We start from the raw sequence: 68,372 nt of genomic DNA on the forward strand, positions 1-68,372 counted from the left end.
GGTATTTGGAGACAGGAATTGGTAATGTTGCTTTTGCATCTGGCTAAAAGATCTTCTACTGAAGGGATCATTACACAAACAGAAAATGAAAGCAGCTCCTGGTGGTACAAAGGCAGGTGACCCCGAGGTACAGGAAAGAAATGTACTGGAACAGACTGGAGAGGCAGGGCCTGGAGAGAAAAGGAAGTGGTGGAGAAGGTGGAGGGCAGGGTTGCTGGCTCATTTCTGATGTGACTTCTTGCTGCGGGCAGCACCCTTTACATCCCATCATTAAAAGTCTCCTTTCAAAATGCTTCCATCTCAAGTCTCTCTCTTCTCCATCCTTTCCTCCTATCTCTGCTTTGTTGTTCAGTTGCTAAGTCATGTCCGACTCTTTGTGACCCCATGGACAGCAGCATGTCAGGCTCCTCTGTCCTTGCACCAAACCTCAATTTTCTGAAACAATTGAGGATGAAAGAAGTTGAATAATGGAGCAAAGTCACTCAGCCAGAAGCAGCAAAGCCAGAGTGAACCCTGCTCTGTCTACTGCAAAGCCTGACTTCTGAACTTGTTTAGCTGTGCAGCAGGCCTGCCCTGTTGCAGAGGCTGCACGTGCTGACCCTGACCCTGACCTCAGCTCAGGCTGACTGATTAGGGGGCCAGTTGGCTTTTGTGCAGGCTGGTGAGTCGGGCAATGAGAGCAGGAAAGTAAGCTCCACCCAGCTGAGAAGTGTCACACAAATGCATAGTTCCTTGGCTCAAGCCCAGTGGGTCCTTTCCTTGCCCAAACAGAGTTTATTAAAGAATAACATGAAAGGAATTTTTTTTCTACTCCAAGAGAAGTGAAAGGCAAAGGAGAAAAGGAAAAATATGCTCATTTGAATGCAGAGTTCCAAAGAGTAGCAAGGAGAGATAAGAAAACCTTCCTCAGTGATCAATGCAAAGAAATAGAGGAAAACAATAGAATGGGAAAGACTAGAGATCTCTTCAAGAAAACTAGAGATACCAATGGAACATTTCATGCAAAGATGGGCTCAGTAAAGGACAAAAATGGTATGGATCTAACAGAAACAGAAGATATTAAGAAGAGGTGGCAAGAATACACAGAACTGCGCAAAAAAGATCTTCACGACCCAGATAATCACGATGGTGTGATCACTCACCTGAGATAGATATCTTGAAGTGTGAAATCAAGTGGGCCTCAGGAAGCATCACTATGAACAAAGCTAGTGGAGGTGATGGAATTACAGTTGAGCTATTTCAAATCCTAACAGATGATGCTGTTAAAGTGCTACTCAATATGCCAGCAAATTTGGAAAACTCAGCAGTGGCCACAGGACTGGAAAAGGTCAGTTTTCATTCCAATTCCAAAGAAAGGCAATGCCAAAGAATGTTCAAACTAGTGCACAATTGCACTCATCTCACACAAAGTAATGCTCAAAATTCTCCAAGTCAGGCTTCAACAGTATGAGAAGAGTGTACCTCCTGATGTTCAAGCTGGATTTAGAAAAGGCAGAGGAACCATAGATCAAATTGCCAACATCCACTGGATCATTGAAAAAGCAAGAGAGTTCCAGAAAAACATCTATTTCTGCTTTATTGATTATGCTAAAGCCTTTGATTGTGTGGATCACAACAAACTCTGGAAAATTCCTAAAGAGATGGGAATACGAGACCACCTGACCTGCTTCCTGAGAAATCTGTTTGCCACATCAAGAAGCAACAGTTAGAATTGGACATGAACAATAGACTGGTTCCAAATCAGGAAAGGAGTACATCAAGGCTGTATATTGTCACCCAGCTTATTTAACATATGCAGAGTACATCATGAGAAATGCTGGACTGAATGAAGCACAAGTTGGGGTCAAGTTTTCTGGGAGAAATATTAATAACCTCAGATATGCAGATGACACCCCTCCCCCCCATGATAGAAAGCAAAAGAGAACTTAAGAGTCTCTTAATGAAAGTGAAAGAGGAGAGTGAAAAGAGTTGGCTTAAAACTCAACATTCAGAAAACTAAGATCATGACATCTGGTCCCATCACTTCATGGCAAATAGATGGGGAAACAATGAAAACAGTGAAAGACTTTTATTTTGGGGGGCTCCAAAATCACTGCAGATGGTGACTGCAGCCATGAAAATAAAAGATGCTTGCTCCTTGGAAGAAAAGATATGACCAACCTAAACAGCATATTAAAAAGCAGAGTAACTACTTTGCCAAGAAAGGTCCATCTAGTCAAAGCTTTGTTTTTTTCCAGTAGTCATGTATGGATGTGAGAGTTGGACTATAAAGAAAGCTGAGCACTGAAGAATTGATGCTTTTGAGCTGTGGTATTGGAGAAGACTCTTGAGAGTCTGTTGGACAGCAAGGAGATCCAACCAGTCCATCCTAAAGGAAATCAGTCCTGAATATTAATTGGAAGGACTAATGCTGAAGCTGAAACTACAATACTTTGGCCACCTGATACAAAGAACTGACTCATTTGAAAATACCTTGTTGCTGGGAAAGATTGAAGGAGGGAGCAGGGGACGACAGAGGATGAGATGGTTGGATGGCATCACCTACTTGATGGACATGAGTTTGAGTAAGCTCTGAGAGTTGGTGATGGACAGGGAGGCCTGGCGTGCTGCAGTCCATGGGGTCACAAAGAGATGGACATGAATGAGTAACTGAATTGAACTGATAGATGATATAGCATTGAAACACAGACCTTACCCAACGCACATGTAAGTAAGGCAAATTTACTGGGGCTTGTCGCAAGTGTGGCTTAACACGTCCATGAGCAAAGGCAAACCATAATGTAAGGCGGCCTACCCAACTGACTGGAAGCCATGGCCATAGGTCTGATCCACAAAGGTGGATGCCTTTGTGGGTGCCGTTAGGGGTGCCATCTAATCCCAGGGTTGTACTTCCAGTCTGAGCCAGGCCAGTGGGCTGGTAAATCCGGGTGATAAGTGGCCTCTAATATTGTTCACATTTCTCAGAGGACAAATATCCCACATATTTCAATTTTTTTTTGATCCATGGAATGGTCAGCAAATCCAGCTTTTTGTTCCCTTTGTTCCCAACAGATAGGGGCAGGGACAATTGGTTGATTTTTTTCTGGGGTCACCCAAAAATATTCATCCCATATCTGGTAAAATTGTTCAAATTACCTGATGGGTTGGCCCTTCTTACTGGCCAATAAAAAGAATTCTCATTCTTTTTATTTTTTAAGTAAAAAGTATAGGCTTTGGCCACTTTTGTAAGGCTTGCATTTACCTCAAATGTTACTCCATGGCCGTGATCAATTTGGTTAAAGTCCAGGTTATGCCAAGTAAGAAGTGGCAGGTTGTGAGTTACCAAAGAAGCAAATGCCTCTCAATGCTGTCTCAAATATGAGCAGAGGGAGCTAAAAAGTCCCCTCTGCATGCGGGAGACACCCAGCAAGGAAGTCCATCCATCTCTGACAAAGGCATGGCTCCACAAACCTAGCAGTTAGAAGTATTATGGAAGTTTGCATATGAGTGGGCCCAGGACAGGAACACAGTATCCTGTTTGCAATCCCGGTGCGGTCATCATGCCAGTCAGGAACAGCAGAATTATTCTCAGCAGCTCCATCCTGAATCTGTGGTCGCCAATGGAAGACAGGTCTGGTCTTCAGTGGCTCCTCTGGGTTGGAATGGGTGGTCCAATGTCCCTTTTCCTCTGCTGCTGTCTTGAGCCGGGTGTGGTGAATCTAGGGAGTAATATCTGCAAACTTTAACTGCAGAGGAAGTGGTTAGTACAATTGTGTATGGCCCTTTCCAGGTGGGGGACAGAGTCTGTTGCTTCCAATCCTTTACTCATACTAAATCTCCTGGTGAGTGTGGGTGTACAGCAGTGTCTAGAGAAAATGGAATTCTTTTTTGAACATAAGGGGTGAGGTCATGGATCACCTTTCCCAATTGTTCCGTTGCTGCGACACCTCCATCCCTCCTTTCTGTAATAGATTGCCTTTTACTTCCCAAATAAGAGGGGGAGGCCTCTCGAACATTGTCTTATAGGGGGAATACCCCAGGTTGGGGGAGGGGGTGTCATTCTGATCTTCATTAACCCTAGTGGCAGCATATCCATCTAGGGGGTCCCAGTCTCTTGCATCCATTTTGCCAAAGTTACTTTGATGGTCCGGTTTATTTTCTCAACCATTCCTGAACTTTGTGGTCTATATGCTGCATGTAGTTTCCATTTGATAATCATTGCTTTGCAAACCAATTGAAGTAACAGCCACAAATGGGGGCCTATTATGTGATCCTATACTCAGAGGGAACCCAAACCTAGCAATAATGTCTCTCAGCATGGCTCGGGCCACTTCCTTTGCTTTCTCAGTCCGGGTGGGATATAAAGGTATCCCCGGATGGGATACCATCACCAGCAAATATTTGTATCCTCAGCATGGCTTTACCTCAGTGAAGTCCAGGTGTTCAAATGGTGTGGTCCCCTTTAATTGTATTTCGGGAGGGGCTATCTCCTTGGAGCCGGGTTATTCCTGGCACAGGTTATCCATCATCAGCTTGCATCGGCAAGGCTGTTAGACATGGTATGACAACAAAGCGGGCTAAAATTTCACAAGTTTTTGGCTTTTCTAAATGGGTGGACTGATGGAAGTCCGTAACTAGTTGAAATGCCAGCCTAGAGGGGATGAAGAATCTCCCATCCGGGAGCTCCCATCATCCGTCCTCCAGCACTGTTCCTTGTTCAGTTTGCACCTAGGTGGTTTCTTCTTTGTCATAGACTGGGGCCGCTTGGGCAGTTAGTAGGCTAGACACCACAGGCGTCACCGTAAGTTTGGTTGCTATATTGTCCTGGGCAGCTGCTTGTTTTGCTCCTCGATCAGCGAGTTCCCTTTCGCCTGTGGTGTGTCTGCCCTCTGGTGGCCGTTACCGTGCATTACTGCCACTTCAGCAGGTTTCCACACTGCTTCCACCAGTAACAAAATTTCCTCTTTATTTTTTATCTCTTTGCCAGTTGCAGTCAATAGCCCCCTTTCTTTATATATGGCCCCGTGTACATGTATGGTAGCAAAGGCATACCGTGAGTCAGTGTATATATTTACCTTCTTACCTTTAGCCAATTTCAGGGCCCCCTATGAGCGCCCGGAGCTCTGCTTGTTGAGCCGACCAGTATGAGGGGGAGTCGGCCTGCTTCGGCTACTGCGTCTGTTGTTACCGCGTATCCAGTTTTCTTGTGTCCTTGTTCCAAGTAGGCGGTCCTGTCTGTGTAGTAAGTCTGGTTGACTTAAGGGGATGTCTCTGAGGTCTGGTCGGCTAGAAGAGACTTCCTCTAACATCTCCTCACAGTTATGGCGGGGAGTGTCTTGGCTCACGAGTAACTAAGTTGCTGGGTTTAAAGCCTGACAGGGTTCCACCCTTAAGGTGGGGATTTTCGTATAAAAGTCCTTGGGAATGCAGCATCTGAGAGGTGGAACGCCACCTTGCCCCAGATCCCATCAGGAGAGTGACGATGGCGTGTGGCGCTCTTATTATAATGCCTGTCCCATAGTTTGTCAGCCTCTCTCATTAAAATGGTGGCGGCTGCCACTGCTCTCAGACATGGGGGCCACCCAGAGGCTACAGGATCCAACCTTTTGCATAAATAAGCCACAGGTCGCTACCTATCGCTTGTGTCAGCACTCCCGTGCTACTTGCTCTTTCTCATGGACTTACAAAGTGAAGGTTTGGTTAAATCAGGGAGGCCTAGTGTGGGGGCCTTTACGGCTCTCTTTAATAGTTCAAAAGCGTGATTTTGTTCTGGACCCCAAATTAGAGAGGCATTCCTGGGGTCTTTAGTGGCGGCATACCAGGGTTTAGCTATCTGTGAAAAGCCAGGTATCCAAATCCAGCAGAACCCCACAGCTCCCCAAAATTCTCTCACTTGCCTTTTGATAGTAGGTAGGCTGGCGTATCTGATTGATCACTTGTTTCTGTTCTAAGCTCAAGGCATGCCTCCCCTCCTTTATAACAAATCCTAGGCACTTTACCTCAGTCTGGCAGATTTAGGCCTTTTTCCATGATACCTTATATCCGGCCTGTTCTAGCAGGCCCAGGAAAGTCTTAGTTCCTTCCCAGCATTGAGTACGAGTCTCTGCCATCAGAAGTAGGTCACCCACATATTGCAGGATCTGGCACTTAGCATCTGATGGGAAGGAGAGGAGCTCTGTTGTCAGGACTTCCCCAAATATTGTAGGAGAATGTTTGGATCCTTGTGGCAGCTGAGTCCAAGTCATCTGGGTCTTTTGACCCATCCCAGGGTTCTCCCATTCGAAAGCAGAAATCTTTGGGCTAATTGGAGCCACTCTTATACAAAAGAAACCATCTTTCAAGTCCAAGCAGGTAAATACTGAAGGGGGTGAGGAGAAGCTGGGCTCTGTCATCCCACACCAGATGGTGGGTCCTAAAATAGTCTCTATTAGGTGAATTGTGCCTTGCGGCTTCTCAGAATAGGGAGGGGTGTGCCTTTGCCAGTTCAAGAGATCTGCGCTGGAGACAGTCTGTAGTAAACGGTAGTGGGGCCAGGTTGGATGTGCTCCACCAGCCCCATCTACGGTGCCGCTTGGACCTCCCTGAGAGGCACCTGCAAAATGTCTCTCTCATGGCTCCTTTGTAGACATCAGCTGCCTCTGAACAGTTGGCTCTCCCTTTCCCCCTCTTCTACACCGGCGAGGAGTGGGTATAATGCTGGCGCAGTTGCTCCCACCATACTCAGTGGCACAGTAGGAGGGGAGGGAGCCTCTTCCACTGGTGGAGATGGGTGAGGAAAATCTCAAGGGGGATATCTTCATTGTTAGTCTAACTGGGGCAGCCTGACCTTAACTCCAATCTTGTTTTTTGACATGCTTGCCATCTGTGGGGAGGGAGGTCTCCAAGGAGACCTGGCTTTTCTTTAACAGTGGTTTCCTCATTCTTGGGCAAAGTTCAGGCCCAGTTCACATCCTGCCTTAAGATGGCTGACAGGCCTCAAGATGGAGTTCCTTTTGCCCTTCCCATAGTGGTCCCAACAGGGTGACTTCAGAGGTGAGTCACCTGTGTAGGGGCACGGGATCCATACTCAGTAGGGCGCCACTCTTGGTTTAAGATTCTGCTGTTGCCATCTTGAAGTTTTTAATAATTTTATCTTTATATAGTTTAAGTGAAGTCCAGTGGGCCACCTGAACAAGGTCATGAGGAGGGGTATGTGAATAGTAAGTGTGACCACTGTTTTGGCAGCTCCATTCGAGTTATTTATGATGCCCTATGAGCACAAAATTCCAGGGAGGCCACAATGTGGGGGAGTTCAGCGAGACTGAGAGTGAGTATGAGGTCAGCAAGTTGCACATACAACTGAGAAAATGGGATGCTGACAGGCCCTAGGGGCCATGCCTCCCTTTTGAACCAAACTTTGCTTCCCATGCGAAAAGAAGCTAATGAAGTCCTAAGAAACACAGTCCTATCGTACCCTTCATGTGTTACTTCCTTGTATTTGCCAACCACTTATGCTGAAAATGGAGAAGGAAACTGCAACCCACTCCATTATTCTTGCCTGGAGAATTCCATGGACAGAGGAGCCTGGTGGCTGAAGTCCGTGGGGTCACAAAGAGTCGGACATGACTGAGTGCCACTTATGCTGAAAATGATGACATAGAAAGTCAGGAAAAGATAGGGCAACACATCCTTCCTTTTCCTCTCATTCTTCCTTATTTACCACTAAGTCACAGAATGTGTCCTAGAAGGTATATAAGTGAAGAAGAGAAATAATGGCAATGGAGTTAGTTTTGTGCATAGTCTCCACTGTTCTGGTAAGAGTGAAATGTATGTACATGCTATGAGATACAAATAGCGTAACTCTTCCTGGGTCTAAGTGGTGTAATTGTTACTGACGCCAAGCTTTCTCTGCTCACCATGCAACACCAATAAACCAATAAACACTCAAAACCAATCAACCAATCAACACCAATAAAGATGAGACGTTGAGACAAGGAACGGCAGCTGTATTGGGAAAGCTGGCTATTTTCTCAGATAGCCGGCTAGTATCTCAAAATAACTACCTTATTGGGACCTGGATGCCTGTTTCTGTAATAGAATAGAGAGGTTGAGGAGGTGAGGAAGTAAATGAAAAAGGCCATTAATCTCACAAATATGTCCTGGAATGAATGGCCAGCCTCAGGGAGGGGATGTTTTCATTTTTTCTTTCTTGCAACCATCTACAGGTGGACAGGATCAGCATATTTTCCTGAACAAAGGCACTTTGTTTTAACTTCCAGGCATAGAGGCAGGGATCCCTGAGACAGGCAGATGATGTATAGACATCATCCTTTTAGTGAACAAAAGCAATGAGAAGAAAAGGTTAAAGTAAAAGAAACCAATCCAACATGTAGTCAGATTTTGTTCTTCCTTGTAACATAATTTTAGTGATTTTACTTGGGAGTTAAATGCGCTGATATTTGTTTAAAACTGAAATTGCACATTGTCGAGTCCAGTAAAATCCATGTTAAGATTAAAAGTCTGATCTTTCTTTACTTACAAAGTATCAACCAGCAAATAAAAGTCACTATGATGAGTTGAAGGAAAGACAGGCTATGGAGGATTCAAGAGAAAACCTTTCTATTTTAGTATTTTTAAAAGCACTTTCCCCACTTTAATAAATAATAAAGGGACCACACATTTTTATCATATCCTGCAAAGTCTGTAGGCTCAGCTCTGCATAGAAATGGCATCTGCTGGAAGTAGGGTAGAGAGAGATTTTGGGCTTATTCCAAGGTCATGGTTTGGTGACTGGGGTGGGCAATAGTCAGAGAAGGCAATGACACCCCACTCCAGTACTCTTGCCTGGAAAACCCCATGGATGGAGGAGCCTGGTGGGCTGCAGTCCATGGGGTCGCTAAGAGTCAGACACGACTGAGAGACTTCACTTTCACTTTTCACTTTCCTGCATTGGAGAAGGAAATGGCAACCCACTCTAGTGTTCTTGCCTGGAGAATCCCAGGGACAGGGGAGCCTGGTGGGCTGCCATCTATGGGGTTGCACAGAGTTGGACACGACTGAAGTGACTTAGCAGCGGCAGCAGCAGTGGGCAATAGTCCTGCTGGGACAAAACAGCCAGAAGGAAAAGCTGAGCAGGTGATGATGGCAGCCCAGTATTTCTTGTGTCGGACGTGCCTGTGCGTCATTTTAGACAGAAACATCCTCAGATGGAGAGGCAGGCCTGGGGCTTATGAGAAAGATGGGTTATACATGGAAGGGGGGCCTGGTGTAAACGTCAAGGTCATTCAAGGCACAGAGAGAGTGAGGGCAGGGAAGCTGTTTACATTTGCTCAGCACTCGCTAAGGCCTATAATAACACATTTGTTCCTTGAAACTTGGGAGGTGGGGGCTCCTGGCCCCATTTTACAGATGAAGAGGCTGCTCAAAACCTTACCTGACCACTCCCTCCTCCCTGTCTCTCTTTCTCTCTTTTCTGTGCTTAATTTTTCTCCATAATATTTAGATCACTATCTGACATATTCCATGCTACTTACCTGTTTTCTCTCTCCCTCTCTGTAGCATGCCAAGTCCCTGAGGGCAGACTTTTGTTGAGTTTTGAGTACTGCTATCTTACCCTGTTGTCTGTGTCTGAGGATTGACATGAGGACTCTTCTGAGACAGGTTTTGCAGAATTACCTGTACAGAAATAGATGAATAAAACTAAAATATAGTAAAAGTTCAATACTCTTTGATTCCCCACTCCTGCATGTTTCTCTTCATTTCGTCATGTATAACGCATTGTATTTTCTTGATTCTCAATATTTCAGGTTGAAATAAAATAATACATGGGTATTAACATATACATACTACTCCATAAAAAACAGATAAACAACAAAAAGTTACTGTGTAGCTCAGGGAACTATATTCGATATCTTGTAATAACATATAATAGAAAAGAAACTGAAAAAGTATATATATATTTATGAATTAGTTTTCTATACTCTTGATACTAATATAACATCATCAATTAACTGTACTTGAAAAGAATCTTTAAAAATGTAAGTAGGACTCATTATCTATCTGCATTGTTGTGTGAGGAGAAAATGTAACAGTATCTATAACACTTTATAAAATATAAAGGTCCCTGACAAATGTCAAAAGCTGCTGTTGAGAAAATAATTTCTTCCCTTCAATAACTTGTCTCTCCTACCTTTTTTTAAGCTTTCTTTCCTCCTTCCAGCCTTCCTCTGCTGCCTCTTTAGCCTCCCATCCCTTCCTCCCTGCTCGCCGGACCCTTTCTTTCTCCCTCTCCTCCCTCCTTTCTCTCCTGGGCTCTAGTCCCTTCTTAGGTCTTTTCTGTTGATAATCTTTAGGCTTTTCCGTCCCCTGGTGGCCAATATGCATCACTGCATGTGCTCTCTAGTTGACGTTTCTTTATTTCTGCCCAGCTTGGCTACAGGATACAAGGTGAGGAAGTGAAGTGCAGTAAGAATCATAAATTAGTTTACAAAATAATTATACATTGTTAGTGAGGTAACAATTTTCAGAATTTTGGAAAAATTTGTGAATTTTATGTCATATGTGTAGCATTTGTGTGCTAATGACTTCCCCATTACATTATCACTTCGTGTATTATATAATGTAGATATAATTATGCTATCTAGAGCTAAGCACTAAAATGTGGGACATTGATAAGCAAGTGACAGTGAAACTCTATTGTATTAGTGATACTAATTGATTTATAACATCCATAAAAAACCATAAACAAAAAAATAAAACCCATAAATCTCAGTTTTTCATCTCAACAAATGTTTGCTTTTCTCTCAGGCAACGTCTAATGCAGATTTTCTGGTTGGTCTTCACATGGTCGCTGAGAGACTATTGAGTGACTCTGGAGTCGAGGACTATGGAGTCCTCTGCATTTGACAGATATAAAGGCAGAGGGAAAAAAGAGGAACCCCCCATGAGAGGTTTTCCTGGGTTAAGTTTCAAAGTTGCAAAATGGCTGGTTACAATTTTGTTTACATTGATTGTCCAGATCTCAGCCACAGGGCCAAAAGTAATCACAAAGGAGGCTAGGAAATGTAGTTTAGACTGAATGTTTCTGTCCTCCTAAAATTCATATGTTGAAACCTAATCCCCGATGTGATGGTATTTGGAGGTGGGGTCTTAGGAGGTGATTAGTTGGAGCCCTTGTGAATGGGATTAGTGTCTTTATGAAAAAGAACTCTGAAGACTCCCTGGCCCCTTTCACCATGTGAAGACACAGTCATACTGAACAGCTGATGCCTTGATCTTGGACTTTGCAGCCCTCCAGAATGTGAAAAATAAATTTTTTGTTTGCTTAAGCAACCTACTCTATGATATTTTTGTGATAGCATCCCAAAGGAAAAAAGACAATTGTATATCCAATAAGAAAAAGAAACAGACTGGTAACTACTCTAGCAGCCTCTGCTACAATAATTTATCGTATATTCAGCATCACAGAGGATCTACAACCAAAAGGAGGGACATATATCAGCTCTGAGAGCCTGAGTTCTTAGACCACTACCACCCCCCAGGTAAACTTCCTGGTGTTTGTTCTTAGCGGGTAGCAGTAGCCAGGGGGTGGTGGTGAGGTGGATGTGGTAGCCAAAGGGGGTATATTAAGTGGAGTGCAAGCTGACCGCTCAGATGGATCCTGGAAGAGGCTGTACCTTAGCTTTTAGTCTAGTTAATTTTAATAGGTAGTAAATACATATATAAGTAAAATATATGGTATACTAGATACTGATATATAGTATGCAGCATCTAGCCTAGGAAAAACAAGGAAAAGAGAGACAATCAGAGGTATGCAATTTTGGGACTCCTGGACAGGATATTCTGAAAAATGACCCACTACTATAAAAAGGACACTGAAAATTAAAGTTTCCTTTTCTTAATCTTGAAAAATGAGTCCAGAGCTCAAGATTCACTTTTCAGAATATCTTTTTCTAGGAGTTCAAAGAGACCTCTCTACTATTTAGATCTTGGAAAATAATCTCATTGAGATTCGACACCCAACTGCAGTTTCTCAGACAGGTGCTTTAACCAGCCTAACCACGGTGCCAGAACCACTTGTTTCCTCAGACAAAAAACAAAACAAAACAAAACAAAAACAAAAAACAGAAAACACAAGGTTTCTTGCCCTTCTTAGGGGCAGTTTCAGATACAGTGTTCAGATTCGGAAGAACTCTTGCAATGTGAAATTGATCATTTCAACGAAGCACAAGAATGGGTTTAAGAAGACGATATTAATTCGCAGATAGGAGCTGCACAGTTAAACCGGCCGGCCCCGAAATTCGTTTCCTCGAAACACTAGTATGTGGTTAGCAACTACCATCAACTTGGGTAACAAATTCAAAACCCTGATCAGCGTCCCTGATTAGGGGGAGGGCTAAGGGATGAAGGGAGGGCACTCTTTGTTACTCTTACTCAAACTCAGAAAGCCCGACTTTAAACCGAATGTCTATTATTTCTAAAAAGACAGAAACGAAAACAAAACAACCCCGAACGTCTATTTTTGATGTATATGGAGAAAATTAGGTAAGAAAAGGAAGGAAATAGAATAGGAAGCATTGGAAATAGAAGCATTTTCGGAGGCAGAGAACCAGTAAGTGATTGAATGGAATGCTGTTTTAATCCAGGAGACCACCAGGCATTATTTTGTATCCAGCTGCATGGTCTTCACTGAATACCGATAACTAATGTCATAGATCAGGTTGAAAAGTAAAGGAGGTTGGGGCCCCCGCAGGACCTCGTGGCGCAACGGTAGCGCGTCTGACTCCAGATCAGAAGGTTGCGTGTTCAAATCACGTCGGGGTCAGTTGTTTTACTGTCTGGGATGCACTGGTCTGAAACTTGGAGGGGAAAAAAGATGTTTTCTCCAACGCTAGCTGCCCTTTACAAAGTAGGTAAATAGGCAGGTGTACACTATAACTGTGCTTGGGGGGTTTATTTCTGGGTCCATAAAGACATTTTTATTCTTTTCTGCAAAAGACATTTTTTCTTTTATTGCAAACGTTCTGAATTTCAGTCTTTGCCAACTCGCAGCCGTCTCTCCACAGTCACTTCTGTGCTCCCTGACCAGTTTCCTTATCCACATCTCTTTCTCCAATGGTCAGAAGCTTCCCACATCTTCTGATATTTCCTGCTTCACACCTGGATCAGCTTTTCCTTGCCAAAAAGGTTACACTGCAAGCAGAATCTTGGCTCTCTGCAATTCCCCTACTCCAACAAACCAAGAAGTCAGTTCATTTTCAGATGCAGAAAACCTGAACATAAGTTTTTGTTTGGTTTGCCAAATTGAGACTAGAGGAAATGAACCATTACATCAGAAAAAGTAGTCCTCTGGGCTAGAAGTTCTAAGAACTCCTTAAAACTCTCTTTTTTTAAAAATGTGCAGGACTGTGTATTTTTTCTTACCTGAGACTCAAGCACCCTCCAACACATTATGAACCATTACATTACAGTGCAGAAGAAAAGGAAAGCACACTTATTTCATCAGAACCTGTTACTTTGTATAACTTAGAATGGCTTTAAAAGATGACATATGGAATATCAGCAGATATTTTGTTATAGATGTAATGTACATGTTCACATAGCACGTGGGAACAGACATTGCATCTAAGCATGCCTTTGTGCATGGAGGAAGAGTATCCAAAAGAGTCGTTCTCTATTTCTTATTAACACTTTTCTTAGCAGTTAGTTTAGGCCCTTGGGCATCACATTATAACAGAGATTACTGCTCTGGGGGAAAGAGAGAGACAGACAGAAACAAAGAAAAACAGTTCAAAACACTCAGCTCTGTAGAGTTGAAAAAAAAAAAGTCTGTAGAAAGCTGAATACTAAGTATGAGTATACAGTTTATTGCAGCAGAGTGGCGCAGCGGGAGCGTGCTGGGCCCATAACCCAGAGGTCGATGGATCGAAACCATCCTCTGCTAAGATAAGCTTTTTTCCCTCCTGAAGACAATTTTGAGAGTATAGAAGAGAGTTTATTAAGAAAATTTGGCATTGTATATCTCCTTTAGTGAGGTGTTTGGCCCGCTTTTTAAGCACATGAAAAGCATATGTCTTGAGAACAAAGTAACTGTGAGATACCACTACACAACTATTGTTTTTCAGCCTGTCAGTCGTATCCAACTCTTCGAGACCCCATGGATTGCAGTTTGCCAGGCTTCCCTGTCCTTCACTATCTCCTGGAGTTTGCTCAAACTCATGTCCATTGAGTGGGTGATGCCATCCAACCATCTCATTCTCTGTCGTCCCCTTCTCCTCCTGTCCTCAATCTTTCCCTGCTTCAGGGTCTTTTCCAGTGAGTCAGCTCTTCGCATCAGGTGGCCAGAGTAATCCAGGACACTGAACATCAAATGCTGGTGAGGAGATGGAGTAACAAGGACTGTCATTCAGTGCTAGTTGGAATGCAAAATTGTACAACCACTGTGGAAGACAGTTTGCCAGTTCATATGATCCAGCAATAGCCTTCCTTATTAAATTGCCCAAAGGAGTGGAGTTGAAACTTTTGTCCACACAAAAGCCTGCGCACTTGTTTATAACAAGTTTATTCTTAATTGCCAAATCTTGGAAGCAACCAAAATGCCTTTCAGTAGGTGAATGCATAAACTGTGGTACAAGCAGACAATGAAATATTATTCAGCCTTAAGAAGAAATGAGCTACTAAGCCGTGAGAAGACTTAGGAGAAACCTTAAATGCATATTACTAAGTGAAATACGCCAATCTGAAAGGCTGTACGTACCGTATCATTCCAACATATGACATCCTAGAAAAGGCAAAACTACAGAAACAGTAAAATCATCATTGGTTGCCAGGGGTTGGTGAGAGGAAGAAGGATGAATAGGCCAAGCAGAGAGGATTTTTCAGGCAGTGAGAATCCTCTGTGAGATGCTGTAACAATGGATAGATACATGCCTTTCTGTTGTTCACTCAGTCATGTCCGACTTTTTGCAACCCCATGGTCAGAACTGGAGAAGGAAACGGCGACCCACTGCTGTATTCTTGCCTGGAGAATACCTTGGAGGGAGGAGCCTGGCAGGCCATGGTCCATGGGGTCGCAGGCAGTCAAACACGACTGAAGCGACTAAGCACGCACGCACGCTCGTACACCTGCTTCCTTGTCCTTTGCTACCTCCCGGAACTTGCTCAAACTCATGTCCATTGAGTCAGTGATGCCATTCAACCATCTCATCCTCTGTCATCCCCTTTTCCTCCTGCCCTCGATCTTTCCCAGCATTAGGGTTTTTCCCAGTGAGTCAGCCCTTTGCATCAGGTGGCCAAAGTGTTGGAGCTCAGCTTCAGCATCAGTCCTTCCAATAAATACTCAGGGTTGATTTCCTTTATGATTTTACATTTGTTTAAACCTTTAGAAGGCACAACATCAGGGGCCAATTGTAATGAAAACTATTGACATCAGTCCACAGTAGACTCATCATTTCTAACAAGTGTACCCACTCTGTTGATGATGGGGAAGACTATACATGTGTGAGAAGGTGTGTGCACCTTTCTCTCAATTTTGCTGTGAACTAGTAATTGCTCTAAAAAACGAAATCTTACAAAAAAAAGAGAGAAGAAAAAATTGCTATCAAGAAATCTCTTTGTGAGACTTTCAATCTTACCTCTTTGAGAATGATGCATTTGAAAGGTGTTCCCTCTTTTATGTTTCCCTCATACAACTAAGTAAGTTTTCGTCAGTTTCAAAAACAATTTAGTGATGTGATTTAAAGAAAATTTATGTATGTAAAAGAAGAATAGCGAGCTATAGCTAAAGCCTGTGTATTAACACTTTTGTCATTTTGAATGCAGTGATACTGTAAAATAAATAGAAAATTAGAAAAGCTTAACACAGAGGCCTGGAGAAGATGGGAGTTTGTGGAATTTACAGAAAGGACATTATAAAAAGCAACGAGCCAGCCAGGAGTCGAACCTGGAATCTTCTGATCCGTAGTCAGACGCGTTATCCATTGCGCCACTGGCCCACCCACGAGTAGAGGAAGACTTACAGTTTTAGAAAAAGGGAAGTTGTGGCATCACTGTTGCTTTAAATATGAATGTGTGAAATCTTTCCTTTCTGTTTGAGAACCTGAGAAAGCTCAGAACTGAAATAGAAGAAAGTCTTACTGGTTCTTTTTTCTAACTCATAAAATATGCCTCCTTCGTGGTCTATGAGAACTCTGTTTTGATGTGATTTGTAAAAGGTCTGAGAGAGTGTTTAATATTTTAAAAAGTGTCTTGAAATTGAAGGTAAATCAGACTAGATGGAAATTTTATTATGCTATAAAGGAGGAAAAGTTAACTCGTAGTCGGCAGGATTCGAACCTGCGCGGGGAGACCCCAATGGATTTCTAGTCCATCGCCTTAACCACTCGGCCACGACTACATATGTGCATGGTCACTTTCAATGTTCTCCATGTTACTATGTAACACTTATTTTAAGCAACTTCAGTATTTAGTCATTAAAAAGGGCAAAACAAAAATGATAAGTTCCATTAACAGTTGATAAAATCGAAGAGGAGTCAACCAACTTTATTTCCAGCATGTAGTAAACTGAGAATGGTCTTTTTCTAGAAAGCAAATCGCCATATATTGCAACAGTTAAAAAACAAACAAACAAACAAACTCTTATTTCTGCTGGAGTAGGAAATTAATGCTCAATAAATAATCTGGCACAGCTGTTCCTTACAGACACTCTATGTCTTCAGACATTTAATCTAGTGCCTGGAATATAGAAAGGGCTCAACAAATGTCAGCAGCTTTTGTAACTGTTATTTTTAAATTCAAGAATAAGGATCTATCAAAAGATTCCCCATGTAGCCTGATCTCCCATCTCTTTGTAAAGCTCAAAATATTTTAAAGCAGTAGGTAGAATATTTTTGAATAAAATAATAATATGAAAATATTTCTGAGAATGAAATCCACTTCATGGCATGGGACTTTTTTCTCAGAGTATCTAATACTCTATGGATAATGTTTAAAAGTATTTGCAGAGACCACTTCCAAAACAAGACCAGAACCCCAGGATCTTCACTTTTCAGAAACTACACAACCATTACCACAATCTTAACTGTATGTGCATGCATGTGGGTGTGTTAGTGTACAAGGAGAAGATTTCTGTATTTCATCAACTCTATTTCATGAACAGAGGGAGGACAGGGCATGATTGATAAACCACTGCTTATGTGCTGATAGGTTGAAAATTACCTCCTGCCGCTCAGACCTCATGTCTGGGCTCCAGAAAATACAGTTGTCCTAGTTACTTCTTGTTGCATGTCCATGTGCATCTCAAAAGCAACACATCCCCAAATGAAAGCTCCATTCTTTCCTTCTAAACTTGAGTCTTCTCCAACAACCTAGATTTTTGTTTAACAGGAGCACCCAGGTACCAAAACCAAAGACTCAGAACTCCGCTTATATATGTTCTCTAACTCCCTCTCCAGAGGCCACAGGTTTCCAGGTCTTTGGTTCAACCTTGGAACTGTTTTTCAATCTGGCTTTTCCTCCGAAGTGTCAAATCCATTTTCAAAGATCAGGTTCCAGCAGTTTCTCATAGGCTCAACTGCAACAATTTCTTGAAAGTTTTCTGGTCCCTTGTCCCTGAAGAGATTCATTCATTTCTTCATTGTTTCAAAATTTGTATTCTGGGCACAATCACAGGATAAACACTTTGCTAGGTGCTGCTTGTTCAGTGGAGAGCCACAAAAATATGGCTACTGTTCTGAGAAATTTTCAGAGTGAACAATTACAGAAGTGAGTATTCACCATTGAGTTTGATAAGTGAGAGGTCCGCGGTGACTTAGTAGCCCACAGGAAGAATGTAGATCCCAATGATGAATATCTTAGGTGGTTGCCTGGAGAGTCACTCATTAAACACTAAGTTTCATGAAGAAATGTTCCAATTATACCTTATCTCTGGCCAAATGGATATTCTGAATCATGTTTAAACTTAGATCTGAAGGATGTGTGAAAGTGAGCCAAATTGGAGATGGGAGCAGTGTTCTGGACTTAAAACTCGTGGAATATGAGATAAATAAAAAAAGTGTTGTCTGGCTAGAATGTTGCTTTTTTGGATGGGGAGGAGGGAGAGCAGTGAGAGAGAACACATTGGAGATGTAGTTTCAATTCAGTTCAGCTCAGTTCAGTTGCTCAGTCGTGTCCGATTCTTTGCGACCCCATGAATCGCAGCACGCCAGGCCTCCCTGTCCATCACCATCTCCCGGAGTTCACTCAGACTCACGTCCATCGAGTCCGTGATGCCATCCAGCCATCTCATCCTCGGTCGTCCCCTTCTCCTCCTGCCCCCAATCTCTCCCAGCATCAGAGTCTTTTCCAATGGGCCAATTCTTCGCATGAGGTGGCCAAAGTCCTGGAGCTTCAGCTTTAGCATCATTCCTTCCAAAGAAATCCCAGGGTTGATCTCCTTCAGAATGGACTGGTTGGATCTCCTTGCAGTCCAAGGGACCCTCAATAGTCTTCTCCAACACCACAGTTCAAAAGCATCAATTCTTCGGCGCTCAGCCTTCTTCACAGTCCAACTCTCACATCCATACATGACCACAGGAAAAACCATAGCCTTAACTAGACGGACCTTAGTCGGTAATGTCTCTGCTTTTGAATATACTAACTAGGTTGGTCATAACTTTTCTTCCAAGGAGTAAGCATCTTTTAATTTCATGGCTGCAGTCATTATCTGCAGTGATTTTGGAGCCCCCAAAAATAAAGTCTGACACTGTTTCTACTGTTTCCCCATCTATTTCCCATGAAGTGATGGGACCAGATGCCATGATCTTCGTTTTCTGAATGTTGAACTTTAAGTTTAGGGCAGATTATGTAGGCAGGGCTATGTCAGCATTAATTGATGTGTTAATCTGAGAATGCAAATTAGAGTGGATCTCTCCCCTCCTTTAAAGTCTTTAAAGTTACTTTGTGGCCTTCAGGGAATATCACAGTGGTGTAGGAGTCCCTCAGCACCGGCCTCTGTCTAATTTTCTCAGCTCTTTTTCTGACCACTCTGTCAAGGGGGCCTGGATTCCCGAGGCAAGAAAGGATCTGCTCTACCTCGCACAATGCTGGTTTCTTGATGTAGACCCTCTGTCTTGTATCCTAGGAGCCCTGTGCTCTTCTCCCAGGGCTTTTGTTTAAACAGAACAGCTTCTGTCAGTCCCGCCTACCCCCACCCCCCTTTTTTTTTCTTTAATTAAACTTTTACTGTAAAAAATTTCAAACATTTTAAAAAGTTGAAAGAATCGGGGATTATCTATATACCCACCACCCAGGTTCAATAATTGTTAACCAGATTCCTGAGCCCAACTCCCAAAATTCTAATTTTGTAGTTCAAGTATAGCGCTGAGAAGGGAACCAGGACAAGCTGGGAAAGTTTGCATTTCTAGGAAGCTCCTCGATGTTGGCATTGGTTCCAGGACCAAATTTTGAGAAGAGCAGACCGGGATAGATGATAGATACTGTGGATAGAGGAACAGACATTGGAGGAGTAAAAAGAAACATAAACCAAAGGAAAGGGTGTTGAGCAGAAATGCATGGAGGATAAAACTATTCAGGAGAAAAGGAGATTTCTGATTACGGACTTTAACCAAGAAAATTGGATTTTTAAGAGCGATTATTATGAAAGTTTACAGTTTCTGAGTAGTAATAGTTTAAGCGCCATAGCAACCACGAAGGGATTCGAACCCTCAATCTTCTGATCCGAAGTCAGACGCCTTATCCATTAGGCCACGTGGTCCGGCCATGACTACACTGATGTGTTTGGATAATTCATTGAAGGAAAACAATCTCAACTATCCTTGTAGCATGTTATTATAGTTCTCTCGCATCGGCAGACAGATTCTTTACAGTTGAGCCACCAACTGCTGCTGCTGCTGCTGCTAAGTCGCTTCAGTCGTGTCCGACTCTGCGCGACCCCATAGACGGCAGCCCACCAGGCTCCGCCGTCCCTGGGATTCTCCAGGCAAGAACACTGGAGTGGGTTGCCATTTCCTTCTCCAGTGCATGAAAGTGAAAAGTCAAAGTGAAGTCACTCAGTCGTGTCCGACTCAGTGACCCAGTGGACTGCAGCCCACCAGGCTCCTCCGTCCATGGGATTTTCCAGGCAAGAGTACTGGAGTGGGGTGCCATTGCCTTCTCCGGCCGGTGAAGCTACTACTGACAATTCCTGAGCCTGGCAAGGGGCGTGACGATGGAGGTTCTGTGGTGTGTGTTTCCAGCTTCACCTGGAAACTGGCTATTAGGAGCTGAATTGTGTCCTCCTGTCTGCTTCCCCTACTCCCACCCTCGCCTCATATGTCGAAGCTCTAACACCTCAGTACCTCAGATATAACTTTGTTTGGAGACAGGGCTTTTAAAAAAGTAACTAAAGTAAAAAAGGTCATATGGGTAAGCCCTGATACAATGACTGGTGTCCTTATTTTAAAAATATCAGGACACAAACACACAGAGGAAAGACCACGTGAAGACCCAAGGAGAAGAACCGCCGTCTATAAACCCATTGACAGGGTTGTTCTTGAACTTCTAGCCTCCAGAACTGTGAGAAGATAAATTGTTGCTTAAGCCATCCAGTTAGTGGTACTTTGCTATGGCAACAAACTAATATCACCTTGCCTCTCCATCATCCTGTAAGAAAACGGAAAATTATTATTATTTTGAGTGAGTAAAGTATAGAGTTGCTAAACTCAGGCAGTGATTCTCAAGCTTTTCCCTTCATCACGATCCGGGAGAGGTTTTGTTAAAACAAAGGCTGCTGGGGTCCGCCTCCAGACCTGATTTTGTAGGCCTGGGGTGTGGCCAAGGACTTGTTTCGCTAACAGGTTCACAGCTGATGCAAGCGGTCCTAGTCCGCGAACACTTTTTAAGAATCACTGGCTAGAAGAGGCTCTACACAGAACTGGTAGAAAATGCTAAGAACTCAGTAGATATTAGCGATGTGCTTTTCGTTGTGAACTGAATGGCAAGTGTACAGTATAGAGCAGAAGGCTCTCGGAATTCCAGTGAGAAGTGAGGGTGTCAGGAGGACAAGCCATCTATGCTACACTTTTGAGGATAAAGCAGCTTTTTACCAGGTTGAATAATGGGACCAGGTGAGCGCTGAGGTAGGAGAGGTGTGTGGGACGGGGTGGCGGGTGCAGGGTCAAGGACTGGACACCGCAGGGCAGGGAAGGCTGAGAATCTTTTTGAGAAGAAAGACCCTGATGCTGGGAAAGATTGAAGGCAGGAGGAGAAGGGGACGACAGAGGATGAGATGGTTGGAGGGCATCACCGACTTAATGAACATGAGTTTGATTAAATTCTGGGAGTTGGTGATGGACGGGGAGGCCTGGCGTGCTGCAGTCCATGGGGTCGCAAAGAGTCGGACCTGACTGAGCTAAGGTACTGAACTGAACTGAGGTCTAGTGAATTTATAGGAAAAACGGTTGTTCGAAAATAGTGGCAGTTCTTAATCCTGTTTCATTGTGGATCTACGCTGAGTACGTACACAGTTATTCTCAAGACAGGAAAGTTTCGAGAGGTGGAAAGATAGAAAGTGAGAAACCAATGAGTTTCCCCTATGCGGAGCACTGGGGCTTTTGAGTTAATATTTAATCTTTCTTATCTTTCTCTACCAAGCATAAGTGAAACTATGAATAGTGGGGAGAAAAATAATCAAGTTTACCAATAAAAAGATAAATCTTTAGGACCTGGGGGCGAGGAGAAGGCATTATTTAAATCCTAATTTAGAATAGAGTCCACCTTTCACTCGTGACCTCGTGGCGCAACGGTAGCGCGTCTGACTCCAGATCAGAAGGTTGCGTGTTCAAATCACGTCGGGGTCAACTTTTGGGGAAAGGGAGCTTTCTTTCACAAAGTTGCTGGCCAGTTTGTGTTTGACTCACCTAATCTCTTGAAGAGGAACCTCTTCCCAGAAGTTATTGAAGATCATCTGGCAAATAGAAGTAAAGAGAATGTAGATCAACTTAAAGCATCAAGCTTATGATTTTTATTTTGTTTTTCAGGAATACGAAGAGTAAGTAAATGCATGGAAATGATGAAGGAGGTGGAGGAGATGGAGAGGGGGGTTAGGGGAAAGAAGATGGCAGAGGAAGAGGAGGGGGAGGAAGAGGGGAAGAGGTATATACTCCAGCCCCAAGTAGGTAGATGTCTGTAACTCTTGTCGACATCCTGTTTGCTACCTTGTAAGACGACTGAAGTGACTTAGCAGCAGCAGCAAGAGACTAAAAAGCCTCTTGATGAAAGTGAAAGAGGAGAGTGAAAAAGTTGGCTTAAAGCTCAACATTCAGAAAACTAAGATCATGGCATCTGGTCCTATCATTTCATGGGAAATAGATGGGGAAACAGTGGAAACAGTGTTAGACTTTATTTTTGGGGGCTCCAAAATCACTGCAGATGGTGATTGCAGCCATGAAATTAAAAGATGCTTACTCCTTGGAAGGAAAGTTATGACCAACCTCAGTTCAGTCAGTTCAGTTCAGTCACTCAGTCGTGTCCGACTCTCTGCGACCCCATGAAACGCAGCACGCTAGGCCTCCCTGTCCATCACCAACTCCCGGAGTTCACCCAAACTCATGTCCATCGAGTCGGTGATGCCATCCAGCCATCTCATCCTCTGTCGTCCCCTTCTCCTCCTGCCCCCAATCCCTCCCAGCATCAAAGTCTTTTCTAATGAGTCAACTCTTCACACGAGGTGGCCAAAGTATTGGAGTTTCAGCTTTAGCATCATTCCTTCCAAAGAACACCCAGGTCTGATCTCCTTTAGAATGGACTGGTTGGATCTCCTTGCAGTCCAAGGGACTCTCAAGAGTCTTCTCCAACACCACAGTTCAAAAACATCAATTCTTCAGCCCTCAGCTTTCTTCACAGTCCAACTCTCACATCCATACATGACCACTGGAAAAACCATAGCCTTGACTAGACCAACCTAGATAGCATATTAAAAAGCAGAGAGATTACTTTGCCAACAAAGGTCCGTCTAGTCAAGGCTATGGTTTTTCCAGTGGTCTTGTATGGATGTGAGAGTTGGACTATGAAGAAAGCTGAGCACCGAAGAATTGATGCTTTTGAACTGTGGTGTTGGAGAAGACTCTTGAGAGTCCCTTGGACTGCAAGGAGATCCAACCAGTCTATTCTAAAGGAGATCAGCCCTGAGTGTTCTTTGGAAGGAATGATGCTAAAGCTGAAACTCCAATACTTTGGCCACTTCGTGTGAAGAGTTGACTCATTGGAATAGACTCAGATACTGGGAGGGATTGGGGGCAGGAGGAGAAGGGGACGACAGAGGATGAGATGGCTGGATGGCATCACCGACTCGATGGACATGAGTTTGGGTGAACTCCGGGAGTTGGTGATGGACAGGGAGGCCTGGTGGGCTGCAATTCATGGGGTTGCAGAGAGTTGGGCACGACTGAGTGACTGAACTGAACTGAACTGAAGAGACTCCAACGTGGGTAAGCCACTCCTGCATTCCAGATCCACAGAAAATATGAGATAGTAAATGTTTGTTGTTTTAAGCCACTAAGTTTTAGGGTAATTCGTTACACAGCAGTAGACAATGAGTACGTTTTATCTCAAAATCATCTCCTGTGTCTATCAATACTAATATATATTACGATCCTTATCAAATTCTTACTCACCAAAAATCCGGATTTTGAAAATCTCACTAAATAGCTCAATTTTACCTTCTCACTCTGAGTCACTATAGAGATTCCTGACATAATGTTCTCTCTAGTCCAATAACCTCAGCTTTGTTTTTCAATGAGGTTATTGATGAAGTTCTGAGGAGATAGCGAGGGGTTCCCTTGTAGCTAAGTTGGTAAAGAACCTGCCTCCAATGCAGGAGACCTGGGTTTGATCCCTGAGTCGTGAAGATTCTCTGGAGAAGGAAACAGGCAACCCACTCCAGTATTCCTGCCTGGAGAATCCCATGGACAGAGTATACCCCATACAGTTCATGGGGTCCCAAGAGTTGGATATGACTTAGCATCTAAACCAAATGAAATCTGAGGAAAGAGTGCACATTGTAAAGATTACTTTTATAACAAAGAACATACTTTTAAATGTTTGTTCTAAAATAACCTACAGTATGTAATCAATTCAGTACAACTAATGTGAGCACCAACTATGTGCATTACACCAAAGATTTCTGTTTATAATAGAAGATACAAATTCTGACTCCCAGTGGTTCATTAAATAGTTCCATGAAATAAAAATCAGTGGCTAATACTTATCTGATAGCTTTATACTATTTTTTAAGGGTTCAATAGGCATCATTTTATTTTTACAACCCCTAGAGGAATGTAAGTTGAATGACTTACATTCAACTCTGCTAGGCTCTATTTACATATGAATAAACAAATTAGGAAACTTGGCTGAATTTATTTATATCTTTCATACTGTCCAGTTATATATTATTCTTTTGCTAGGATTTGGAAGAACCTAATTTATGGCCTGGATTCTTCCTTTAAGATCAACATTAGTAACCTCTTAATTTACTAAAAGGCTTTTTGTCATTCTTCCCCTTCAAAGTATGCTAATCATAGCCACCTATTAAATATTGCAATTTCTCTATTCTGAAGAAGTGGAGATTTCTAGAGTGGAAAAAATTCCTGGGTTTTCACATGCTTTAATAATCCAGGCTGTCAGATTCTGCTACTTCCCTAAAGCGCACACTCAAGAGTCATTTCAGTAGAGATTATTTTCATTGATTATCAGTGGTTTTCTCTGTGTTGTTTTTTTCCTCCAAACCAGCTGAAAAGTCTGAAACACAGGATTTGTTTCTAGGCCCCATTTGTCTTTTGCTTCCAAAGTGCCACAGTGACCTCGGCAAGCTGTCTCCAGGAGCAAGTAAGGAGAAGGAAGTGGGAGAATTATTTTTTCCTTTATTATTTTCATTTTTATCCTGCTTCCGTTGACAATATCCTCCCTGCCAAACTTGGGTCTCCATAAACAGAACGACAATAGAAGGTCTTTTTTCCAAAATGAAGCAACTTGGTGCTTCAAACTTGAATTGAGCACGTTGGCCTAGTACGTAAATGAACTGGCTTTCAGCCTTAATGAGAAACTTTCAGAAAGTGTTTTCTTTAAAGATATAAATTGAGGAAGGGATGGAGAAAGACATTTTTCTATGTCGGGGGTTTATAGGTATTTTTCATTTTCAAAAGACTCCAAGTCACATATCAGCAGTGTCAGTTTCCTTCTAGTTCACAGGTTTTCCCAGAATATTTAGATGTAATCTGTTATTTGATGGGATTTAGGAACATTCTGGGGAAAGAAAATACACATTCTCATTATTTTCCCCAGAATTTAGGAATAAGATAACTATATGAACAGAAATAAAGACAGCTGAGCCCGTCGAAGCATTGGTGGTTCAGTGGTAGAATTCTCGCCTGCCACGCGGGAGGCCCGGGTTCGATTCCCGGCCAATGCATCAGGTTTATTTTTCCCGAAAAGCCACAAACAAAAAGTATTTTTAAGGTAAGTGCACTTCTGGTAATTTACTGGTAATTTACAATTTCACCTTTGTAAATTTACAATTACAATTTTATAAATTATACCTATTGGCATGCATTTGGTTTTCCAACAACCAAGCAAACCTTAATTGATAGCAGTCTTTAGAAGGTGATTTCTGAGTAGGTGGTATTTGGAGGTGGAATGTGGCCACGTACAGACACATATGCAGTATTCCTACTCTTCGAAGCAGCTTTAGAAAGATATTCATAATATCTTAGATCTAAGAAAGTGCCAAAATTTTTCCCCTTGAAAATGAATTAAAAAACAGGGTACTCGTGTTAGCAGAGTGGCGCAGCGGAAGCGTGCTGGGCCCATAACCCAGAGGTCGATGGATCGAAACCATCCTCTGCTATTTGTGGTGTCTTTTGTTGATTGAAACCTGATCTTAGAAGGGACTGAATGCTTTTACAACAGACTATCACATCTAGCTTGTGGACTAGCTCTGGATGTGTAAGAATCGCTAAAGTTGCTTGTTAGAAATACCTCTTTCCCATTTTTAACGGAGGTAAAGCTTATTCTTTATGTCTGGTAAATCTGTTGGAATTTAATCTCAGATTTGGGGACCACTACACCTCGTAGGGGTTGGAATGTGACCTTCGTAAAGTCTCTGCTATCTTGTACGTCAGACAAAGGTTACATTTTGTGATAAAGTCTGTAACCAACATTTCGATCTTCAAATTGTTGATATTTTTGTCATGATGACAGGCATTCCAGAACAGCTGTTAAAATGAAAGGACATTTGTAACAGGCAAGATATTCCTCATGGGAATATATCTAGACAATCTAATCAGTTATGTAGTCGTGGCCGAGTGGTTAAGGCGATGGACTTGAAATCCATTGGGGTCTCCCCGCGCAGGTTCGAATCCTGCCGGCTACGTAGCGTTTCTGTTTTTTTCCCCCCCTCCTCTCCAGGTCCAAGTACCAACTGTGGAAACTTAACACGAAATATACTGTTTCCCTGATTATTATTATCTTTCTCCATAAAATTGGATGGAGGAAATTTTAGTCCCCTAGTATAACTGTCTGTAGAGAAAATCTTTGAAATTTACTTTGGTAAACGCTAGGGATTTCTGAGACCATTATAAAGATTTTTGCTGTTGTTGTTGTTTAAGCTTAGGCATTAATTCATTTTGAATTACTATCTCCCGAACTTAAATTCCGTTCAGGTCTGACTTTCGATCCTCGCTTGCCTCGTTTTCCCCTTAATGAACTTCCAAGAATTTGGCTATATCAAGGCATCACTATTCTACTCGTGAATATTTTGACGTTTCAGAACCAGTATTTCAAACAGAAATTTCCAACGTTTCCTTCTGGAGTCCTCTTATTATTCCATTTAGGAGGCCAGATTGTAGGGAGGAAGTACCAGTTGAAGAATATTCAAAACTGTTTTCAGATTTTGGCTAAATTTTATTAAAAAAAAAAACCAAAAACTGTTTCGCTTGCTAAAACTCTAAGACATATGCACACGGTATATGCTGCAGAAATAAGAATGAATATAACAAAAATTCAACTTGTATTAAACCTGCAATCGATCCATTTGGAAATGCTGAGAAGCAAAAAGAAGTTTGTAAAAATACTCCAAAATTTTTCCTTAATCTCAAAATTACCAATAATTTCCTAATTTATCTTGAACGTTTTTCTTCTTTTTCTATTTTCACACGTGTCCTAGGGAATTTTTAAGTATAGACACCATATATAGACATTCATGGCCCAGGTCAGAAATTCAGTAAGTGTAGTTTTGATTTTGCAAGGAAGGCAGGTACTCAAACTCTACGTGGACTCTGAGAATAACTGGAAGCAAAGTGAGCTCTACACTTTTCGCATTGCGGAGCACTGATAATGAGGCCTTCATTCATACAAGACAGAAATCATCAGAATAAAGTGCATGCGACACACTGCAGTCATGTTCCTAACTGCTTGCCTCCAAGAGCACGTAGCGGCCCCATGGTGTAATGGTTAGCACTCTGGACTTTGAATCCAGCGATCCGAGTTCAAATCTCGGTGGGACCTAACTTTTGGTGCCTTCCCTCCCCGTGTCTTCAATCACTGTGGTACCTCGAGGAGGCCAGACACCTAAGCACTTGTGCGGCTATCCACCCCATCCCCTCAGCTAGGAGGCAATGTACCGAACAACTTTCTTTATCCATTCATCTGAGATTTCCCATCTGTTGTTTTCTTCTCCATTTCCTTCTCTGGACCACAGAATCTCCTCAGATTCTAGAAATTTAGATTGCCGTCTGCTTGACTATTCGCGTTTTATACCCCTGACCTCAGTTCTGGGTCCGAGTTCCATCAGTTTTTAATATGAACTGGGTCCTGAGAAATTCATAGTGCCTGTGAGCCTTGGTGGTTGCATTTCTCTTGGATCCTTTGCTGACTGGGATACAACTGACTCTTTATATATATACATTTAAAATAAAAATTATAATTCACAAAATCCTGAATAGAACCACAGGCTCTTCAATGAATATTCAGAAACCTTTCAGCTGGTACTAGGTTGTAGTGGCCCCATGGTGTAATGGTTAGCACTCTGGACTTTGAATCCAGCGATCCGAGTTCAAATCTCGGTGGGACCTTCCTTAGTTTTGGTGGTCAGCCAATTTTCTCTTGGTTTACCTCAAACTGATAATGTACACATTGGTTTCCGGGCATAACCTTCCCACTCAGGTATCCTTCTCTGGAGAAGCATCCTCCCTTACTTTATTCTGGGACTCTTATGAAGTGGGTCAGATCTGTAAGTGAACTACGAACTTGAGTGATTACAAGTTCATATATCAGAGGCCGTTATAGGAGTCCCAGAAGACAGGCCCCACTTGTGATCCTTTTCTCCTTCGGAGCTCAGGCAAATGCTCTGTAGGCTGCAAAACTGTGCACACAGACCAGAAAATGTCCAAAATATACAATAAGATTCTAAGCTATCGGTCATCTGAGAGTCTCCACTGTCTCTTTACAGGACAGTGTAGTCTCCACTGTCTCTTAATGTTCCCACTGAATCTGTGCTGAAGCCTTTGAAAGATCAGCTGACAGGATACAAATCTTCCTGTGAAGGTTACTTATATCAAGGTCTCACGGTGAAGTGGTTAACTCTCTGGTCTCTGAATACAACAATATCAGCTGTCAGTGGGACTCTAAATTCCTTCTGTTGACTTTCTCACCACAGTTTGAGCATGTATCCTCCAATACTCTCAATGACAGCAAAATAAGAGTCCCCACAAATGTGTGCCTCTGGCATTCTAGAAAAAGTTCTGCAAAGTTCTTCCTGCTTATTAAGCCCCAGTCATGGAAGTGCTTAAGAACGTCTGCATTAATTTCCTATTGCTGCTGTAGTAATTGACCACAAATTTAGTTACTTAACACAAATTTACTTTCTTACAGTTCTGGAGTTCAGAACTGTAAAATCAAGGTTTCTGAACGTCTATGTTTCTTCTGGAGACTTCAATGAAGAATATTTCAAGAGACTTCAAGAATACTTCCTTGCTCTTTTCGATTTTAATGGCCTATTCCATGCACTGCTTCTTGATTCTGCATTCACATTTCCTACTATTGAATCTGATCCTCCTTTGGGTCCACTTGGATAATCCAGGATACTCTTCCATCTTGAAATCCTCAATTTAATCATATCTGCAAAATCTCTTTTACCATGTAAGGTAACGTATTCTTAGATATTATGAGTGATATCATACAGTATTTGTCTTTCTTTATATGTCTTATCTCACTTAGCATAACACCCTCCAGGTCCACGTTGTCTTGAACGGCAGAGTTTCCTTCTTTCTTGTGGCTGAATAACATTCCATATCACACACACACACACACACACACACACACACACACCGAATTTTCTTTATTCATTTCCTGACAATTTTATCCCATATCTTGACGACTGTAATCAGTGTTGTAATAAACATAGGAGTGCAGATATATTTTTGATATCCTGTTTTCATTTCTTTTGGATAAATAAAACTGGGATTGTTGGATCATAAAATAGACCTAGTTTTAAGCCTTTTGAGGATCCTTCACACTCTTTTCTTTAGTGCTTGGAGTGTGGTCTTTTGTTTTTTCTTCCTTTATCAAAGCAAGAGGGCCATTTATAGGGAGAAGAGGCATTTTCTTCATTAGTTAAAGAAAAAATAATGTAATTTCACAAATAGAACGCTGTTGTGTAGAGAAATATAATTTTATCAGAGGCGAGCCACGCAGACGACGAGGTGGCCGAGTGGTTAAGGCGATGGACTGCTAATCCATTGTGCTCTGCACGCGTGGGTTCGAATCCCATCCTCGTCGTCCTGTCCTCTCCCGCTGCAGTGTGGGAGTGAGGTTTTAGTGCCTTGTGAACAAGGTATAGATTGGTGTTCCGTTACAGACGAACTGTGTAACTTTCACTATCAATAACGCATGTTTTTAACCCCTTTTATAGAGAGATTAGGAAATCCGTCGCGTGGATGAGAGAGGTAAGAAACTGCTGCCTCTGCTCAGGCTCAGGTGTGCTCACTGATTCTACTGCTTCTCCACCGGAGTCAAAAACCGATTCCGGGCCTTCGGAGTTCCGTTGTCTGTTAACACCCTGCCCAGCCCGCTGGCCGCCTTCTTCCTGCCTGCGTTCCAAACAGTGAAGCAAATTACACACTACCAGGGAGTTTTCTCAAAATGTCCTCGTTTCCGCCACACCTTCACACAGCTCAATCAGTAAAGCCGAGGGTGACGTCTCTGTGGTTGCAGGCACCACAGGTGACTGATGGGTTGAGAACCACAGGCCATTCTCTTCATTCACTGCTCCCAACTGCTCTCCAGCCATGGTTCCTTGTCTCTGCAGTTTTTGTATATATATTTGCCATTTAAATCCCAGGCAGCACGTTTCCAGGTCCAAGGCACTCGCTCCTTACACCTCCTCACTCCCTACCCGCCCCGCGGTGGCCCCCAGTCTCTTCCTCAGACTCTAACTTTACCTGACCCCTGGTCCCTGCTTTCAGGAGCACAAACTGTTCACATGCTCTGCTTTTGCTCATGCAGTCACTTCTGCCTGTAGTCTCTACTCCTTGGTGGCAAAATCTTTTTGCAAGAGGCACATCAAATGTACCTTTTCCGTGAATTCTCAAATGAAATCATCATTCTCCTTTTTGTATTTTGTATGAATGAATTTAGTCAAAGATCTTTTCCAGGAGTTTCAGGCTCTGTTTCCTTCCTTCTTTGATCATCTTTTGCCACTTATATGTTAATTTTAGCACATAATCCCACAAAATCTCATCTGTTCCCTCTTTTCTTTTACCTTACAGGATAACTATAGCAAAGGGCTGAGTACATGGTGTGGAATAACAAAATTTGAAGGGACCATAAAGATGATCTTTTGGAAAATCCTCCCTCTCATCACCTGTCTCTGTTTTATGGATGAGAAAACCGAGGTAGAGACCAGACAAATTGCTTGCTAAAAAAAAAAAAAAAAAATCATATAACCAACTTTTCCTTACTAAGGTTCATGGGAACCAAGCAAGAGGTTAAGGTGATAAGGTCTTTCTAATGTGTTCAAATACAGTGACTGGGATTATGAGTTTTGAAACTTGGAAAATCCTTCCAAGGTCATAGGTCAGCAGATCTTCCAAAGACTTATGAGGATTGAGACCGATGAAGTACAAATTTTGCAGTAAAATCTGATTTTGAATTTTATAAGACATGGCTTATGTGGTACATGTGGTTCAAAGATGGCTCACAAACTATAACCCATTTTATTTGGAAAATAAAAACCGAGGAAACAATGATTCAGATTGGAGGCCAAAGTGGAGTCTTGAGGAATTGGTATATGTTTTTTTTATATCTTTGAATTTTCTCCAACAAATAATCACAGATATTGGATATCTGAGCAGTCAGTCTTAACCCTCTTGCCTCTCCATCCCCATGTTACCTTGTTTGAGAATAAGGTTGTAGGGGTACCACCTTTTTAGATCCTTGTCTCCTCAACTTTGCACACTGTAAACATTCAACAGATAATCATGAAATAACAGGATACTGTATATGTGTATATGTATACGTGTGTGTGCATGATATTGACATGGGAGGAAAAAAAACTGTCCAGGCAGAATATACCTAGGGTATTTGTCACTTCTTTTAATACACATTAAAGGATTATTTGGGGCTTCTCAGTGGGTAAGAAACCCCCGATACCCCGGTGCAATGTAACAGACAGAGACACAGGCTGCCTCCCTGGGTTGGGAAGATGGCAACACATAGTATTTTTGCCTGAAGAATCCCATGGACAGAGGAACCTGGTGGGCTACAGTCCATAGGGCTGAAAAGAGTCCCACGCAAAAGATAATTTTAAATGTGCTAATCTCTTCTATTGTTTCTAAAAAACAGAGAAAGAGGAATATGTTTAATAGAAAAGAGCTAAGCCTCCATATGATTTGAATCTGGGAACATCATATGTTTCACTAAGAACTCGACATTGGAAATTAAGTTTTCTTCATCCTAACTTATTATTAAATTCAGTTATTTAGGTGCAGAAATAAGTTTTTGTATATTTTTTGTGGTTATCTTCTCTGCCTTCCTGTTTGCATACACTTTGCAAACAGTCCAGCTCTTTTAATGACCTTAATATTTTGTTCTGTAATTTCTGCTTGAATAAAACCTGTTCTCATCCTTTTGACAGCAATAAAACCAAAGGAATAAAAAGAAGTTCAGATGGAAAAGACAGGAGAAGAGTGGAAACCAGTGACAGATTCCAGCAGCCGGAACTCAGGACTAACAGAGAAGAGGTTGTAGCTTTGGAGTGAAAAGTCAAACTAACCACGAAGGGATTCGAACCCTCAATCTTCTGATCCGAAGTCAGACGCCTTATCCGTTAGGCCACGTGGTCTCCAAGGACACAGGTCTCCTGAGATACTTAGTAAATTTTCTGTCTCCTCCTGAATCGTGAAAGCTACTTAATGTCAAAAAGGCAACTGTCCCCAAGCCACCCGCGCCCTATCTTTAGAAAAATGGAAATTCGAGATTACAGGGGTTATTTGGGGCCAAGGAGTACCGCCTTGTGAAAGAGAAGAACTGACAATTATTTCGGTCTTGGGTACTCCATAGAGGGAGTATATGGCACATAAAGGATGCCAAAATGTTGCATATGCACAGCCTTGTTGGAGACTCTCTTATCTTTGAGAAAATTATTGGCCTGGAAATTCAGCCAAAATGATTTTTGAGCATGATTGATGTCTTTCTTTTCATGACTTTTCCACTCAAGTAAGAAAGAATGTCCATGTCATCCTTGAAGATGGAGGACAAGGTAGGCTTCTCTAGTATTTGCTTGTGTACATCTTTTCCTTTTTGTGTCTATACTTTTTTTCTTTGCTGTAATAAATCTTAACCTTGGATATATCTTGATTCATGTGAATCCTTCCAGCGAATCACCAACTACTGGGTGGTCATAGGACTACTGGAAACATTTTCCCTTTCCCCCGTTGCACTTAGTGTACAATCTTTTAAAGAAATATCTGTACTGCACACACGTGTACTGTACATAGTTACATATTGTTTTAAAAGCATATCTACGATGTAGGCTACTTAATGAGTTTTCTTAGTTCCTAGCACAGTATGTAACATAAATATCTGAATAGGAATCCTTTCTGAGAGAGGAAAAAATATATAAAACAGTACACACATATATTTAAAAAATAAGCATAGAGAATAGTTCTGTTAGAGGTTGAAAAGGAAGGTAGAGGGTAAAGACATTTACAATAGCGGCGGAAGTGGTCTTCTGAGGTCAGCGTACAATTAAGGTCACCAAACTCTGCACTCTCCTCTCAAAGAGTTACTTATTTACTCCAAAGATTAAAACTCTAGTAGTTGCAAAGAATCTGCGCAGGGATGGCCCAGGAGATTTTTAGTTTGTCACTTTAACTACAAGGTCTCAATTTCTTACAAACAGTGCTTTCTGGATTATGAATAGAAGGAAGCATAACAAGATCTGGGCTTCCACTCCATCTCTCTTAATTCAGCACTTTCACAGCATCACAAGACAATGAACGCTGTCATGAAAACTGGAGACAATAACAACACGGTTACTTTAGCAGAAGAAATCACGGAAACGGTTTTCACACTTATTTTCAGGGTATTTTCTAGCAGTTCAGAAAAAGCTGATACTAGCAGAGGATGGTTTCGATCCATCGACCTCTGGGTTATGGGCCCAGCACGCTTCCGCTGCGCCACTCTGCTTTACAACTTATGCGCCTTACTAATAATACCCTTAACTGACCGCCTCTAACTTTAGAAAACTGTAAGGGCGGGGGCGGGGAGGGGTATTTATTTCTATACTTTGGCTACACGATGGGAACAGTTTGGATTAATGTCGCTATCAGAATCAGAGAAAACAAGTAGAAAAGTAAACATTAATACGGAGTTAAGTTACTGAGCGCAGGAGGAACGGTTAGATAATTAAATCAGAATCACAAGTTTTAATAATCAGAGAAGAAAATGAAAATAAAACGTGAAAGGAACTTTGGTTCGCGCGGCTGCCGAGATTTCTACCGGAGAATCGCTAACCAACCATAGGTATTCGCCTTTGGGGAAAAAATCTTTTGGTTAGATTTCCCTTGGCTTGGTGAAAGAAAAGGCGAGGTCTTGAAGCTTTTAAATTCCTCTGGAAGGGTGTTTCGATTTGAAGGGGTTTTGTTACCGGGACGGAGCAGCAGTGCTGAAGGCCCCGTAAACGTGGAGGTAAAGCCGGGCCCTCATTTCCAACGAAGGTTACAGCAGTTCCGGTCATGTGGGCCAAGGCTCCAGTGCAACCGTCCCAAAGCATCCTAAGCAGCAAAAGAAAATAAGTAAAAAATGTTAATTTCTTTAGTCTGACCCAGTTTCAAATTGCGTTCGAAAATTCCTGCTTAGGGATGGAGGACTCACCGGAGAATCCTCAGCGAAGGGCCCGCTCGGTGGGCGGGGACTAAGCTGTCGTGACGTCACCCAGAACTGGGTCACGAGGGGAGGGGCGGGCTGGCAGGCTAAATGAATGTGCCCGCGAAAGCGCTTTCGGTTCTCACTTCGGTCCGGAATCCGCTCATATAAGCGAATTGCCGCGGCTTTGTCGGTGCTGTTTTGGAAGTTCCCTTGGCAGCTCTATCATGTCTGGACGCGGCAAGGGCGGGAAGGGCCTTGGAAAAGGTGGCGCTAAACGTCACCGCAAGGTTCTTCGCGATAACATCCAGGGCATCACCAAGCCCGCCATCCGTCGTCTGGCCCGGCGTGGAGGAGTTAAGCGTATATCTGGTCTCATCTATGAGGAGACCCGCGGGGTGTTGAAGGTGTTCCTGGAAAATGTGATCCGCGACGCCGTCACCTACACCGAGCATGCCAAGCGCAAAACTGTCACAGCCATGGATGTAGTCTACGCGCTGAAACGCCAGGGCCGCACCCTCTACGGCTTTGGCGGTTAAGCTGCCAGTTTTCGGCGTTCTTAATATTTCCACCAAAGGCCCTTTTCAGGGCCGCCCACATGTTTCGATGAAAGAGCTGGCTAGCACTTGCTGTTGCTCAAGGGATATCTCACATGCTCAGTTTCCGCTAAACAAAGCCCACCTCGGAATCTACCAGTGGAGAATAGCATGGCAATCCACCCCAGTATTTTTGCCAAGATAATACCATGGGTAGGATTGCAGAGTCAGACATGACTGAAAGCACGAAAGAAGTTTTAGAGTGATGCAAGTTCACTGTGGCTTTAAAAATAACTTCGGCGCATTTAAGTTTTGTGAGACTTTACCCCAGAAAGATTTCTTTAATTCTGGGATATTTCGAATTTGAAATCGAGTATCCGCGGTAATTGCGTATTAGAAGTCGGCTTACACTCACCGCGATGTAGCGACGCCTGGTTCTCCCCCGGCGGTGCCCTGTGCTCAAGATGGCGGCGAGGCAGAGGAACAAAGAAAGCCCGCGCCCGCGGCGGGAAGCGCGACTCGGAACAAAGGCGAATTCACGAGTAGGGCGGGTCTTCCCCTCAGCGGGGGCGCGCTCCTGGGCTCGGCTGGTGTGTGGCGCTGCTGCTGGGCTCTGCTGACTAAAACTTGTACCCATGCATTGGGGGAACAATTACAATGGACCCGCCGGGAGAGCTACCATGTATTAGGTATAGAGGACACTATAGTCTGAATTCCTGTTTGAAAAATTTTAAAAAGTCGACAGGAAGTATGTTTTTAAATGAGCAACATGAATGGCACTTAGGTTTAAGATTAAGTGAACATTTAAAAAAGTACTATACAGACATCAGGATTATTTACCTCAAAGGAAGTATGCATTGTTTTTGTTTGCTTTAAAAAGTTACCGGTATACTCACTGCCTAAATACATAATAGTCGGTGCACATGAACAAATCCCTGTTATACCTTAAATGTCTTAGAGATCTGGTTCATTCAGAGGGAGATCCAATCTTCCCTTTTGTTCTGTCTCAGGTCTCTTAATGCATTGATACAAGTTTTCTCCTGAATCTCACTTAGTTTTTTGACATTGATTTGATGTAGACCTGGCCTATAAAATGTCCTGGTTTGGCTTGTTTCCTGAATGGGGTTATTTTCCTTGGTTTCTGGACCCTGTATGACCTACAGAGTAGAAGTGATTTTTCCCTAGATTTGACTGAAATAACATTAATTTTCTTGTCAAGGAACAGGTTATAGATCATTGTATGTAAATACTATTGTACATCAGGGTCACTTGTTAAGGGGATTTTGTAGGTTCTAGGTCAGTCATTGGTTTAGGATAATTATTAATAGTTTCTTCGTAAAATCTGATTTCTCCTCCTTATGGCCGGTAAGTAGTTTGTAGGGTGATACTTTGAAAGCCAGAAATCAGTGGAGTCATTTGCAATGCGATCTCTTTTAAAGATATGGGCTCTGGTGTTTAAATATGGAAAGAATCAGATGTTATTGGAGCTAAGGCACTGATTTGAGGAGATAAATTCATACGATGATGTTAATTTAACAAACAAAATTGAGCGCATGGCATGTACCAGGCACTGTTCGATACTATGGAATTATAGCAGTGAACAACGGTGAACAAAACAGTATTTCTAAGTGCATGGAGCTTATATTTTGTTGGAAGGGGCACAGACAAAACAGGTAAAACAGTTTGTTAGATGGTGCTATGAACAAAACTGAAGCTGGGAAAAACTGTATAGTGTAGAGGAAGGAGATGGTACTTTAAATGACATAGGAAGATTTTGGGAAAAAATCTGACTCTAATTCAGAAGATGTGGGTTTGATCCCTGGGTCAGGAAGATACCCTGGAGAAGGAAATGGCAACCCACTCCAGTATGCTAGTCTGGGAAATCCTGTGGACAGAGGATCGTGGTGGGATACAGTTCATGGGGTCACAAGAGTCAGACATGATGTAGTGATTAAACCAGCATCACCAGAAGTCTTTACTTGTAAGTGATGCTTGGGGAAAAAAGATTGAGAGAGTAAAGCTCCAAATGGAAGGAGGACTAAGTAGCAAAGACTGGAGGTAGCAAGGAAGTTATCTGGTGGGCAGAGGGAGGCCAAGGGAGTGTGGAGAAAAAAGAGACCAAGTTTGAGAGGCAAATGGAGGTGAGTAGTTTGCTTATGGCCTGGGAACCCAACACATCTGACTATTTAAAAGATACTTCTAATCCTAGTGAGGCACGAGAAAATTCCCTGGAAAATGACACATATGTTGCTTGAACTAGCCATCAAAGGCAGGGAAGACTTAAGAGTCACAGGCACTAAGATGTCCTCAAAACAGTTCAGTGAAGAGAATTGTTTTTTCAACAGGGGCAGGCCTGTTAGAAGCGGTTTGTATTGTTCCCAATGCCAGACAAGGAATTCTAATTGGTGTTAAATGCTAGTAGTCTTTACAGCTCACTGCCTTGTTCAAGGCCTCAGAATTCTGAGATTCTAAAGTGGGCAGACCTGAGGGCAACTTCCCGGAACTTCAACTAGCTGCTTTAGCAACAGCTAATATTTTAGGGGACTCTTTGTGCCAGCACCACCCTAAGGGCTCTTTTGTTGATCACCCCAGCCATGTCACATAGTAGTTGTTAATTATTATTCCCATTTTAGAGGTAAGGAAATGCTCACAAAGGGTTTAAGTACCATGTTCAAATTTAGCGGTCAAAGAGGCTAAATGCAATGGGGGATTTCTCCTTTAACCATGCTTATCTATTTCTTAAATGTACGTATTTGTTTTCCAGAATACACTGTTTTAAACTGTATTTACAATTAACCTTGGAAAGTGAGAAATGCTTTAATTATATGTAGGCTTTAGGGAATTTCCTTCACAAGCACTATTATAAAATGTAGTAACATTTAATGTTCACAAAAGTCTGTGTAGATATAGGGAGAAAAAATTTTCCCTTCTTTCTTTCCATATTCTTTGTTTGGTCTAATTGATACAAGATACATTAACAGGGAAAGACAAACCGAAACACCTAATTTGTATTACCTCCTCTCTACACTGGAGATCCCCAGTAAACCTGAGAAGACTACAAAATGCCTTGAGCCACTACCTTAAAATACCATCTTCAGATTAAAAAAAAAAAACATCATGGGAGTAGGTAGTCACTTGTTTTCAGAGGTAACCAGGATGTTGTTATGCAGATTTAAGTAGTGTCCTTTCCCATAAAAAGAGATTCTACTTGGACATTTTCTTCCCGGTAAAGCAAGGAAACCACGTTTACAATTGGATTATTTACTTATAAATGTAAACGTCTTTAGGAAACACCCACTTTTCTAAGTATTAAGATTTTCCTGCTTCTTAAAAATGGCCAGCTTAGAATAACTGGCATCCTATCTTTTAAGAGACGTTTGCAAAAAGACACGTAGCTAATATGCAGCAAATTAAACTTTTGCTGTCAGGCCTACGCTGCTCAATATTAGCTTCTTTGGCATTAGTGGTTGGGGCATAGACATTTTTCCTCACACAATGGTCAGAAACCTTAACCCTGATGGTTGTATATAATCTTTCTCACTGCTTGACCGAGCCACTTTAATACAGTCTGGAAAGTTACAGATCCTTTGAGATAAAGTGGGTGGCTCTTAAAAGAGCCTTGAGTTATTTGCGTTGTTTCAAATGACGAAATTTACTTGGAGCTGGTGTACTTGGTGACAGCCTTGGTACCCTCAGACACCGCGTGCTTGGCCAGCTCCCCGGGTAGCAGCAGGCGTACCGCTGTCTGGATCTCCCTGGATGTGATAGTCGAGCGCTTGTTGTAATGCGCCAGGCGCGACGCCTCGCCAGCGATGCGCTCGAAGATGTCGTTCACAAAAGAGTTCATGATGCCCATGGCCTTGGACGAGATGCCGGTGTCCGGGTGGACCTGCTTCAGCACCTTGTACACGTACACGGAGTAGCTCTCCTTGCGGCTACGCTTGCGCTTCTTGCCGTCCTTCTTCTGCGCCTTGGTCACCGCCTTCTTCGAGCCCTTTTTAGGGGCAGGAGCGGACTTGGCTGGCTCAGGCATCACAAAACACAGACAGGACCAGGAGGCGAACACAAAATACGCCCACAGACCAAAGATCTTAGTATTTGTTTGGCCTCTATGCAAATATAGGATGGCAGAATTACAATTTATGATTGGTCTTTTCATCACATCCTAACCTCTGATAGGCTCTTTATTTCAAACTCTTATTGGCTCTTCCCTTAGCTCACCGTTACATAATTTGACCTTTTCACTACAAATTCCCTATGCAAATTAGCAAGTGTTGTTTCAGCTCTGGCTTTTGATTGGCTTGAATTTGTGTTTGGCCAATCGCATAGGCTGTTTTACCAAACCGCCGGAGAGTATAATTACCTAGCTTCTTGTGCCTTCAGGATCCATTTTTCTGGGTGTTACCCTGTTTCTGGTGTGTCGTTATGTCTGGTCGTGGAAAACAGGGCGGCAAAGCACGCGCTAAGGCGAAGACCCGCTCCTCGCGGGCCGGACTCCAGTTCCCCGTGGGCCGAGTGCACCGGCTGCTCCGCAAAGGCAACTATGCCGAGCGGGTCGGTGCTGGGGCCCCGGTGTACCTGGCAGCGGTGCTGGAGTACCTGACGGCCGAGATTCTGGAACTGGCGGGCAACGCGGCCCGGGATAACAAGAAGACCCGCATCATCCCGCGTCACCTGCAACTGGCAATCCGCAACGACGAGGAGCTCAACAAGCTCCTGGGCAAAGTCACCATCGCTCAGGGTGGCGTTCTTCCCAACATCCAGGCGGTATTGCTGCCGAAGAAGACTGAGAGTCACCACAAGGCCAAGGGCAAGTGAACCTACCTAGATCTGTGTCGCTACAACCTTTTACCCAAAGGCTCTTTTAAGAGCCATCCACATTCTCACATTTAAAAGAGCTCGTAAACAACAGTACTTCGTCTTGGCGTTATAATAGTTACATTAAAGCTACTGTATAGATACTACAGCATGTTCACGCGAAGTTATCCTTTTTCCTTGGCGGGACTGCTCCAAATGTGATTCAGGGAAATGAATCACAGGAAAATGGGTGGTTTCAACAGTAAGGGTAAGGTTTACAAAAGCTGGAGTGGCTGTTTCTCTAGAGAAAAGGTTTTTGCTGTGCCAAAAAATACGGGTAGTGGTAGCCTGGAATGTCAGGCTACGTCTTTTGAAACAGCAAAACGAAAGGACCGCTGGGATCGGTGCGGGCTTTTCAAAGAAATCAATTTCTGTTCACTAGTGCCGAATAGAAACCTGGAGACAGGGTGTAGTAGAAAATGGTAGTTTTTATTGCTTTGACTCTGCCTTTGAATCTTACACAATCTCAGTTCAGTTCAGTCGCTCAGTCGTGTCTGACTGCGACCCCATGAACTGCAGCATGCCAGGCCTCCCTGTCCATCACCAACTCCCGGAGTCTACCCAAACTCATGTCGGTGATGTCATCCAACCGTCTCATCCTCTGTCGTCCGTTTCTCCTTCTGCCCTCAGTCTTTCCCAGTATTAGGGTCTTTTCCAATGAGTCAGCTCTTCGCATCAGGTGGCCAAAGTATTGGAGTTTCAGCTTCAATACCAGTCCTTCCAATGAACACTCAGGACTCATCTCCTTTAGGATGGACTGGTTGGATCTCCTTGCAGTCCAAGGGACTCTCAAGAGTCTTTTCCAACACTACAGTTCAAAAGCATCAATGCTTCGGCGCTCAGCTTTCTTTATCGTCCAACTCTCACGTCCATACAGGACTACTGGAAAACTACAGTCCAGGAGTGGGAAAAAGGGCCGTCGGTAAGGATGCAAGTTAGTGCTCTTTTTCGCAGGGAAATTTCAAAATTAGCTACGCTGGTAAGTTAGGCCCGAGTGGTTGTCTCTGGTGGTCCTTGAGCTTATTGTACCGAGACTTTCTGGAGTGAAATATGCTCACAGAAGAGTGTTTTTTCGGAGAAGAAAACGCCAAGTGTATAGTAAATTCTAACCATAAAGTAATCATTTTCAAAGTGCGGTTAAGCAAGAAAGAAAACCATCTGTCAGAGTGGGCTCAAAGAATAGAGTCTAAAGTGGAGGCTACTAGTTCCTGCTATAGCAAACTGAAGCATAAATCCCATTCGGCCACCACGGGAAAGTCAATGATTTTTTTTTTCGCATTTTTGCCTCTCACTTCTGGCCTGCTGCTTTCCCTGTGATTTCCTAGTGGAGCTAGGAAGTGACCGTCCAAGGCAATCTAAATTCAGAACAGAAAAATTAACCACTAAGAAAAAAAAGAGAATACAAGTAAACCTGTTTCTAAAGCTTGATTCTCGAAATTTCAGCCCCATTACATAGATCTGAACCAGAACAGGCATCTTTCATGATGTCCAAGTGGTTCCTTATTCACAGTTTGAGAAGCTCTGAATTTAGAACTAGGATGTTAGCTCCTTTGGATAGCAGACTTCAACAAAAAGAAGGATTGAAAAGTGAACTAACTCATCCAATCAGAATCTTTAGAAATTGACCAATCACTTCAGTGACTCTTCAGCCAATGGATTTGTTTCGCGGGAGTTTTGAACTAGAGTAAGACCAATCAGACTGTTTCTGAGTATATATAAGCGGAGTGTCTTCTTCGATACCTCGTCTTTGTTCCTTTCTATCGCCATGGCTCGTACAAAGCAGACTGCCCGCAAGTCTACCGGCGGCAAAGCACCGCGCAAGCAGCTGGCCACCAAGGCGGCCCGCAAGAGCGCGCCGGCCACCGGCGGCGTGAAGAAGCCGCACCGCTACCGGCCCGGCACGGTGGCCCTGCGAGAGATCCGCCGCTACCAGAAGTCCACGGAGCTGCTGATCCGCAAGCTGCCGTTCCAGCGGCTGGTGCGCGAGATCGCGCAGGACTTCAAGACCGACCTGCGCTTCCAGAGCTCGGCGGTGATGGCGCTGCAGGAGGCGTGCGAGGCCTACTTGGTGGGGCTCTTCGAGGATACCAACCTGTGCGCCATCCACGCCAAGCGCGTCACCATCATGCCCAAGGACATCCAGCTTGCCCGCCGCATTCGCGGGGAGAGGGCGTAAAGCGTCCACAACTGCCTCACTCAAACGAAAAAGGCTCTTCTAAGAGCCACCCACAATTTCTTTAAAACAGCTGTCATTTAAAATTGAGTGTCTTGAGTGTTTTGGTTCGGGATGCAGATTTAAAATTGGACAGTTTTAAATGATCAGCTTATTTCTTTGGGGTACTTTATGGACATACAAAAAGATCTACTCGGTGTTAACTTTAAATGCTCCCTTTATGTACTGTCGATAGGTAGTGTGCAAAAGTTAGTCGAAAGTAAGTTGGCGTCTGTCTAGGGAAGTAGAATATGAGTACCTTATGCAGGTGAACTGGGGGATTATTAAACTTAATAAGTCGTGTTATGTATTTGGGGAAGGGCAATAATTCGCGTGGTGTTAGTGTCAGGTTGGGTTATTTGAGGACATAGAAACCAAAGCCTGAATTTGGGTGGGGGTGATTGTGGGTTTGCTGTTTATCCTTTTTAGAGCTATATTCACATATTTGGGCATTGACAATTGAGAAAGCAGAGCATTTGTTTTTGCTGCCTGTTTCTGAAGCCTCAATTTGCTCAGTTCCAATCACAGCCAGGTTCAAAGTGAGACAGTTTTGGCTTCCCTATAAAAGGTTGTTTACACAGAGAGCAGTCAGGGCACTGTTTTGCTGACAGAGACACATAAAAAGATCACCCAATCAGTATTTCTGATAAGCTTATTGGTGCCAATACTCAAGGCCAGAGCCATGCTAACTTCTACAATTTCACCACTCATAAAGTGTCTGCGACCAGCAGCATGAGCATCAGTTGGAAATTTGCTCGAAATGGCAGGTTTTCAGACCCCTCTCAGGTCTACTGAGTCACAGTCTCCATTGTACGAAGTTCACCGAAGGTGATTTATGAATGCTAGTTTCAGAAGTCTATTTGTCAGTCATGTTAAAAAAATGAAAGCCTGGAGTGGGGTGAGGGATGGTATTTTTGGTTTCTTCAAGAAAAGCATACTGTGAACTCTTACCAGGAGTAAGCATTTGCAAACTACATTTATTTATATAAATAGAAATTTCTCTCAAGCAATTGCACATAACACCTGAGTCTATATTAAGATTGTGAGTCTATATTGAGAAATGCGCTTCCCTTGTGGCTCAGCTGGTAAACAATCTGCCCACATTGTGGGAGACCTGGGTTCAATCCCTGGGTTGGTAGTAGAAGGTACTCATATTCTACTTCCCTAGACAGACGCCAACTTACTACCTTCGAGTAGAGAAAGGCTCCCCACTCCAGTATTCCGGCCTGGAGAATTCCGTGGACTGTATGTAGTCCCTGGGGTCACAGAGTCAGACACGACCAAGCAACTTTCACAGCCAACAGCATATTGAGAAATGGAGCTGCTTTCAGCAGTTGACATTACCAGGTTTTCAGGGATATTTCAAGGAGAATTATCCTAGACCTGTGGTGTGTGCTGTGCTTAGTTGCTCAGTCGTGTCTGACTGTCTTCACATTGGGTCTTTCCTGTAAATATCAGCACAATTTCCTATTTGGGTTTTCGGATGGTCTTTTAAAGACTTCTCCATAGTATTAAAAAATTTTATTTATCAATTTATCTCCCATCGCCCATATAATTTCATTCTCAATTTTTTTTTAAAATTACATGACACTTGAGGATATATGGAAGTATCAGTTCAGTTCAGTTGCTCAGTCGTGTCTGACTCTTTGCGACCCCATGAATCCCAGCATGCCAGGCTTCCCTGTCCATCACCAACTCCCGGAGTTCACTCAGATTCACGTCCATCGAGTCCGTGATGCCATCCAGCCATCTCATCCTCTGTCATCCCCTTCTCCTCCTGCCCCCAATCCCTCCCAGCATCAAAGTCTTTTCTAATGAGTCAACTCTTTGCATGAGGTGGCCAAAGTCCTGGAGTTTCAGCTTTAGCATCATTCTTTCCAAAGAAATCCCAGGGTTGATCTCCTTCAGAATGGACTGGTTGGATCTCCTTGCAGTCCAAGGGACCCTCAAGAGTCTTCTCCAACACCACAGTTCAAAAGCATCAATTCTTCGGTGCTCAGCCTTTTTCACAGTCCAACTCTCACATCCATACATGACTACTGGAAAAACCATAGCCTTGACTAGACGGACCTTAGTCAGCAAAGTAATGTCTCTGCTTTTCAATATGCTGTCTAGGTTGGTCATAAATAACTTTTCTTCTTTTAATTACATGGCTGCAGTCACCATCTGCAGTGATTTTGGAGCCCCCCAAAATAGTCTGACACTGTTTCCACTCTTTCCCCATCCACTTCCTAAGAAGTGATGGGACCGGATGCCATGATCTTTGTTTTCTGAATGTTGAGCTTTAAGCCAACTTTTTCACTCTCCTCTTGCACTTTCATCAAGAGGCTTTTTAGTTCCTCTTCACTTTCTGCCATAAGGGTGGTGCCATCTGCATATCTGAGGTTACTGATATTTCTTCCGGCAATCTTGATTCCAGCTTGTGCTTCTTCCAGTCCAGCGTTTCTCATGATGTACTCTGCATAGAAGTTAAATAAGCAGGGTGACAATATACAGCCTTGATGTCCTCCTTTTCCTATTTGGAACCAGTCTGTTGTTCCATGTCCAGTTCTAATAGTTGCTTCCTGACCTGCATACAGATTTCTCAAGAGGCAGGTTAGGTGGTCTGGTATTCCCATCTCTTTCAGAATTTTCCACAGTTTATTGTGATCCACACAGTCAAAAGCTTTGGCATAGTCAATAAAGCAGAAATAGATGTTTTTCTGGAACTCTCTTGCTTTTTCCATGATCCAGCAGATATTGGCAGTTTGATCTCTGGTTCCTCTGCCTTTTCTAAAATCAGCTTGAACATCAGGGAGTTCACGGTTCAAATATTGCTGAAGCCTGGCTTAGAGAATTTTGAGCATTACTTTACTAGCATGAAAACTGACCTTTTCCAGTCCTGTGGCCACTGCTGAGTTTTCCAAATTTGCTGGCATATTGAGTACAGCACTCTCACAGCATCATCTTTCAGGATTTGAAATAGCTCAACTGGAATTCCATCACCTCCACTAGATAAAAGTTTACCCATCATCAACATCACCAACACTGGGCAAATATGTTTTATCTATACCTCTTCTACCTTGATTGGTGCCTTGATGACTGTTGAGGAAATTATATCATTTCTTCTGGTAGCATTTTCATATACATCTACCATTTTAAAACCTAATTATGATGTCATGATAACTCTCAACAAACAACATCTAAGACTGATAAGAGTTTATAACAGTACCAGATGCTGTTCTATGCATTGGAAATACACTCAGATGAGACCCAAATAGACAAAATTATTTGCTCTCTTGGAATTTATATTTGACTCTGGGATAAACAATAAATTAGATAAACAAATATCATATGTAATAAATGAGTGCAATAAAGCAAGAATAAGGATTATTATGGAGAGTTGAAATTTAGATAAGGTAACCAATAAAGATGGCACTAAGAAGCTAGTTATCCCAGCAAAGCATTGAAAGGTGAAGAGGCAAGCTGGGGAAAAAGGAGGAAGAAATGCTGAAGAGCTAGGGTGGCTATGTGGAAAGGGCTGGGCATTGTAGGAGGAGATTAAAAAGCAGAGAAATGAAAAGAAGCGTGATGCTGTAGGGGCTTGTATACCACTGTAAAGAATTTAGCATTTGCTCTGAGTGATGTGGAAGAACTTAAGAGAAGTTGAACACAGGAGTTTTTGGGTCCTTTTCTCTCATTTAACCAGGTTCTGCTGTATTCTTACTGCCTGTGTGCTCAGTCCTGTTTAGCTCTTTTGTGATCCCATGGACTGTGGCCTGCCAGGCTCCTCTGTCTATGGGATTCTCCAGGCAAGAATACTGGAGTGGTTCTTAGTTGGCTCAATTGCTCTCCAGCACAAAAATCTAAGCCCAGTTTTCTTCATTTTGTGCTATTCAGACCTTGCAAATAGAGGCTGATCTGGGTGATTTATAGTTAGGGAGAAAAGAGAAAATTATTGATAAAATATAAACCTTTGGAGTTAAAGTTGATTCATAGCATAATACTTCAATTTACTAGTTTTATAACCACAGGCAAATTGTTTGCTCTCAGGTACCAAACTTGATTTATTTGGGTTGTGAATTCAAATGTCTTTCAGAACCAGGCAAAGAGTTTCTGTATAAGGTAAAATGGTGAGCTCTCCAGCTTTATTTCACTGGGTCCTTCAGTCAGTAGCAGATCTGGCTGAACACAAGCTGTGCTCCATATAGCACTCTTGATTGTTATGTCAGTTGCCAAAAAGTGATGCTAACAATAATGGCCTTTGGAGCTGTCCAGCTGGTAAAAGATTTGTGACTTTATAAAGTCAAAGTCTAACTGAGTTTCTGCATGGATTATTTAATTTAATCCTCACAATAACTCTGTGGGTTGGGGGGGGCATGTTACCTCAAATACTATGATGAAGAAACAGAAGCATAGTGAGGGGGAATACCTTCTATAGTGGTTCATTTTGTTAAATCTGTCATGGATTTTATCTCTGGGGCTAGAGAATGGAAGGCATTTTGTGTTACATGCATATTTTCCTTTTACCTCATCCATCCATTTATCAAAACCTTTTTGAGTGATTACTGTGTGCTCAAGAATGTTCTAGGTGCTGGAAAGAACAGTGCATAACATGGCAGAGATCCTTCTGTGCGGAGCTCACCGACAGAAAATGAACAAAGATAAACACAGTATTTTGGCAGGTCAAGAGGATTAAGAAAACATAAAGAGTCCAAGGGGATTAGGGACTGTCATAGAGTGGGAGATGAGTAGTGGACAGTTACCATTTTAAATAGGGTAAGTGGGGAAGACTTCACAACTGAGATGAGACATGAAAGCCAGTGGCATGAAATCTGGAAGGGAGTGCGATCTTCATACTTCTGTAGAAAGATCATTCCTCACAAAGGAAACAATGACTGCGAAGGTCCCATGTTGGAAGCATTACTTGGAATGAGGGCCACAGGTCCAACTAGATAGGACCAACTTTCTCTTCTTCCGCAAGCTGGAGTTTCTGGATAGCTCATCAGTGAGTTTACACATTTCCTCCCCACCAAAAGTCTTACTCCAATTTCCTGAATACATTCAATTCAGATGTTGTGGAATCTGGAGTCACAAAACACACCTCGGAGGACACTCAAGACATTGGAGTCGAGTTTATTATGCCAGCGGGTCCAAGAGGAATCAGTTCCCAATGAGGACCTTGATGTTTCTGAGAGGTTCAGTTTTATACCCCCTACTATGTGACTGGTTGCATGTTAGCAACCTCTTTGTTGTATATGATTGAGTTTTACAAGTAGGTGCTAGGAAAACAAACAATTAAGGTTAAAGAGGGGGAACAATGATTATACATCAGGGGGCATGTCTGCATGGTTAATCTAACAGGGGCAACCTGACCCCAACTACAATCTCCATTTGTCATCTGTAGGGAGGGAAGTCTCCAGAAGACCTGGCTTTCACTAGCCGTGGCTTCCTCACTCTTGGGCAGGGTTCAGGCCCAGGTCATATCCAGTCTGTAAGACAGATGACAGGCTTCAAGATGGAGTCTCTCCTGCTTGCCTCACACTGGCCCCAACACAGAAAATAAACTGAGGCCAGAGCAGAAATAGATGAGTACTAACCCCAGGGAGATGACTGCCAGTCAGTTCAAGAATACTAGTCATTAGGGAGAGTACTAATTCTGTGACAATTTATTTAAAATGAAAAGTAAGATTTAAAAAGGGTATTTAACCAAATGGATCTTAGTTGCAGCACATGGGTGGTTTTTTTCCTTTCTTTTCTTTTTTTAAGCTTCAGCATGAGAGATTTTTATTATCAGCAGAGGTATCAGCAGAACCTGAGCCCCCTGCATTGGGAGCAAGGAGTCTTAGCCACTAGACCACCAGGGAAGTCCCAAAAAGTAAGATATTTTGAGGTTCCAAATAATCACTACCATCATTTTACTTTTCAGAAAAAAGAGAATTCAAATGTAATATTTCTAAAAAGGCTTTATACACTGTAAAAGTATATTTTCTAAGATTATATTGGATAATTACTAATGAGTCTCCAAATATAAATAAAACTGTTCATCTTTTGGCTCATGGCTAATAGAATTCCATACGAAAACCTTCAAAATGGTGGTGATTTGATGGCCAAACCCATGATTTTTTGAAAGAAAACAAAATTAAATTTTATTTATTTATGATAAAAATGATGCATGTTATCAAGTGCTGATCTAAGCTGTAACTGAATCTTGGCATTGAACCAAGATATCATGTATCTTCTGAACCCTTCCTATTGGGAGAGACTGCAGTTCAAATGCAGAGACTTTCATTAGGGTGTATAGGCTGTTAATCACTCTCATTTTTTAGAAGTAGTGTTCAAGAAAGGACAGGAAACTCGTGTTGTTCAGGTTTTGCCAAATAACTATGAAATTGTCTTGGAAGAAAATTTTCTCTGTCCTTTGCCAACTAAAGAATGTTGCTAGCCATCTGGTTTTACAAGGTTTGAGATCCAGCAACAAGTGACTGAACTTCTTTTTAGAAAATAGAGATTATCATGGTGGATGGAGGGTATATTAAGATAAATTTCCAAACTTTGTGGATGAAGAATGTCACTTGCTGTATCAGTAAACGAAGGATCTGGCAGCCATTTAGACTTAAGCCTCTGAAACTGCCACCCCATCCCCACAACTATGTACCCTGAGTGGATTCAGGATGAAGAAAAATAGGATACTGGCCCTAGGTAGTTAAGTTACATATCAAAGGAATGATTTCAATGAGCCCAGACTCTTGGATCTTCTCAGGCATAGAAAAGTATGAAAAATTCACTAGCTTGAAATATCTGTTTTCTTTAACTAACAGTCATATTTTGATGTTTCAAGTACCTGCTTCCCTCTTCCCACCCCCAACTCCTATATATCTTGTTTCTCCCTTACCTCTTCAGAATAGTCCCTTAGAGCTTTCTGAGAGGCTGTCTCATGGGTTTCAGTCCTTGGTATACCTACTGAATAAGTTTATTCTCTGCTTTTGTGAGATCCAAAAGGGTATTCTAGATTAGCAGGCAACTCTTTCTTCCAAGCAGTGATTCTGGAGCCCATGTGCCTTTTCTTTTTTCCCCTGGCCATGGGAGTTTTAACTTCTAGACCAGGGATAGAACCTGTGCCCCCTGAAGTGGAATCAATGGAGCCTTAACCATTGGCCCACCAAAGATGATGCCCCCACCCCTGTGTCCTTTTATCTTTGTATCTCAATTATCTTAACACATTGGTCTTACATGTTAAAAAAAGAATTCCACGGACTACATGTTAGAAATGTTATTGGTTTTATTCAGTGATTCATGGATCTGGCAACTGCCAATCTAGCAGACAGAAAAGAGCTCTGAGGAGCTATATGAAATGAAAGGTTTTTCTAGGCAGAAAGGAGCAGGAACAGGGAAATTATACTAGGAAGAAAAGTGGGTTGATTATTCCAAGGATGCCATTCTTTAGTGTAGTGGACCCCGACCTCCAGGATCTAATGCCTGATGATCTGAGGTGGAACTAATGTAATAATAATAGAAATAAAGTGCACACTAAATGTAATGTGCTTGAACTGTTTACAATAGCTAGAACATAAAAGCTACCTAGATGTCCATCGGCAGAGGAAGGGATAAGAAAGCTGTGCTACAGATACACAATGGAAACTCAGCCATTAACAAGAATGCATTTGAATTAGTTCTAATGAGGTGGATGAAACTGGAGCCTATTATACAGAGTGAAGCAAGTCAGAAAGAAAAACACCAATACAGTATATTAACGCATATATATGGAATTTAGAAAGATGGTAACGATGACCCGACATGCGAGACAGCAAACAAGACACAAAGACTTTTGGACTCTGTGGGAGAAGGCGAGGGTGGGATGATTTGAGAGAATAGCACTGAAACATGTATATTACCATATATGAAATAGATGGCCAGTCCAGGTTTGATGCATGAGACGGTGCTCAGGGCCGGTGGACTAGGAGAACCCTGAGGGCTGGGATGGGGAGGGAGGTGGGAGTGGGTTTCGGGATGGGGGACACATGTATACCCATGGCTGATTCATGTCAATGTATGGCAAAAACCACTACAATATTGTAATTAGCCTCCAGTTAAAATAATTTTTTAAAAAAGAAAAATAATGAGCAATTAAAAAAAGTTGAGCACACAGCATCTCCTCCCCGCCTCCAAAAAAAAAAAAAAAAAAAAAAAGCAATGGGCTTGAATTATCCCCAAACCATTCCCCCACCCAGTATGGGGAAACATTGTCTTTCATGAAATCGATACCTGGCGCCAAAAAAGGTGGAGGCTGCTGCTTTAGGGGATGAAACGGGTTTGTTAGTCTGATTATCTAACTGGTGACGAGCCAATTTCTGGTTGAACAGTAAAGATTCTATCTCTAGAGAAGCCAAAGTTGTACTTAAGTCTTGGTCTGGTAACACTGGGGTTAGCATTAGTTTGGCCCTGTTCAGTTTCTAAAACACCTTTACCCTGGGAAGAGAAAGTGTGTAAAGTCTTTCTGGGAGGCTATCATCATGCCCCAGACCCACAAATGTAAGTTTACTTTTGTCCCATTGTTAGGACTTCAACCAGAGGCCACATCTAACTACAAGGGAAACAGGCAAATAAAACTGCTAATTGCTCAGGGCAAAGAGGTTAGTAGCTGTTGTGCCTCAGTCTCCGGAGGTTTATAGTTTATACTAGTTAGAAATGGTCTGCCTTTCTGTATTGAAATAGCCCATTTCTTTTAAGCTGATCAAGTTACCTAGTTATGAGAACTACTAAAAAGGGAAATTTTCTGAGAAATTAAAATCATAAATTCGTTAACATAGCCAACTTTTAAGTTCAGCATTACTTTTCTCCTAGAGATGAAAACAATATCCAGTATTAGAGCCCTTTGGGAAAATGTGAGTGGCTCTGAAAAGAGCCTTTGGGTTTGACAGCTCCTGGAAACATTTACTTAGAGCTGGTGTATTTGGTGACAGCCTTGGTGCCCTCGGACACGGCGTGCTTGGCCAGCTCCCCAGGCAACAGAAGGCGTACGGCGGTCTGGATCTCCCTGGATGTGATGGTCGAGCGCTTGTTATAATGCGCCAAACGCGATGCCTCGCCTGCGATGCGCTCAAATATATCGTTCACGAAGGAGTTCATGATGCCCATCGCCTTGGAGGAGATTCCAGTGTCCGGGTGGACCTGCTTCAGCACTTTGTACACGTACACGGAGTAGCTCTCCTTGCGGCTGCGCTTGCGCTTCTTGCCGTCTTTTTTCTGCGCCTTGGTTACCGCCTTCTTGGAGCCCTTCTTGGGAGCAGGAGCAGATTTAGCCGGTTCAGGCATGACGGAAGAAGGTCAGACAGAATAAACTGACCGAGAAAACTGAAAGAATACTGCTTAGCGTGCCGGCCTATTTTTGTAGGGCTTCTATGCAAATAGATGTTTAATCTATCGAAATCGCTGATTGGATCAATTCAGCCAGTAGAAACGTTGTATGCAAATAAGGCGATTTAGATTCTATTTCTTGATTGGCTGTTGAACTGGAAAGAACCCTGGATATCCCCAGCCACCAGATAAGAAAAAAAGTTTCCGTTTCAAAACAGCGCAAAGGATTAAGGTTTTGTACATAAATATCTACTTGTGAGCCTTGTTTCTTCCTCGATATGGACCTAAAGAGACAAAAGCCCAATATAAATTTATGATTCTAGTTTTCGGCCAAAATTAAGTTACCGAGTTAGTAATTGTAGGAAAAAGAACATAAAATTTTGCTAAATACTGAAATGTTTTAAAAATTAAGCCATTGGCATTTACAGTTTGGCTTGACCAAACATTTACGATTTACCAAGATTCAGCATCGTCGGAGAAGGCAATGGTAACCCACTCCAGTGTTCTTGCTTGGAGAATCCCAGGGACGGGGAAGCCTGGTGGGCAGCCGTCAATGGGGTCGCAGTCAGACACGACTGAAGCGACTTAGCAGCAGCAGCAGCAGCAGCAGCAGCATCGTCACATTTCAACAGCGGTAGTATTTTCATGTTTCTTAGGAATAGAGTGTCTGGAAGTGATGGCAATGTTTGTTGAAGAGTTGGAAATTCTGTAATACGATACTTGCATTGCAAAAATAAAACATTTATTCAAAATTATAACCTCTGATAAATGACGAAGCTGGACTCGATCAATAACATTCAGAAACGGAGTTTTTGAAAGGGCTCGGATCTGTGGAACTTTCTTTTTTGTCTGTTCCCAACCTTAATCTCCAACAAAGGGATTAACATTAATTAAGGTAAATATAAAGTGTGCTTACACCCTGTATTTGGTGAATAGATGGACAATTTACAGAGAAAATACAAGACATCAAAAGATAAAGGTTTTCGAAAGTGAGAACTGGTAGCCAATCACAAGGCGTATCCAGTTTCTGCTTTCACCGCGCGAAATTTGAAGATTCGGACCAATCAGGATGACTTCGCCTTTATAAATAAGAGCAAGAAGAGCCGGGCTTGAGTTGTAACAGTCTATCCAATCCATCGAGATGGCTCGTACTAAGCAGACTGCCCGCAAGTCCACCGGCGGTAAGGCGCCGCGCAAGCAGCTCGCCACCAAAGCTGCTCGTAAGAGCGCGCCTGCCACCGGCGGCGTGAAGAAGCCCCACCGCTACCGGCCCGGCACGGTAGCTCTGCGCGAGATCCGCCGCTACCAGAAGTCCACGGAGCTGCTGATCCGCAAGCTGCCGTTCCAGCGGCTGGTGCGCGAGATCGCGCAGGACTTCAAGACCGACCTGCGCTTCCAGAGCTCGGCGGTGATGGCGCTGCAGGAGGCGTGCGAGGCCTACCTGGTGGGGCTCTTCGAGGACACCAACCTGTGCGCCATCCACGCCAAGCGCGTCACCATCATGCCCAAGGACATCCAGCTCGCCCGCCGCATCCGCGGGGAGAGGGCATAAATTGTCGACACCAAGTGCCATTACCAAACCCAAAGGCTCTTTTCAGAGCCACCTACAACTTCATTTGGAAGAACTGTATCACAAAGGAGTCGATCATCTCCGGAAAAACCAAGTGGGAGCAGGGCATAGTTCTATGTGTTCCATGTACCAATCCTACGAAAAGACAGTTTCCTGCAACCTCTTTTCCGTGTAAAAACCAGGACATTGACACCTGAAGCTTCCATTGCAATCCGTAAAGATAAACATCAAGAAACGTATGCGATCCTCTTAAACCGTAAAAATAGTGATAGTAGTCTTCTTCCTCTATAAGCAGCAGCAGTGTGAAGCTATTCTTACACCAGTATAATAGGATGCATTATGAGAAGTAAATGCTAAGAAAGTTACATAAGCAAATAATTTTGATACTTCAAGTACAAATCATATATGTATATACAACCTGCTTTGGTTACCTCTTGGGTCTTATTTCTAAGTGACTTACCTGTGTAAATTACCCCCACCCCCACCCCCTTATCTGTCATCTTAGTTTAATTGTATTTTTCAGTCCCTGTCATGTTCGACTCTGCAGTCCCATCAAGTGCAGCACTCCAGGCTTCCCTATCCTTCACTATCTCCCAGAGTTTGCTGAAACTCATGTCCATTGAGTTAGTGATGCCATCCGACCATATCATCCTCTGTTGTCCTGTCCTCAGTCTCCCGCATCAGGGCCTTTTCCAGTGAGTCAGTTCTTCACATCAGATGGCCAAAAGTATTGGAGCTTCAGCTTCAGTGACAGTCCTTCCAATGAATTTTCAGGACTGATTTCCTTTAGGATTGACTGGTTTAATCTTGCTGCTGAAGGAACTCTTGAGTCTTCTCCAGCACCTCAGTGCAAAAGCATTGACTCTTAGGTATTCAGCCTTCTTTATGGTCCAGTTCTTACATCTGTATGTGACTGCTGGAAAAACCATAACTTTGACTATACGGACCTTTGTTGGCAAAGTTGTGTCTCTGCTTCTGAATAAGTTGTCTAGGTTTGTCATAGTTTTTCTTCCAAGGAGTAAGCATCTTATAATTTCATGGCTGCAATCAGTGTTGGCAGTGATTTTCCAGCCCAAGAAAATGAAGTCTGTCATTGTTTCCATTGTTTCCCCATCTATTTCCCTTGAAGTGCTCGGACTGGATGCCATGATCTTAGCTTTTTGAATGTTGAGTTTTAAATCTACTTCTTCACTTTCCTCTTTCACCCTCATCAAGAGGCTTTTTAGTTCCTCTTCGCTTTCTGCCATTACAGTGGTATCATCTGCATATCTGAGGTTGATTTTTCTCCCAGCAATCCTGATTCCAGCTTGTGTTTCATTCAGCCTGGCATTTCACATGATATACTCTGCACAGAAGTTAGATAAGCAGGGTGACAATATACAGCCTTGATATACTCCTTTCCCAGTTTTGAACCAGTCTGTTGGTCAGATCCGGTTCTAACTGTTGCTTCTTGTCCTGCATACAGGTTTCTCAGGAGACAGGTAAGGTGGTCTGGTATTTCCATCTCTTTAAGACTTTTCCACAGTTTGTTGTAATCGACAAAAAGGGTTTACCGAAGTCAATGAAGCAGAAGTAGGCATTTTCTTTGGGATTTTTCTTTTTCTGTGATCCAGTGGATGTTGGCAATTTGATCTCTGTTTCCTCTGCCTTTTCTAAATACAACTTGTACATCTGGATGTTCTTAGTTCCCGTATTTTTGAAGCCTAGCTTGAATGATTTTTAGCGTTAACTTGCTAGCTTGCCAATGAGTGAAATTGCGTGGTAGTTTGAATGTTCTTTGGCATTGCCTTTCTTTGGTATTGGAATAAAAACTGACTTTTTCCAGTCCTGTGACCACTGCTGAATTTTCCAAATTTGCTGGCATATTGAGTGCAGCACTTTAACAGCACCATCTTTTAGAATTTTAAATGGCTCAGCTGGAAATCCACCACCTTCACTAGCTTTGTTTGTAGTAATTTAATTACTAGATCAGGCAAAATAATTGACATTTTCCTGTCCCTGAGACAGAAAGTCCAGGGATGATGTAGTATATGATAAAAAGCACTGGTCCTTGAGCAGCCGCAAAGTGGCATGCACACACAGGGATATTCAAGGACCCATGCTGAGTACTACTGGAGACCAGTTTGCTGCTAATCCATTTGTTTTTGTGCTGAACAGTACATCATTTGGTAAATGTAATCATCTTTTCTGTACTAAAAATAGAGATCTGGTATCCAAAACATTGGTTCCGTGGGATTTCCAGAAATCAGTTTCCAGCAGCACCACCAGCAGTTAATGATGCAGATGGGGAGAGCATAAATTCACCAAATCTGGGGCCCAGACTAGTAAGTATGTTCAACACTCCAGGAATTTAGAGCTTGTTCCAGCAAGTTACTGAAAACTCAGATTGTGGAGAATGTGTCTGCATTCTACAAGAAAACCATGATGTAGTCACTAAGGCAGAGTTTGCAGTCATCATTTATTATTAATCCTCAGTAAAAGAGCCGATGAGACAACAGCTCCCAACTTTCTTCCAACAAAGGCGGAATCCTAGGATAAACCCTGGAGCAATGCAAGATTTCTGGATTCTGTCAGGTTTTATAGACATTAGCAATGGGAACTCTCAGCCTTATTGCTGGGTTTACTCCTAGCCTGGGGAGATTAAGCAACACGAGGCTCTCGAGGCCCTAACTGAATAGTTCTGCATAGAAGTGAAAACATTGTTCCCCTGGAAGGAACCAAAGGATCTGGACACCAACCGTTTAATTAATAAACATTACAGACTGTTGTGGAGCAGATCCTCAGCTACAGAAACCAGAAGTCAGATTTCAGAAATAGTTGGAATAGCTCAGTGCAATGTTTTTGAATCTTGAAACAAACTTTCAAGAGATAATGACAATGCTGTGTGATTTCTATGTGATGACTGAAAGTCCTGTTAGCCTCCCAGTCATCATAGCAGCATTTCTGCCATTTAGGAAATATGTAATTTTCAGGGGGCATGCAGGAGAGACTAAAAGCAAACCAAATGGTGTGGGGGTGGCTGGGGAGAAAGAAAACTGTTAATAACAGCTGCATTTACAAATTAGAAACAAGTTCGTATCTTTCAACTGGTCAACGGTTATATTAATTCTCAGACACCCATACAATGGCATCCTACTCAGCAATAAAATGAAAAGCTATTGATATTAATACATATAACTGTCTACATGGGTAATGTTTAGTAAAAAAGCCAATCTTAAAAAGTTATATATTGTATTATTCCATTTATATAACATTCTCAAAGTGATGATACTGAGATGAATAACAGATTGGTGATTGCCCCAAGACAGGAAAGATGTGGGTGGTTGTAACTATGAAACAGTAACATTGAAGGGTTCCTTGGTAATAATAGAATAGTTTTGTGTCCATGTTGAGGTGATAGTTACATGAACTGATGCATCTTTTAAAATGGCATAAGACTACACATACACACACACACACACACACACACGGGGGCAATATGAAAATCTGTGAGAGCTGAATAAGGCTTGTATGCTAGTTAACAGTACTTTGTCAGTGTCAATTACAGCCTTTGATATTATGATATAGCTATATAAGATGTCACCATTAGGGGAAAATTGGCTAGAGGAACTCTAGATACTACTGTAGCAACTTTTTGTGAATTTTGTTATTTCAATGTGTATATTTTATTTGACAATGTAAAAAAAAGATGTGATAATTCTTTAGGAGTTGCTATTGTGTATTCCTGTGGATTTCAAGGCTTGTTTAACAAATTAATGTTCTTTTTTGGAAGTGTTTGTTTTGTTTTTCTTAAACAGCAATGTTTTCCTGTCTTCTGCCTGTTTTACTGATGACATGCCCACTGAATTTAAATTTGGTTCATTTATGCTGGTGTGTGATTTTTTTAGCTGTTGGTGCTGCTACCTCAAAATAAATTGTTTTGAAATTTGACATTCATAATCTCTAATTTTCTGATGGAGCACTTGGCTGAGCTAATCTATACTCTTTAGGACAGTGTGCTTGGTGTATCATAAGTGTGAATTTTAAAAAAGCTAGTTTGAACATTCTATTTCTTTTAAGGGCATCATTTAAATCTTAGCTCTCCCATGTGCTCAGCAAAAAAAAAAAAAAAAAAATTTTTTTAAATAATATAAAAATCTAAGGAAGATCACATTTTTATTTCTGGCACTTGTGTAAATTTCTTTGCCCACCACTGGAGTTTATGATATCTTTGCTTGAATTCCATGCACCAACTACCTGTATACAAGAACAGGTTATTAGCCCCTGACAATTTATATTCTTTTCCTTTGCAATCCTTCACTGATGAAATGTATATGCTCAATTTGTATAAATTAAAGCACACTGTACAAACCAGTATATTAGAAAGTTTTGAAATCTCTCAATGTGTGTTAGCTATTATACTTTGCTTTCAGTAACAGATTGCAGGAATTTATTGTTCGAGAACTAGATGCTATTTTGTTTACAACAACTCAGTTATTAATAGCATATATCCTATTTTACGAAGAAAGCTACTAAGATTCAGATAGATTAATGGAGTGTGTGCGTGGTCAGTCTTGTCGAACTGTTTGCCCCTTTATAGACTGTAGCTCGCCAGGCTCCTCTTTCTATGGGATTTCCCAGGCAAGAATACTGGAATGGGTTGTCATTTTCTTCTCCAGGGGATCTTTCCGACCGACCCAACCCTCCTCTCCCGCATTGCAGACGGATTCTTTACCTCTGAGCCATTTTCTAAATACGAGTAAATCTCGCTAGCCTGTTTCACTTTAGATTTTAGAAGGGGCGGGGACTCAGTGCAGTTTCCCGCCTTTCTGTTCTTCCAGTTTTCACAAAGGTCCGCACTATCGCTACATAATAGGCGGCGGGCTTTGCATTAGGCACACTCGGCATTAGTGCTCAGCATTTAGGTAACATGTCTGGACGCGGCAAGGGTGGAAAGGGCCTTGGAAAGGGGGGCGCTAAGCGTCACCGCAAAGTTTTGCGCGACAACATTCAGGGCATCACAAAGCCGGCCATTCGCCGTCTGGCCCGGCGTGGAGGAGTCAAGCGTATCTCCGGCCTCATCTACGAGGAGACCCGTGGAGTGCTGAAGGTGTTTCTGGAGAATGTGATCCGGGACGCTGTCACCTACACCGAGCACGCCAAGCGCAAGACTGTCACCGCCATGGACGTGGTCTACGCTCTCAAGCGTCAGGGCCGCACTCTCTATGGATTTGGTGGTTAAGTTTAAGCATTGCAAGGCTCTTGTTGCAAAGGCCCTTTTCAGGGCCACCTACTTTTTCTATGAAAGAGCTTGCACTTGGGTGCTCTGTGGGTTAGCCTGATGCAATACAGGTGGCAATGAAGGTGACAGTCAAAGAGCTTTTATGGTACTCAATGGTAGAAAAAGGAGGGTTAATTTACCAATGCAGATGCTTAAGAGTATATCTCTGGTCATAAGAATGCTATTTTTCCTCTGGTACATTGCAGTAGGACAAAAATAAGAGGTAGGAGTGCCCCTTTCCACCTGTTTTTCAAGTGTTTTTATCTCAAATAAGTCATGCCAAAATGGCAATTTTATGGTGGCAGTTTAACCTTCAAGTGCACCACACAACTCTCCCAGAGGTCATTAAAATGTTTTAGGAATTTGAATCAATGTTGCAAAAAGTACAGGGAAAGAGATGGGGTTGCACAACCATCCTCAGGATAAGACCAACAGGTGGGAGGTCCTACTAGATGAATTTTGTTCTAGCACAGTGTTCATACATCTTTTGTTCTGCCTCATTAGCCTTCCTGTGTGATGATGGGCTTCTGAGGATCAGAGTTAAGTTGAACAAGAGGACTGAGCAGGTCCAAGGTAGCTGGGTCTGATCACGTGGGTAGTTTTGCTTGGTCTATAGTTGTCACTCACCAATGGGTTTTTATCAGCATGTCATGGGTAAGGGGTAAGAGGTTGGCCGATTTATCAGTTCAGTTCAGTTCAGTCGCTCAGTCATGTCCGACTCTTTGCGACCCCATGAATCGCAGCACACCAGGCCTCCCTGTCCATCACCAACTCCCGGAGTTCACTCAGACTCGCGTTCATCGAGTCAGTGATGCCATCCAGCCATCCCATCCTCGGTCGTCCCCTTCTTCTCCTGCCTCCAATCCCTCCCAGCAGCAAAGTCTTCTCCAATGAGTCAACTCTTCGCATGGGGTGGCCAAAGTACTGGAGTTTCAGCTTTAGCATCATTCCTTCCAAAGAACACCCAGGACTGATCACCTTTAGAATGGACTGGTTGGATCTCCTTGCAGTCCAAGGGACTCTGAAGGTTTCTTAAATATGAGATGCCTCATAGATGCTGGGTTCTTTATGTGCCTCATGAGTGTGCGGTGCCTGTTTTGTCCTTCAATCCCATCCTCTGTGTTTAGAACAGGTTTGTCTCTAGTCTCTGAGTCCAACATATACTTAGTATCTGTTGCAGAACTGGATACTCTTCAATAACATAGTGAATCCCCTGCCTCCTCTCCATTCTCTGCTCTTTCCTCAGCCTAACACTTGCTACTCCTTCTGGGCCCATCTCCCAAATGACCTTCTTCCTCATACCCTCATAGCTACTTTGCCTGCAAATGGCTCTAACAATAAAAATTTTCATCATCAGTGTCCCTGCTTGAATATATTCAGTGTTAGTTTTTTGAACACAGTGCTGTAAGAGGCAATCTGCCCTGAGAGTTCTTACCTGTTCTTACAGGCTGTGTCAAGAATGCTACTCATCAGGGTTGAGGGACCTTAAAGAATAGGGTGGTGGTTGCTCCCAGACAAACAGCAGGTTTACTTGCCACACTCACTTTAAGCCACCAGTCCCCCAAGCTGTCCCGTGGCTGTGATGCAAACCCACTGTGCATGCAACATCCACCTAGGCCCGTCCAGTTCGCCCCTATGGGACTCGGTGGGCATGGTGAACCAATGCAACCTTGTTGCTGCTGGGCTGTGAATAATAAAGCCTCTTGCTCTCTGATCTAGGTGTTGTGTCTACTATTAGCAGTCGTGAAAAAGTTACAGGTTATTTTATTATCTTCTAAGTAGGGTAAGATCTCAGACTCTTTACAGTTTCTGACAAAAAGAGAAGAATGGGAAGGAGAAGAAGAGGAAGAAGGAGAGCAGGTGGAGGAGGTGGAGCAGGAAGGGAGCTGGGGGAAGGAGTGGATGGCAGTGGGGAGAGAGAGATAGGCTAGCTCTCTGCTCATCTTGGTGGCACGGTCAGGCCTGGAATAAAAGTTAGTCTCTCCAGACTCGGAATCTCTCTTCCTATAGGGGATAATGAAATCAGCTGTGGGAGGTAGTGATCATAGATTGGGAATAATGCAGGTAGAGAGACCTCTCAGGCCACTATAGGGATTGGAAAACTTTGTAGGAGGAGCGAAACTTTCCTCTACCTTTTTAGGATTTCTAGCCAGGCTTGAAAATTTAGTTGACATAAGACAGATTAATAGCAGAAAAGAATGCGAGTTTTATTTAATCTTTTTATATGTATATGGGAGTCTTAGATATTAAGAAGAGGTGGCAAGAATACACGGAAGAACTGTACAAAAAAGATCTTCACGACCCAGATAATCATGATGATGTCATCACTCATCTAGAGCCAGACATCTTGGAATGTGAAGTCAAGTGGGCCTTAGAAAGCATCACTACGAACAAAGCTAGTGGAGGTGATGGAATTCCATTTGAGCTGTTTCAAATCCTGAAAGATGATGCTGTGAAAGTGCTGCACTCAATAAGCCAGCAAGTTTGGAAAACTCAGCAGTGGCCACAGGACTAGAAAAGGTCAGTTTTCATTCCGATTCCAAAGAAAGGCAATGACAAAGAATGCTCAAACTACCGCACAATTGCACTCTTTGCACACACTAGTAAAGTAATGCTCATTGACTCATTGGAAAAGACTCTGATGCTGGGAGGGATTGAGGGCAGGAGGAGAAGGGGACAGCCGAGGATGAGATGGCTGGATGGCATCACCGACTCAATGCACATGGGTTTCGGTGGACTCTGGGAGTTGGTGATGGACAGGGAGGCCTGGCGTGCTGCGATTCATGGGGTCGCAAAGAGTCGGACACGACTGAGCGACTGAACTGAACTGAACTCACAGGAAAATGATGATCTAAAAGGCAGTTAGGCCTAAATGTTTAGTTTGAACAAAGAGTAGTAATTGTGAAATAGAAGCTAACATACATGAGGAGACTAAAGGAAAATAAGGATTATTTTAACAAGGTCTGTTTGTACAGATTTCTCTTATCCTGGACTCTGCATTTTTTGGTGACAAAACTGTTAATTTTTTTCTTGGTAAAGGGAAGGCACCTTTCACAAGGAATAATTACCTGCTTTGGGGAAGAAAAAGGGAAGTCAGAGCCCCATTCTTACATCAGCTGTTCTTCAAGTTCCTTTGCTGAAAATAATTTTTATGCCATAGTGGCATATTCTGGGGTAGCATAGTCTCCGTTATAGTTGTTATTCAATTCTTTTTTGGATGCCACGCGTCTTACCATTTTTTTGTTTGTTTGGTGTCTTACCATTTATGGCACATTCTGGATGAGACGGCTCAAGGAGGGTTTACAAATTGATAATGGAGAACAAGAGTTTGTTGTTTGGGACGAATCACAAACCAGGAATAGGAGCCAAAGAAGCAAACTGAGAAACATCACGGAGATCATAGGATGTTGGTGAGGAAGAAAGGCACAACAAAACACTGTGAGAAGGTTATGAAGTCAGGAGTAATAAACAAAATCTCATGTAGTGGAATTAGAAATATAGGTTTAGATTTGCCCATTCAGAAGTCTCTGGGCACTATGGGGAGGATATTTTTTCCAGATGAAGAGCAGGGCCGGTTAGCTCAGTTGGTTAGAGCGTGGTGCTAATAACACCAAGGTCGCGGGTTCGATCCCCGTACGGGCCACTTTCTTTGGTGCCCAGGAGGCCGATAACTTTTCTGAGGAAATTTGCCTCTTAACCTACACAGACCTGGGAATAGTGGGTAGAGTCCCATTGCTGTCGTGTCCTACTCTTTGCTACCTCTCGGACCATAGGACTCCAGGCTCCTCTGACCACCACTGTGTCCCATAGAATGCTATTTAACTAGCTCATCCTTTGGCGTCCCTTCCTCCTTTGGGCTTCTCATGGGGCTCAGTGTAAAACAATCTGCCTGCCAAGGCAGGAGTGGCTGGCGACCCCAATTCGATCCTTGGGTCCAAAAGATCCCCTAGAAATGGCAACTCACTCCAGTATTCTTGCTTCTTGCCTAGAAAATCCCACGGGCTAGAAGAGCCACCACATATAATCATGAAAAGATATGCAGTGACTCCAGATTATCCCAGGCTTGGAGATTTCATAAATGGGAAGGATCTAGTAAGTGACAGACACTAAAACATATACAGGAAGGAGGAATATTAAAACCTTAATCTGGGACATCACTATTGTTAAATAAGGATGACCAAGTAATTCGTTGTACAATCAAATAAGTTATAGGTAGTTATTGATAGTGGAAGTGGGCCCCATTAATATCTATCTTGAGAAAACAAGCACAGAATGAAACTGTCCCTGGATGTGTTCACCCACTCCAGTATTTCCACTGATACAAATACAAGTCCTCAGGGAGTGAAAGATTTAGAAACCAGGTGGCAGGGAGGTCTGAAGACAATCTTTTCTGCCTAGTGGGAAAATGGAGCGGTAAGGATAGTCAGATGAGGTGGGAAGGCCATAGGTTGACCTAACACAGGAATTCAAGGCACACTATCAATATTTTGGAAATTAAGTATTAAGATGACTGATAACCTCTTAATCATGCTACATTTCCAAAGGGTCCTTCAAGAGTGCACTGGGTAAGACTGAATTTTTAAATGTCCCTCCCACCCGGGTTTATTAGCTATGGATCCATCTGCCTATAGCTATCTGTAATGTTTCCTGTGGGAGGGAGGATGTTTCAGTCTCAGGTGCCCTCTACAGGACACTAGGAGCTAGATCAGTGGGATATTCTAGCAGTTAATTTTAACCTTTGTGGAATGAGATGAATTTAAACACATTGAAATTAGAAAACTGCATTTCCAGCTACAATCCACTCCTATTGAGGAAAAAAATAACCTAGCAGTCCCACTGCCTGAGATTTCCTTCGGCCTTGTTCTATTAACATGTCTGAAAATCGCCATCTTGAGAGTCAAAGTTGAAAAAAAAAAGGACAAATACAATGACTAGCTTGCAGTAACACCGCAAACCTTCTATTACCATTAGATATCAGGCATAGTACCTCTGGCTTATTCGCTAAGTAACAGCCCTTTTTATGACCAAGTGGATGGCCCTGAAAAGGGCCGTTTTGTAAGCAGAAACTTCCTAACTGCACGGCAACTTAGCCGCCGAAACCGTAGAGGGTGCGGCCCTGACGCTTGAGCGCGTAGACCACGTCCATGGCAGTGACAGTCTTGCGCTTGGCGTGCTCGGTGTAGGTGACCGCGTCCCGGATCACGTTCTCCAGGAACACCTTTAGGACACCGCGGGTCTCCTCGTAGATGAGCCCAGAGATGCGCTTCACGCCACCACGACGAGCCAAGCGCCGAATAGCAGGTTTGGTAATACCTTGGATGTTGTCCCGCAGAACTTTGCGATGGCGTTTCGCGCCTCCTTTTCCGAGCCCTTTCCCTCCTTTGCCCCTACCAGACATGATGAAAAGCAACTGTTGTTCTTTTCCCGTACCCGAGAACCAGCTGCAGCCCTTTATATATCAGTTTTGCGGACCTTTTAGGAAACTGAAACAGCGAGGGCGGGAACTAGACTTCTGCCCCCGCCTCTTCCCTATCTTACTGGGTGTTTGCTATTGCCAAGAAGGGAAGGGGGCGTGGAAATGCTATTGGGTGTCTGACCCTCCTATTTCCTGGTTGGGGTCCAGAGTCGCTGGTTTTGTGGTCTCTAGACAGGTCTCTGTGGGTTTTCTCAATTAATATTGTACAAGTTTCCTCACCATTTTTATTATTTAATAAAAGGAGGCTGTTTTGCCACATCTGTCTATAAAAAGGGACAGAAAGCAGAATAAAACTAATTGTAAATGTGAAGATACTTTAAAAAGTGTATTTCTTAAATTCCTAGCAATACTTTTCAAATTTGGCTGATCGTCAATGTTTTCGTTTGGCAAAGCTTTAGATATACATCGTTTCAACATTTCTGATAAAGCGGGAACTTCAGGAAGGGGAGATAAAGTTAACTGAATTTCCACTCTATGCTGGAAAAGCACTATTTACATTGTGAACATGAAGAATCGCAGACTTCAAAACCTAATTCTGTTCTAATAAGTAGCATTGTTGGGGTTAGAACTGATGCTCTCTGATTCTGGGGTGTAATGTCCTTGCCACCTACGTCAGTGGAGTATTGAAGATACAGCATGATGAATTGTGGTGGGTTAGTGACTAAGTCATGTCCAACTCTTTCGACCCCATGGATTGTAACCCTCCAGGCTCCTCTCCATGGGATTTCCCTGGCAAGAATAATGCAGTGGGTTGCCACTGAATAGGAATTTGCAAATTAACCGCGTTTTAAAAATTATTGACTGAAATGCTGTTCATGTTAAAAGGATAACTGATGTTCTACACACCGAAGATAGGCATTGATAAGTTTACTAGGCTGATGCCAATATTTACTCACATTCCACATATTCACATTGAATGCCTTCTATGTAACTACAGAGGTCATTAAGAAAAAACTCCCTTCTTTGCTGGTGTTTACCGCATAGGCAGTAAGAGGATTATTATTTCCTGAGTCACAAAGTTTTGAGTTTTATTTCAGGTGTGCTTACCTGTGGATTTAGACAATTTGTTCTCCCATGCTCTCCTTTTTGAGAGAGGCACTAACAAGAATCATTGATTCATCCTTTCAACAATTCAGGGTTTATTATATTCCAAGTACCCGTGTACAAACAGTGCAGTAGTCGCAGGAGACACAGATTTGATCCTGAGTCAGGAAGATCTGCTAGAGTAGGAAATGGCAACCCAATGGCAGAATTCTTGCCTTGGGAAATCCCAAGGACATAGGACACTGGCGGGCTGCAGTACAAGATATCGCAAAGAGTCAGACATGAACAGTTGAGTAGGCAGGCTCAGGAGCTTAGACTTTGAGAATTTCAGGACTAACCCCAAGTCTACTGAAATGATACAGCATTTTAAACAGTATCTCCAAGTGGGTAGTTTGCTCTAACCACTTGGCTGGTTTGAGAGAGTTGTTTTAGAGCTGTGGTGTCCTACATTAGCCACTAGCCACCTGTGTTCATTTAAATTTAAATTAGTGAAAATGAAATCAAATTAAAGAAATAATTTCTTCAGTCAGTAACTACTATTTAATAGATGCTCAATAACCACAGGTAAACATAGTGGTTGTGCAGATACAAACACTTCTATCATTGTAGTAGGTTGTTTTAGGCTGTATTTTGATAGAAAATTTCTTATGGAGAACTTCTAGCCCAGCCTGAGAAATGGAATGTGGTAAATATATGAGACTGAGACTTGCTGCTGGAACTGAGGATTGGCGTATTTTTGAAGTATAATAGAAATTAGTTAACTTCTAGATGTACCAGATATTACAGATAGAAGGAAACTGGAAAGTTGAGTGTAGTAAAGTTGTTTTAGGATATTAAATTAATAATATATAGTTATGCTTGGAGGGGAGTTTCAAGCAGGAGCTTGGAGGGGAGTTTCAACCAGGAGTTTCACCTGGTCCTCAGGTGAGACCATCTGACAGAAAAAATGGATGTGATTTCTCATTACCTTTCTGAGCACATGATTATAACACAATGCTCTACTTGTTATATAGCTCTTCTTTTTAATTTGGCCTTTTTTATATTTAGTGAACATAGTCACTTTTTTCCTTACATTTTTGAAAGTTAATGAATTTTAGAATGCTTATATACAGTGCCCGTGGCTTGCCCTGGTGCATACTACCTGTATCTTTTACAGTCACTGGCTATGGTAGAGTAGGGTGTTGACACCAACATTAAGAGGACATGAAGTTGTGAGATGCCCATCACTTGTCTCACTTTAGTTTTTCTTATTTATTTTTTAAATCTATAAGGTAAAAATAGTTGAATTCTTAGTCTAGCAGAAAAATACACTGTTTTAGGATCTATGTAGATTTAAGATTCAAAAGTATTAAACACAAGTTTTTTTTTGTGGGCTATAAGTAATAGGAGAAACTTTCCAAATTTACAGTCCCATGGGGATGATCCTGCTTTCAAGAACCATGTCCACACTACAGTTAGAGTGTAAGTACTTGGGTCTCAAGCAATAACTGTTTCTACATGCAGCACAGCTCCATCATTCTATAAATATCTGGGGAAGAACTTTTCAGGTGGAAGCATGTCTCAATTATCGTCCTCTTGGAAAGGCAGAGACCTATAAACAATGAAGCGAATGGCCCTGAGCCCAGTGTCTTCTCCCTTATTTGGTACCTAAAAAGCCATGGTACCAACAGTAGTTGCATAAGAAAGCAATTGTGACATCTGCTGTAGGAAGTACTTTTCACCTATCTTAAACTGAGTACATATAACTTAGGGAACAAGTTGAACATGTATTCAACAACTGATATTATGACTACAATGATTACCAAAATAGTAAAGTATTAAACATCTGGATTTTACCTGTATCTTGAGGACTGATAGTATTAGGCTCTGGCCCAAAAAGGAAAAGAGCCTTTATAATGTGCTTGAAAAGGAAAGGGGCCTATATTACTGTTACTGTTGCTATTGACAGTGATATCATTGAGGATGACAAGTAGCCCTTTTTTCCAGACTCATAAAATACCTGTCCTGGGAAAATTGGAATGTTCCGTAGCCAAAATTTTAACCTTCCCTCTTTATACACTGTATTTGTATTTGGTATATAACATGGTCTCAAGTCCCAGAGATTTACTTTTAGACAGTACGAGTCCAAAATAACTATTGAAAAACAAACCAAGTGATGTCTATGTAATTTGTTAAGTATGGAGAGATGACATCCTTAAAACTGATTATCCTGTCTTGGAGTTATATGAGAAAATTCTCAAGTTACTATTGAACGTAGGCCAGAAGAATTAGATTTTTGAAAGTAGGGATATCTACTAGAAAAAAAATCACAACACCAAAATATCTTTCCTGTTTATTTACTTTGACAAACATAAGACTTAGTTTCAGTATTTGATTATTTAATAGGTACTAGTTTTGTGCTCAATAATCCAATATTTACTCAATTCCATTAGTTCTGCATGTTACAAAGAGATGGAGTAGTAAATCAGCCATATTTGCTATGAAATGTTAGTTCAGCTCCTCAGGTGAACATATTCAGCCAATTAATTTAGGTTGCGACAGTCAGCTTTGTATTTTGCTAGTAAAAACTCAAGGAAAGTTATGAAGACTCAGGAAATGATTTAAAGGAGAATTTTTTCTTCTAACGCCCTGTGTGCCTATTTGCAGTGTTGAAAACAGTTAAATCAAATATGTATTTAAAGTATCATTTTGGAATACAGGAAATATGTACACAATTGTACGATAAATATTGGGAAAAAAAAAAGGCTAATGGACAGACTGTCACTAAGCAATTTACAATATTAACCCAGGTGTCTGTTTTTTGAGCTTAGAGCTGGTTGTTATAGAACTGCCATTCTGGGGCTTCATGATTCACTTTTCTTCATTGAGGATGGCATGAGGGATTTCTAATGCCCATTTTGGGTCTAAAAAGTCTATTATACTAAGTTTGAAAGAAGGTTTTAAAGACTGTGTTTGGAGCTGTTTATCTAGAAAAACAAACGGAGCAGCCCCACACCCCAGCCTTCCAGAAAACCCGTTTAAATCACGAAACACTGCAATCAAACCCAGTTTATAGTCTCGTCACTCATAAACTTTTTTAAAAAGTCAGTTTTTGCTAAAATAGTTATCTATCTTGTACGTAGAATTTTCTATCCCAGTGCCAATTCCCAGTGCTTAGTGCAAACAAGTTGCAGGAGAGCTGTGCTATTGCTCTCGCGAAAAAACCTATTTTCCTTGTATATTTCAGTAAAAATGAGGTTATTTATATAGAGTTGAAAAGAAAACAATGTGTATGACAATGCCCTGGAAGAAAGATTTGCAAAGGAAACAGAGAGAACTAGTAATTTTAAGGAAAATCTGAAAGTTGTCTCAATTTGACTGAAGTTTCCAAGAGAGTTGGGGGAATCAGGAAAGTTTCAGGGAGCCGGTTTTGAAACTAGGTATAGCAAATAAGGCAGGAATGAAGCCTGAAGAGTCTCGGATCAGTTTCCCCCACATGCCTAATTATTTCGTGCCCAGATTTCTTATATTTTTCTTCTTTTTTAAGGGGCAAAAAACACAGCCACTCGGCAGAGCCGAGGAGTCCTCCCTAGCCGCGCGGCGCACAGACCAGGCAACCAATCATCACTCAGCGACTCTCTATATAAACCCCCAGCCGGCGACGCCCGGGACACGCCGTTCTGACAGTTTACCCTTACTATTTTGTCTTTCCTGGCTAAACAGAAGCATGTCGGAGACGGCTCCGGTTGCTC

The 68,372-nt window shown here is 42.4% G+C and overlaps 9 protein-coding genes, 1 long non-coding RNA gene and 15 other non-coding genes across 25 annotated transcripts in view; 16 read left to right on the top strand and 9 right to left on the bottom strand.

The window, feature by feature from the left end:
* Window positions 1–8,156: 8,156 nt before the first annotated feature.
* On the bottom strand, window positions 8,157–35,382 carry LOC138425950 (uncharacterized). Its single transcript, XR_011251457.1, has 4 exons — window positions 35,302–35,382; window positions 34,133–34,259; window positions 21,852–21,898; window positions 8,157–9,633 (listed from the first exon to the last, which is right to left on the bottom strand). It is a non-coding gene; the product is annotated as an uncharacterized lncRNA (long non-coding RNA).
* On the top strand, window positions 12,710–12,781 carry TRNAW-CCA (transfer RNA tryptophan (anticodon CCA)). The gene has a single exon. It is a non-coding gene; the product is annotated as a tRNA-Trp (tRNA).
* Window positions 13,829–13,900, top strand: TRNAM-CAU (transfer RNA methionine (anticodon CAU)). Its single transcript has one exon. It is a non-coding gene; the product is annotated as a tRNA-Met (tRNA).
* TRNAR-ACG (transfer RNA arginine (anticodon ACG)) lies at window positions 15,878–15,950 on the bottom strand. The gene has a single exon. It is a non-coding gene; the product is annotated as a tRNA-Arg (tRNA).
* TRNAS-AGA (transfer RNA serine (anticodon AGA)) lies at window positions 16,270–16,351 on the bottom strand. The gene has a single exon. It is a non-coding gene; the product is annotated as a tRNA-Ser (tRNA).
* TRNAR-UCG (transfer RNA arginine (anticodon UCG)) lies at window positions 19,636–19,708 on the bottom strand. Its single transcript has one exon. It is a non-coding gene; the product is annotated as a tRNA-Arg (tRNA).
* TRNAW-CCA (transfer RNA tryptophan (anticodon CCA)) lies at window positions 21,720–21,791 on the top strand. The gene has a single exon. It is a non-coding gene; the product is annotated as a tRNA-Trp (tRNA).
* On the top strand, window positions 25,329–25,399 carry TRNAG-GCC (transfer RNA glycine (anticodon GCC)). Its single transcript has one exon. It is a non-coding gene; the product is annotated as a tRNA-Gly (tRNA).
* TRNAM-CAU (transfer RNA methionine (anticodon CAU)) lies at window positions 25,763–25,834 on the top strand. Its single transcript has one exon. It is a non-coding gene; the product is annotated as a tRNA-Met (tRNA).
* On the top strand, window positions 26,278–26,359 carry TRNAS-UGA (transfer RNA serine (anticodon UGA)). The gene has a single exon. It is a non-coding gene; the product is annotated as a tRNA-Ser (tRNA).
* On the top strand, window positions 27,421–27,492 carry TRNAQ-UUG (transfer RNA glutamine (anticodon UUG)). Its single transcript has one exon. It is a non-coding gene; the product is annotated as a tRNA-Gln (tRNA).
* On the top strand, window positions 27,987–28,058 carry TRNAQ-UUG (transfer RNA glutamine (anticodon UUG)). Its single transcript has one exon. It is a non-coding gene; the product is annotated as a tRNA-Gln (tRNA).
* On the top strand, window positions 29,682–29,763 carry TRNAS-GCU (transfer RNA serine (anticodon GCU)). The gene has a single exon. It is a non-coding gene; the product is annotated as a tRNA-Ser (tRNA).
* Window positions 32,254–32,326, bottom strand: TRNAR-UCG (transfer RNA arginine (anticodon UCG)). The gene has a single exon. It is a non-coding gene; the product is annotated as a tRNA-Arg (tRNA).
* Window positions 33,601–33,672, bottom strand: TRNAM-CAU (transfer RNA methionine (anticodon CAU)). The gene has a single exon. It is a non-coding gene; the product is annotated as a tRNA-Met (tRNA).
* LOC138425949 (histone H4) lies at window positions 34,497–36,006 on the top strand. Its single transcript, XM_069564394.1, has one exon. It carries the CDS (start codon window positions 34,578–34,580, stop codon window positions 34,887–34,889), a length of 312 nt encoding a protein of 103 aa, XP_069420495.1. The 5' UTR covers window positions 34,497–34,577; the 3' UTR covers window positions 34,890–36,006.
* A 2,478-nt stretch (window positions 36,007–38,484) lies between these two features.
* Window positions 38,485–38,944, bottom strand: LOC138425948 (histone H2B type 1-C/E/F/G/I). The gene has a single exon (XM_069564392.1). The coding sequence runs from the start codon at window positions 38,917–38,919 to the stop codon at window positions 38,539–38,541; it is 381 nt and encodes a 126-aa protein (XP_069420493.1). The 5' UTR covers window positions 38,920–38,944; the 3' UTR covers window positions 38,485–38,538.
* Window positions 38,945–39,311: 367 nt separating this feature from the next.
* On the top strand, window positions 39,312–41,975 carry LOC138425947 (histone H2A type 1). The gene has a single exon (XM_069564391.1). The coding sequence runs from the start codon at window positions 39,312–39,314 to the stop codon at window positions 39,702–39,704; it is 393 nt and encodes a 130-aa protein (XP_069420492.1). The 3' UTR covers window positions 39,705–41,975.
* On the top strand, window positions 41,509–41,975 carry H3C8 (H3 clustered histone 8). Its single transcript, XM_069564390.1, has one exon. The coding sequence runs from the start codon at window positions 41,509–41,511 to the stop codon at window positions 41,917–41,919; it is 411 nt and encodes a 136-aa protein (XP_069420491.1). The 3' UTR covers window positions 41,920–41,975.
* An 8,845-nt stretch (window positions 41,976–50,820) lies between these two features.
* LOC138425059 (histone H2B type 1-C/E/F/G/I) lies at window positions 50,821–51,278 on the bottom strand. The gene has a single exon (XM_069562645.1). It carries the CDS (start codon window positions 51,247–51,249, stop codon window positions 50,869–50,871), a length of 381 nt encoding a protein of 126 aa, XP_069418746.1. The 5' UTR covers window positions 51,250–51,278; the 3' UTR covers window positions 50,821–50,868.
* A 1,140-nt stretch (window positions 51,279–52,418) lies between these two features.
* Window positions 52,419–52,901, top strand: LOC138425117 (histone H3.1). The gene has a single exon (XM_069562743.1). The coding sequence runs from the start codon at window positions 52,433–52,435 to the stop codon at window positions 52,841–52,843; it is 411 nt and encodes a 136-aa protein (XP_069418844.1). The 5' UTR covers window positions 52,419–52,432; the 3' UTR covers window positions 52,844–52,901.
* A 4,851-nt stretch (window positions 52,902–57,752) lies between these two features.
* On the top strand, window positions 57,753–58,133 carry LOC138425204 (histone H4). Its single transcript, XM_069562788.1, has one exon. It carries the CDS (start codon window positions 57,771–57,773, stop codon window positions 58,080–58,082), a length of 312 nt encoding a protein of 103 aa, XP_069418889.1. The 5' UTR covers window positions 57,753–57,770; the 3' UTR covers window positions 58,083–58,133.
* Window positions 58,134–61,690: 3,557 nt separating this feature from the next.
* Window positions 61,691–61,764, top strand: TRNAI-AAU (transfer RNA isoleucine (anticodon AAU)). The gene has a single exon. It is a non-coding gene; the product is annotated as a tRNA-Ile (tRNA).
* Window positions 61,765–63,150: 1,386 nt separating this feature from the next.
* On the bottom strand, window positions 63,151–63,543 carry LOC138426027 (histone H4). The gene has a single exon (XM_069564658.1). It carries the CDS (start codon window positions 63,517–63,519, stop codon window positions 63,208–63,210), a length of 312 nt encoding a protein of 103 aa, XP_069420759.1. The 5' UTR covers window positions 63,520–63,543; the 3' UTR covers window positions 63,151–63,207.
* Window positions 63,544–68,293: 4,750 nt separating this feature from the next.
* The window catches only part of LOC138426028 (histone H1.3), an 863-nt gene continuing 784 nt past the window's right edge, over window positions 68,294–68,372 (top strand). The window contains exon 1 of the mRNA XM_069564659.1: window positions 68,294–68,372. This exon is cut by the window's right edge and continues 784 nt beyond it. Within this exon, the coding sequence (XP_069420760.1) occupies window positions 68,348–68,372 (25 nt within the window). The 5' untranslated portion in view covers window positions 68,294–68,347.

This window comes from Ovis canadensis, chromosome 20, assembly GCF_042477335.2.
Source record: "Ovis canadensis isolate MfBH-ARS-UI-01 breed Bighorn chromosome 20, ARS-UI_OviCan_v2, whole genome shotgun sequence".
Classification (NCBI taxonomy): Eukaryota; Metazoa; Chordata; class Mammalia; order Artiodactyla; family Bovidae; genus Ovis; species Ovis canadensis.

What these genes read in the sequence shown, in the direction of transcription:
- LOC138425948 (XM_069564392.1), bottom strand. Translation starts at nt 38,919, where the DNA reads ATGCCTGAGCCAGCCAAGTCCGCTCCTGCCCCTAAAAAGGGCTCGAAG.
- H3C8 (XM_069564390.1), top strand. Translation starts at nt 41,509, where the DNA reads ATGGCTCGTACAAAGCAGACTGCCCGCAAGTCTACCGGCGGCAAAGCA.
- LOC138425949 (XM_069564394.1), top strand. Translation starts at nt 34,578, where the DNA reads ATGTCTGGACGCGGCAAGGGCGGGAAGGGCCTTGGAAAAGGTGGCGCT.
- LOC138426027 (XM_069564658.1), bottom strand. Translation starts at nt 63,519, where the DNA reads ATGTCTGGTAGGGGCAAAGGAGGGAAAGGGCTCGGAAAAGGAGGCGCG.
- LOC138425117 (XM_069562743.1), top strand. Translation starts at nt 52,433, where the DNA reads ATGGCTCGTACTAAGCAGACTGCCCGCAAGTCCACCGGCGGTAAGGCG.
- LOC138425204 (XM_069562788.1), top strand. Translation starts at nt 57,771, where the DNA reads ATGTCTGGACGCGGCAAGGGTGGAAAGGGCCTTGGAAAGGGGGGCGCT.
- LOC138425947 (XM_069564391.1), top strand. Translation starts at nt 39,312, where the DNA reads ATGTCTGGTCGTGGAAAACAGGGCGGCAAAGCACGCGCTAAGGCGAAG.
- LOC138425059 (XM_069562645.1), bottom strand. Translation starts at nt 51,249, where the DNA reads ATGCCTGAACCGGCTAAATCTGCTCCTGCTCCCAAGAAGGGCTCCAAG.